Here is a 72,089-nt window from a genome sequence, read left to right on the forward strand (position 1 = left end):
GCATGGAGTGCTGGGGTAAGTACTATTAAAGTCATACCTCCTAATGCACAAAGATAAAGCTGCGCCACATAGCCCACATTCACTCATGGGGCAAGTGCTGTTAAGGCCGTAACCCCCAACACACACAGGAGCACTCTAAATGCTCCCAATCGCACACGTGCGCGGCTCTCGTGCGTTCGCTGTCGTCACGCAGAGCTCAAAGTCCCCCCCCCCACGACGTTTCGTCTATTGGAGGGATAAGCAAACACAGCAGTCGCAGGGGCTTGAGAAGCCGTCCACACCGAGACCACGCACTCAGCACGCTACAGCTCACAACAACAAGCTCACCCAGCCACTCACACACTCATTCGCTCACCCAATCGGTCACCCACTCGTCCACTCGCCCACTTATTCGGTCACCCAGCCACTCACCCACTCATTCGCTCACCCAGCCACTCACCCACTCATTCGCTCACCCAATCGGTTACCCACTTGTCCACTCGCCCACTCATTCGCTCACCCAATCGGTCACCCACTCGTCCACTCGCCCACTTATTCGCTCACCCAGCCACTCACCCACTCATTCGCTCACCCAATCGGTCACCCACTCGTCCTCTCGCCCACTCATTCGCTCACCCAATCGGTCACCCACTCGTCCACTCGCCCACTCATTCGGTCACCCAGCCACTCACCCACTCATTCGCTCACCCACCCGCTCGCATACTCATTCGCTCACCCAATCGCTCACCCACTCGTCCTCTCGCCCACTCATTCGCTCACCCAATCGGTCACCCACTCGTCCACTCGCCCACTCATTCGGTCACCCAGCCACTCACCCACTCATTCCCTCACCCATCCGCTCGCATACTCATTCGCTCACCCAATCGGTCACCCACTCGTCCTCTCGCCCCCTCATTCGCTCACCCAATCGGTCACCCACTCGTCCACTCGCCCACTCATTCGCTCACCCAATCGGTCACCCACTCGTCCACTCGCCCACTTATTCGGTCACCCACCCGCTCGCACACTCATTCGCTCACCCACTCGCCCACTCATTCGCTCACCCAATCGGTCACCCACTTGTCCACTCGCCCACTCATTCACTCACCGAATCGGTCACCCACTCGTCCACTCGCCTACTCAGTCGGTCACCCACCCACTCACCCACTCATTCGCTCACCCACTCACCCCACCGGCTCGACCCAATCACCCAATCAGCCACCCGCTCTCTCACCCGCACCCACTCGTCCACTCGCCCACTCGCTCGTTCACTCATTCAGGGTGGCATCAGCTTCGGAGCGTCACGTGTGTATGTTTTTTTCTTTCCACGTTTGTCTGATTTATGGGCCCAGGAGGAGCCGCCTGGCCGCTCGTTAATCATTGACGAGGACACCGAGACGAGGGCTTGTTTTTTTTTTCTGTTCGTGGAGCGAACCTCTTTACAGACAAACAGCACGCGAGCGTTGTGACGTCAATGATAAGGTGGGGGGGCTACAGCTGTTTGGGCTGGGGGGGGCCGCCTCGGGCGTGGGGGAAGAAGGAGCCCTACCCCCCTCCTGGGATCGAGCGTTGCCACCTTGCACGCGTGGGCTTTGCCTCTGGTTGCCTCGCCGCAGCGCCGCGCGCAGTGTAAAACAGCGCTCGTGATTTGGCCGAAAACATCTTCACCTGTTACGCCACCTTCATGCGCGTCGTTGATCGAGCGACTTTGCATGATGCGGTTTGCACGAATGGCGCCACTGTGTACAGAGTCAATGTTACGACTGTTTTACTATCGTGAATATGATTATCATTAAGATGGTAGGAGGGAGGTAGGCGAATACGATCAGGAAGGACTAGAGAGAGGTGTGAGAGATGGAGGTGGTAGGAGGGAGGTCGTTGGGGGGGGGGGTTCTAGGGAGGACGGAGGGAGGAGGGATGGAAAAGGGATGGAGGGAGGGAGGAGGGAGTGGAGGGGAGGAGGGAGAGGAGGGTGGAGGGAGGAGGAAGAGGAGGATGGAGGGAGGGGAGGAGTGAGATAGGGTGGAGTGAGGGAGTGTGGTCGAACGAAGGGCAGAGTGGGGGAGGAAGGGGAGGATGGAGAGAGAGAGAGTGGGGAACGGGGGGAGGGATGGGAGGGAGGAGTGATGGAGAGAGGAGGATGGAGGGAGGAGTGGGGGATGCGATGGGAGCTTCAGAATGACTTTGCCAGGCGTTGTGCCGCGTGTGTCTCAGGCGGCGCACTGCGAGTTCGTCAGCGGTTTCCGTTTCGTGTCCACGTCTGCAACAACAAATCTTGTTGAAAATTGAGTGAATTCTACAACAACACCACCATCACCACCATCATCACCACCGCCGCCGCTCGTGCATCAACCACAATCCACCTCTCCGAGTCGAGGCACCACTCGCAATAGCGACGTCACGGCGAATTCGTGAACACTATCAGGAGGCACTTCGTGGGCCACCTGTAGCGTCATCTGTCTCCTATGAAGAAGACACAACTGCCCGCAAAGTAGTCTTCTATAGGATCCATATTCTTTGGTTTTTTCGGTAAAGTCACTTGATACAGCTATCGTGCTGTGACGGTTCCACCTGAAGACGGAAGCTTGTGTTGCCTCCGAAACGTCGTGATTTTTATTTTATTTTATTTAACTTTTATCAATTATTTTTTTTTACCTACGTGACTTTACCGGAAAAAACCTAAGAATATGAATCCTTGCAGTCACGAAAGCTTCAAATCTAGAATTCTATAGGATCCCTTTCCTCGCGGGGCATTGCTATTGACGAATGCGTGCATTCATCACTTCGTTTGTGCCTGTGCTGTTGCACCACTACCAACTCAGCACCACCACCAGCACCACCACTACCAGCAGCAGCAGCGAATTTTCCTGAGCTTCGCGGAGTACTCGCTCACTCTCATCCGTACGCCACGTGGGTGAGGATCCAACGACTTTCACTCACTCACTCGCCCCCCCCCCCCCCCCCATTCTCCCAACCAACTCCCTGAACTGTGCCTAAGACCGGGCGACATGAAGATGCCTTTGAAGAGGCGACGAGGTGAGGACCTGGTGACGCGTCAAGATGATGACGAGGATGAAGCGGCGATAGAAGACGACGACGACGATGATGATGATGATGAGGAGGAGGAAGATGACGAGGAGGCATCGCGCATGGCTTCTGGAAAAGCCCCCGGCTACCAGAATTGCATTAAGTCCGGTAAGTTTGTCTTTCGCGTCTGCGCTGTCTTTTGAACTTCTTTCGCACCGTACGTAGCCAGCCGCGCTAGTCGGATGTGCGGGAGGGAGCAGGGAGTGAGGATATTTAACCCGAACCGACCATCGACTCGTTGTGACGAATACGATAAGCGGGGTTTTGATCCTGTTGAGTAGTTATATTGGAGACTGTTAGTCGCCTGTGGTGCAGACTTTGGTTGCTAGTTCACCAGATGGCAGGATGGCAGTGGATCCTTGAATCTGTCTGTGCGGGGATTTGAACGTTACCAACCTCGCATGAATGAATGAACGCGCGGTGGATCGGGATATCGGGGTTCGCTGGGTTTTTCGCCACAATTATCATCCATAATTGATGCGCTGTATTAACGCCCTCCTGATAACGAGTCTTGAGACTCAGCGAGGCTTTTCCTGGGCAAGCGGTGCCTGCCCTGACCCTGTCGGAGGAACGGATCAACGCGAGTGAGTGACTGCGAGCGTTAACGGGTGCTACTCGCTAACAGCACTTGCCCCAAAAAAGTCTGTAAAGGCTACACGGGGATCTTTGTCTCTATGTGAGTGAGTAAATGAGTGTGCGTGAGTTCGATTCCCTCTGACGACCAACACCAGGGACGATGATCACAACCGGTCCTGGGCCTTCCCTAGGTCGACTCGGCCTCAAATGAGTACCTGGTGCGGTGTGTAAACGTCGCCACTAGGGAGACAAAGGCGGCCGGGCGTGGTGTTCGTCACCTACCCCATTTTGTGCCGTGCCGGCCTTCATAGGTGCTGCTCGCTAACAGCACTTGCCCCAACAGTCTGTTAAGGCTACACGGGGGAGCTTTTGTCTGTAGGTGAGTGCGTGAGTCTGTTTTTTCGTGATAGTGTGTGCGTGTGTGCTCGAGTTAATGAGTGAACGTGTATGCGTGTGTGTGCATGAGTTAAGTAAATGTGGTTTGTGTGTGTGTGAGAGAGAGTTAATGAGTATATTCGCGTGTGTGGGGAGCGGTGGCGCAGTGGTCAGCGCGCTGCAATACGAACCCGGCGACTTTAGTTCGATTCCCGACTACGGCTCTCATCAGTGGCGCGTGATATCAAGATCGGGTGTTGGCCTCACCTAGGTCGACGTAGCCAGAAATTTTAACGTGGCTGGTTTAACAAATAACGAGCAGTGGGGGAGACAAATGCGGTCGGTCGTGGTGCACACCACACCGATGCCTCGTGCGACTTTCAGACCTTTCGGAGAATATTTGCATCCGTGTTAGGTGTAGTTTTTGCACGAATTCATCACATTAAATAATGTACATGATCTAGAAACATTCACAAAATATGCACGGTGTGGACATGTTTCGCTTTTCTGTCAATCCACTGCCCTGTCGGTTCGGATGTGGGGGTTGTTTGACCATACTTCACCGCGCTGGTCAGTGCGTGTTTGGTGATGATGGCTCACCGCCGACGTTTGCCGTGACCGAGGATCAATGCTCGCATCGCTGGAGGCGCATTGATAGCGGCAGCGTGCTAACCACTGCGCCACCGCTCCTCCCGTTGGCATGGTCGTGGCGGTGAGGGCGACGGTTGTGGTGAGCGAGCGATGTGAATCGTGGGTCACGCTTTAAGCACTGCCACATCAAGACCCGTCTGTTCAACACGTAGTGGTAGTAGTGGCAGTCTTTTGCGACCAATATTATTCATAATAAAGGTGGGTTTTTTAAGGTTAGATCACGGAAATATATGAATGTGTCGTTAAACCCGCCACCACCCGACGCAGACAATTGTTAAGGTTTGTCGCGGAAACAAAGCGCACCAATTAGTGTACACCGGTGTGTTGGAGAGTAAACCCACAACTCTTTGGTTCTTTCGGTAAAGTCACGTCGAAAGAAATTTAATTCTACTCGATGACGACTGCTTGTGTTGCGATCGAAACGTCGTCTTCTATTTAATTTATTTTCTTTCCACGTGACTTTACCGAAAGAACCAACGAGCAATTACTGCAGTCACGAAAGCTTCAAGTCAAGTTTAAACCCACACCATTAACAAATCGAGCCCGACGTTTCTCTGCCTTTTATTGCAATCAACCCATTAACTATCGCGCGTACTTCTGAAAAGAACGCCTATTGTACTGCTGGTCGCTATCTCATCGTGGCTCTGCATTGGATAGCAATCAATCACTCAACCGCACCCAACGGAGCGACACATCCCAGCCTCCCCAAACCCACGGATGGGTGACCGGGTTCAACATGGCCATGCTTTGATGGATTCGGTCTGTAGTCCCTTAGGTGGTGAAGGTGGTAGTGGCTGACGTCCCATCAAAGCACTAAGCAGGCTCAGTGATGCTTAGCTTCCAAGATCTGACCGAGGTCAGTTTCACCAAATGGGTCTCTTGCAGGTTTCATAATGGCCGTGCTCTGGGTCTGGGTGTCTCTCTGAGCATTTGAACCTCATGGTCCCATAAGCCCCCGGCTCTTGCATAAACATTATATTATAATGTAAACATAAACTTTGCTCTTTTTTCACCAATGGGTTTGAAGGATGGTGGAAAGTGTTGTCTTGTTAAACTATGCATTTAAACTGGAAACTACTTACCTGCAGTACGTCTATTTAAATACACTATCGAAAAAATAATTTACAGCCCTCTGTCAATCGTCGCGTTCCTCAGTGTGGATTTGTGAACACACTTTGTAAACAGTACGTAAAAGAGTACGCGTTTTCAATGCGCTGTTCATATTGTAACAGGCGTTCATACCAATGCTACTCTACAGAGTCGTGGGTCGCCGCTCCTCTTATCCGCATCGATACGAGCGGTATGTGGGGACTATGTGTTAACCGCAAAAAAACTATCTGCACAGATGCATACGGACAAGAGAAGTATTATCAAACAGGAGGAATTAACGGTGCAACGCATCTCATCTGTTAAATATCTGCAGGTAATAGGATTGTCATCGATTGTTCCTGGCAGCAGACATTAGTAGGTCACAAATAATAATGAAGATATGAGAGCAATTTCAATGTATTATGCATACCGTTATGACAAATAAAGGACTTAAGTAGTGTAGGCAGTTTGAGCAGCTTTGGATATTACGACTCATGATCCGGTCCATACCCGAGCGTGGAGTGCATTCGCTTGTTCAGCTCTTCTGCGCATTCGTCCTCGCTGCTGCTGCGTTTGGACACCACGTGACAACAGAACGATCCGTGCCAGGCGGGTAGCGGCGTTTGTGTGCGCGGTGGGACGGAGTCGCCAAAAATAAACTAATTAATTACGATTTTGACTTCCGTGCAATCGGGACCCCGGGGTCCCGCCACAAGGTTCATTTGGCTGTTCATCGTGAGACAGGATACCAATAACGCATTAGTTCAAGCCCTGGTTCTGGGTGTCTCTCTTTCTCAGTGGGTTCATAATGGCCATGTCAGGGTCACTGAGCCAACACCGCTGAGAACCAGGGTTTGAGCCCTGGGTATGGGTGTCTCAGTATTTGGCCATTCATCGTGAGAGATGTTGCTAATAATGCATTGCTTCAAGCCCTGCTTCTGGGTGTCTCGCTCTCTCCCTGTCAGGGGGTTCCTAATGTCAGGGCTACAGAGCCAGCACCGCTAAGAACCTGTGTTTGAGCCCTGTGTCTGGGTGTCTCTTTCTCGGTTAGTTCACAATGGCCGTAATACTGCTCACATTCTGAATGTCCCACAAAGCGCTGTCACAGGGCAGCCCGTTCCTGAACGCAACTCTCACGCGTGCTTCTAAAGAGGGCGCCTATTGTGTTTTGGTCGCTATCGCAGTGTGTGGCTCGCATTGCATAGCGATTAATCACAGCACCGCACCCACCGAAGCGACACAAACACTCAACCTCCCTAACCCAGATGAGGTGGTCGGGTGACTCAGAGCATGGCTTAATTGCAGCCGGAGCTGTCCAGGGCTGAACTCCGGAAAAAAATCCCGGCCCTTCTCCGCCCCGCCCTGCCAGTCATCTCAGTCAGTCAACCCGAATCAGAATCTTTTATTGAGACTGGGGGAATCCGATGAGCTATGAAGCTCTAACTCACACATGTCCGGTAGTTTTCACAGATGTATGTGTGTTGAACCTCTTTCGCACCGTACGTAGCCAACCGTGCTGGATGTCCATGGCAAGTGGGTCCGTCCCGTGACCTCCTGCCATTGTCGACACATCACGTGTCCTCTAAGTGCACCTAGCCTGGCACAAGCGCCGCGGTGTTGTCACCGCCACTTGAGTGGCGAATGGCGGCCGTTGTTGTTGTTGATGTTATTCTTGGAAATTTGTCGCCGGTGTTTTTGGTAAAAGAAACTTCTATTGGCAACACTCAATTGGGATTATTACACGGCTGCACATTGCGCAACACACGGGGACAGCTGCCACTGGGGGTGCCCTTTCAAATGTGTTGAGACGAGGTGTTGATGTGACTAGGAGGGCACTCTGTCAAACACTCACCGTAAGTCCTAATTGGCATTACATTATATGGGATAGGGGTTGCATTGCTTTGTTGAGATATATAAAATTAAACGAAATGTCTCGTATTCTTGGCTCTTTCGGTAAAGTCACGTAGAAGGGAAATAATCAAACAATATGAATATAAAACAATAAAAATTCTCACGACGTTTCGACTGCAACACAAGCAATCGTCATCAGGTGTGAAATCCACAGCAAGAAAATTTTAAAAAAGTAGCGGTTTTTTCCTAGCGTCAGCAGTATCTACGTGACTTTACCGAAAGAACCAAGAATATGAATCCCTGCAGCCACGAAAGATTTAAATCGAAATGTCTCGTGTTTGATATTATCTGAGTGTTGGGCATTCATGTAAATCGCGGTTTATGTGAAGCACTCTTATTATGTTTTATTTTTATTATTTTATTACTTCCCTTCTACGTGACTTTACCGAAAGAACCAAGAAAAAGACACTCTGACACTCATTTATTGGTGTGCAGTGCCCTCTGTAAGTGAATATCGCTTAAGCAGCAGATGCAGAGAGACTTAAATAGAGAGAAAAAATACCCGAATCGCATTACGAATAGAATGTGTATGTGGATGATGTCATAGGCTCAGGCGTGTATAGAGAAAACTCTCCCGATTACTGGAGAGGGTCGATGTGGGTGGTTGATCACCTTCTGTTCGGTATTGCCACATTGTCCATCAAACACCGATTAGTCTACCCACCTCGTGTGTGTGGGTGCCTCCTTGCAGTGGTGAGATGTTAACTCCCTCGCCTGCTATACAGGAGGGTCGTGGGTTCGATCCCGACCCTGACGCCTGCTGTTTATTTGGAGTTTGCGTGTCTCTCTCTCTCTCCCCACGTGTCGGCGTGGACTTATCTCCGGGTCCTCCGGTTTTTCCTTGCACATTTGTAATCAACATCATGCGTTTCGACTATTTGGCTGCGATACATTTCCACGTGATGACAAAGCCACTTCGTTGAGCTATCATTTGTGGCCAGGTCACTTTTGAAAAAAAGCTACATAGCTCAGTGGGCTTTGCTGGTGAAAAACAAAAAACAGGGTTTTTTAAATAGTTAGTACAACTCATTGTGTCTCTCCTAATGTCCGTGTGTCTCTCTTTGTCTCGCCTCATGTTTCCCTCTGTCTCTCCCCCCGTGTATTTTCCCGCACGTGTGTCCGTGTCTCTCCGCGTCTTCCCTCGTGTGCCATTGTGTCTCCGTGCATCTCAACGAGTGTCTCCCTCTCCACGTGTCCACGTGTGCGTGTCGCTGTCCGCGTCTCCATGCCTCTCTCCGCGTCTCTCCTTGTCCGAGCGAGTACCTCCCCTCGTGTGTCATCGCGTCTCCGTATTCATCTCCGCGTGTCTCCCTTCGTGTCTCCACCGTCTCTCTCCCCACACTCCCTCTGCCTGCTCCTCCTCCTTCTCACCCAGACCTCCCTGCACCAGTGGCGGCTCCTGCAAAATCTCTCAGGGGGGGCAAATGTCTGGATGATTGATAAGGATAAGGTCCACCCATGCAATGGATAAATTAACAGCTTAAGCATGTAAAGTCAACTTCACTTATTCTTTGGTTCTTTCGGTTAAGTCACGTCTAAAAATAAAATAATAAATTTTTAGACGTGACTTAACCGAAAGAACCAAAGAATAATTCCTGCAATCACGAAAGCTCCAAATTAAGATGCAACTTCACTTCTTTAATATTAATGAAAAATAAAGTGACTCTTACAATACATCTTGTTTGTTTCTATACTCACTATTATTACAATCCACTCAGTTTCTTTTATTAAAGATTCCACTAGGTGGCGACAAATAATATTGTTGACTGAAACGTGCTTACGTATGATGACGTAAGCACGTTAGTGCGAGCCCTCCCGGAAGCCATAGAGAATGCATTGGAGCGCCCGCCGTTCGAAAAAAAACATCTTTGAATGTAAGTCTATGGGAACACTCTGGGCGATTCTCAGCCAGAGTGAAATCGCCCAAAAAGAGGCGGTACTCCACAGAACGTGACATGACGCTGATTGGACTATATCCAGAGGCACAGTGACGGCTAGCGTAACTCTGTGGTTGAATGACATTGGTGGTGCGTCGCCCAATCGCCCTAATGAAGAAACCGCCCCTGCCCTGCACCCTTCCCTGGAGCGCAGAAGCGCACCCGACACGACCAGCGGCCCACGCGCGCTGGGACGCGGGCAGGGACAACGCCGGGGAGACAAAGACGGACGGGGAGATGGAGCAGTCCACGGGAGGCGTCGGCCCGGACCCCAGGAGCTCTCTGGCGCAAGCGGGACGGGACAAGAAGAGGCAGAGCCTCCTCACGCTGCACTGGTGCCTGACGCACAAAGGGGCCGTCCATAAATGACGTCACCCACCTGGAGGGAAGGGTGGGGGTCAGACATTTGTGACGATGTGTGACGAGCGGGGGGGGGGGGGTTGAGAAATGTGACGTCACATCAAAATGCGCAACTTTAAGTAAATATAGACAACACGTTCTACCTAATTAAATAGACTTTTAAATAAATGTTTTCTCTTCTTGGTTCTTTCGGTAAAATCACGTAGAATAGAAATAATAAAATAATACAAATAAAACATAATAAAATAATTCTCACGACGTTTCGGCCACAATGCAAGCAGCCGTCCTCAGGTGAAGACCAGGTCTGTCGGGGAGACGCTGTTATGTTTATTTTTATTATTTTATTATTTCTCTACTACGTGACTTTACCGAAAGAACCAAGAAGATGAATCCCTGCAGTCACGAAAGCTTTAAATCGAAAAATGTTTTCTGCTACAACATCAGAGTGCAGCGCCACATTAAATAGTTGAAAGCGATTTGAAGCATGTTTTATTTTTGGAAGGGGCAGAGCTTTGTGACGTCATATTTGAGGGGTGGTAAAAAAATCGTCCAAAATCGCGTGACGTCATTTATGGGCGGCCCCAAAGGCAAAGGTCTCCCGCGTAGCCTCCGCCGGGGGGGAGAGCAAGTGCGGTCCAGCGGCTGTCTCTAGAGGGGGGAACTCAACCTGCAGTGAGAGCCCCGAAGTCACGGGGAGGCTGCCGCTTGTGGCGTCGTGCTCAGGGCGTTGAACGTGCCACGTAGAGGGGGGGGGGGGGGGGCAGGGGGTTGAGATTACATCTCACGGCAGTTGAAACAATGTGGGCAAGGTTCTTAAACCCCCTCTCCACACCCCCCCCCCCCCCCGCCGTACCCACCATACCTCTAGCCATGGAGCAGTGTGAGTGTGGGGAGCGGTAGCGCAACAGGTAGCGCCGCACTGCGAACCCGGCGGCCCCGGTTCGATTCCCGCTCACGGCCAACGCCGGTGACGATAATCTGAACCGATCCTGAGCCTCCCCCTAGGTCGACTCAGCCTATAATTAGTACTTGGTACGGCATCGCCACTAAGGGAGACAAAGGCGGCCGGGCGTGGTGCTAGCCACCCACCCCCTCGCGCGCCGTGCCGGCCTTCGTAGGTGCTACTCGCTGGCGGCACTTGCCCCAACAGTCCGTTAAAGTTATACGGGGGATCTTTGTCTTTGTGGTGTGTGTGTGTGCCAAGGCTGGATGAGAACTACATGGTGTGTGAGGGCGTGTGCCTGCCGCGCTGTATCCTCTACACTCACTACCTCGACTTCTGCCGCAAGGAACACCTGGAGCCCGCCTGCGCCGCCACCTTTGGCAAGGTGAGAGACACCCCACCCCCTCCCCCCTCCCCCCTCCCCCCCCCAAAAAGACAAAGATCCCCCGTATAGCCTGAACAAACTGTTGGGGCAAGTGCTGTTAGCTTGCACCTCTCAAGGCCGGCACAGCGCACGAGGGGGTGGGTGGCCAGCACCACGCCCGACCGCCTTTGTCTCCCCAGTGGCGATGTTTACCACACCGCACCAGGTACTCATTTGAGGCTGAGTCGACCTAGGGGAGGCTCAGGCTCGGTTGGCAGCGCGGCGTAGTGCTACTCCACCGCTCCCCACATGCTCACGCGCAAAACGCCTTCACTGTGCCTTTGATGACGATGATGGTTATGATGATGATGAAGATTATGATGATGATGATTATGACGACGATGATGATGATGCTGATTAATTTGTTTTGCCCCAGACCATCCGGCAGAAGTTCCCGCACCTCACCACCCGGCGACTGGGCACGCGCGGTCACTCCAAGTAAGATCTCCTGCGGTGCATTCAAACGTGCTCATCGTCATCATCATCTTCTTCTTCTTTCCTGTGGTGGGAGGGAGAGGGGCGGGGGGGGGATGTCCCCATGACCATGCCGAGGTTGGCGAGTGAGCCGCTGGACGGCTTCAGGAGGAGCCTCGTGGTGAACGTGAGAAGCGCTGCCAGCGAATGGTCACAGTGGGCAGTGAGTGGCCTTACCACGTGGGCCATCGTCTGAGGTATATACCCACGTGGAGGAGATCCATAGACTCGCCTAGAGACTCATAAACTCACGTAGACACACACAGACTCACGTAGATTCACATAGACACCCACATACTCACGTAGACACACACAGACTCACGTAGACTCACATAGACTCGCATAGACTCACATAGACAACCATAGACTCACGTAGACACCCATAGACTCACATAGACTCACATAGACACCCATAGACTCACATAGACACCCATAGACTAACACAGACACCCATAGACTCACATAGACTCACATAGACTCACATAGACTCACGTAGACACCCACAGACTCACATAGACACCCATAGACTCATGTAGACACCCATAGACTCACATAGACTCACATAGACACCCATAGACCCACATAGACTCACATAGACTCAAACAGACACCCATAGACTCACATAGACTCACATAGACTCACACAGACTCACGTAGATTCACGTAGACACCCATAGACTCACATAGACACCCATACACTCACATAGACTCACATAGACTCACACAGACACCTATAGACTCACGTAGACACCCATAGATTCACATAGACACCCATCAATTTACATAGACACCCACAGACTCATACACTCACGTAGACACCCAAAGACTTACATAGACACCCATAAACTCACAGAAATTCATAGACTTGCAGAGACACCCATAAACACTCACAGAAACCACAGACTCACATAGAGACTCAAAGACTGACACAGAGGCCGATAGACCCACGTAGACAAACATCGACAACCCATAGACTCACACAGAGGCCCATAGACTCACATAGAAACCCATAGGTGAAAATAATTAAGTGGGCCGTGGTATTACTATGTGGGACATAGTGTGATCTGTAGACTGACATTGATATTCATAGTCTCTCACAGAGATACATAGATTATTTAGAGACCCTTAGACTCACATAGGGACCCATAGCTTGACATTTATTTAACACACGTCGGGTTAGTTGATCCGCAGGGTCCATATGTTCACATTGAAGTCGGTGCAGGCATTTATCCAGCAAGGCGCCCTGTGGCTGCACATTGCTGAAGTGTCGCGTGCCCGCCCCGATCGTACGGTTACCTGTCTGCGCGACCACCACAGGTACCACTACTACGGGATCGGTATCAAGGAGAGCAGCGAGTACTACCATGCCGTCTACTCGGGGAAGGGCCTCACCCGGTGAGCATCTTGAATCCACAGCGTGGGTTCGTTGTTTCAGTGAATTTCTCCATCCAGCCCGGATATCTTGGTCGACGGATCTCCGATTGCCTGGTGACCATTCCTCAGAACAAGAACTCAGCCTGGTGCCAAGGCCTTGACTTGCACAGCACCCAAGCTAAACTAAAACGAAACATTTTTTTTATTTGACCAGGTAAGGCCCCACTGGGGCTAGGACACCCCGCACCCGTTGGGAGGGGTCCCGGGGGATCCCAGGACAGCCCACAGCTCATTTACGCCCCGACAGATGTAATGTTGTCCTGTACATCTATGGTTCACCCGTCTGTGCTCACCCTCACTTCAGCGTGGTGGAGATTACTCGCCCCTTTCACATATTTGTCTCTCGAACCTAAAATATGGAAGTTCTATTTTTGGCACATCCCATCAGCCACACGTCCTCCTTGATTTGTTATTTTAAGCAGCAAACTCTGGACATGATTCGACATTCAGTGTCTCATCAGCTGGTGAACTGCCGGATATTTCTTGACAAGGACCCTCCTTCTGTCAGATAAGGGGCGCCACGGTGGCTAGGAGATGTTAACTACCTCGCCTGGTATACAGGAGGTCGTGGGTTCGATCCCGACCCTGACGCCTGCTGTATATTTGGATTTTGCGTGTCTCTCTCTCTCTCATCATCATCACGGTGGCTAGATGTTAACTACCTCGCCTGGTATACAGGAGGTCGTAGGTTCGATCCCGACCCTGACATCTGCTGCTGTATATTTGGAGTTTGCGTGTCTCTCTCTCATCATCATCATCACGGTGGCTAGGAGATGTTAACTACTTCGCCTGGTATACAGAAGGTCGTGGGTTCGATCCCGACACTGCCGCCTGCTGCTGTATATTTGGAGTTTGCATGTCTCTGTCTCATCATCATCACGGTGGCTAGGAGATGTTAACTACTTCGTCTGGTGTACAGGAGGTGGTGGGTTCGGTCCCGACCCTGACGCCTGCTGTATATTTGGAGTTTGCGTGTCTCTCTCTCATCATCATCACAGTGGCTAGGAGATGTTAACTATTTCGCCTGCTATACAGAAGGTCGTGGGTTCGATCCCGACACTGACCCCTGCTGTATATTTGGAGGTTGCGTGTCTCTCGCTCATCATCATCACGGTGGCTAGGAGATGTTAACTACCTCGCTTGGTATACAGGAGGTCCTGGATTCGATCCCGACCCTGCCGCCTGCTGCTGTATAGTTGGATTTTGCGTGTCTCTCTTTCTCCGTGGTCGCGTGGATTTTTCTCCGGGTCCTCCGGGTTCTCCCCTCCACGTTTCGAATCAACGTCACGCGTTTTCGAGTATTTGGCTGCGAAAGAATGTCCACGTGATTAGCCCACACTTCGTTGAGCTATCATTTGTGGCCAGGTCGCTTCTGAAAGAGAGATGTGTTATAGCTCAGTGGGATAAAGCGTGGTCAAGTGTGGTGAAGAAGTGTGGTGGATTTATGGTGAAGCGTGGTGAATTTTGGTGAAGTGTGGTGAATTTTGGTGAAGTGTGGTGAATTGTGGTGAAGCTTGACTAACGGGACAGGCCTCCACGACCCACAAAGGGGCGTGTTGTTGTGGGGGTAGGGGGCAGGAGGCATCCCTCCAGCAGTGAATTGACCAGTTTTGTTGCCAGATAGAAGGGTAAAAAAAACAATTATCATATTTTTTACTGGCAAATGAGGTTCCCATAGAGCTGCCAATCACCATCACTTTCTCCATCTTCAATGAGCCACGGCGGGTTAATGATGCGGAGGTAGCTGTTAGGCTAATCGAGTTGTAAATGAGCTGGGCGGACTCAATCGAGGCAAGCAAGCAGCCTGCTGCTGCCGCTTGCTAATGGCTCCGTGGTTTCTTGTAGTAGCGCCGAGCGGTGGCGGATGTGGGGGGTGGCCGATGTTGGGGCTGGTGGGGGGTGACCGAGCGCCAGGCCAGATGGTGAAGATAACGGGGGGGGGGGGGGCAGGCGGGGGTTGCTGCTGCTTGTTAGGGGCACTCAGTGCAGTGCAGTGTGTGCAGTGTGTGTGTGTGCAGTGTGTGTGTGTGCAGTGTGTGTGTGTGCAGTGTGTGTGTGTGTGCAGTGTGTGTGTGTAGTGTGTGTGTGTGCAGTGTGTGTGTGTAGTGTGTGTGTGTGCGCAGTGTGTGTGTGTGTGCAGTGTGTGTGTGTGCGCAGTGTGTGTGTGTGCGCAGTGTGTGTGTGTGTGCAGTGTGTGTGTGGTGCGCAGTGTGTGTGTGCACAGTGTGTGTGTGTGCAGTGTGTGTGTGCGCAGTGTGTGTGCAGTGTGTGTGTGTGTGCAGTGTGTGTGCAGTGTGTGTGTGTGTGCACTTTGCGTGCAATGTGTATGCGTGTGTGTGAAGTTTGCGTGTGTGTGCAGTTTGCGTAGCTGCAGTGTGTGTGTATCTGTATAAAAAAATAAAGTTGAATTTTTTTTTAATGATAGAAAATAATATTATCATCATTGTGACACAAGTATACCAAGTTTGCAGTCGATACCGCATTGGGAAGTGGGTTAAAATCGAGTTACAAGATTTGAGGATACAACAACAACAGACAGAGTGAGTTCAATGAAAGCGTCTAAAAACATCTTTGGATTAATTCGCGTGAATATAAATGCGTCGTTCAACCCGCCACCACCCGACACAGCCAATCAGTGCGGTCTTGTGACGTTAACAGAACGTGGCCAATTCGTTACTAACTGCAGCACCTCCAGTGTGCTGGAGAGCAAACCCACAGCGTTGACAATCCGAGTCCTGTTGTAATAACAGCCATAGAGGATTCACGTGGGGATTGGCTTGCCTGTCCCGCTTTGTAGCCAATAAGGGATGAGCCAGGGAGCATGGCCTCGGCGTGATCACGGCATGTTAGCAGGGGTGATTGGCCTGGCCAATCGGGGCCTCAGCTAATGGGGAGCCGGATCAGAGGCGTGGTCCCGGGATTGACAGGGAACCTTCTGGAACGTTCAACGCTGTCTATGGAGGATTGGCTGGGGGGTACCACGTGACGAAGGGATTAAGAGAGAGAGAGAGGGAGAGAGAAGTCGGGAGCAGACTTGGAAACGAGCAGAGCGGGAGTCACGCGCGTACGAGGGCTCCGGGTGCCACGTGCGCGGTGGGGACTTGGCGAGAAGTCTGCCCTCTCTCCGTTGTCTGCCAGCAACGGAGAGTGTGTGTGTAAAGTGTAACTGTGAAAGTTGACAATACAAATGACTGATTCCGGAAGCCGTCTCAAGAAGGTTTATTACACTGTGAAGAAAGTTGTGCGTGTGTCGGTCTCGAATATGATGTCGTTACCAATGGCGGAGCCAGGATTTTCAGTTGGGGGGGGGGGGCAACTCTTCCAGCAATGAAACATGATAGAGGAGTTGTTAGTAAGTAAGGAGTTGCCCCTTGCTTTGTATTCGACGCGTGTGCGGCGATGGCGCAGCCATCGATCGAGGGTAGAATTCGAACCGCGTTGTGTGATCGGCATCGCGCTCGCTGAAGGTGAATGCCTTCAGGGAAGTCGTGGACTGTATAGGCGCAACTGCGCACAATTATGTGAGTCACTTACAACTGCTTTGCCGCTACTTATTGCCAATTATGGACTCAGACTATTGTCCTATCATCTCCTAGAGTCCCTGGCGCGTAATAATATACACAGCGGCAGTGGGGGTAGCAAAATGCAGATTTATTACTAATAAACCCCAATGATCTGATCGAGATTAGGGATTTCGATCAGATCATTGGGGGGGGGGGGCACGTGCCACCCCCCTCCCTCCCGATGTGACATGTTCGGATCAATTTAAGATCACTTCGCCTCCCTGTGCCTTCTCAGCATTGGCTGCTCTGTCCCCTTTTTGTGTTTGCAGGTTTTCTGGGAGCAAGATTAAGAGCGAGGTAAGTTTAGCACGTGGCAAGAGGCTTCACGCGACCAATAACAGCCATACATACGGGTGTTTTTTGTTTGTTGGGTTATATCGCGTAAGTATATATAAATGCGTCGTTAAACCCGCCGCCACCCGACACAGCCTGTCAGTAAGGTTTGTCACGTTAACAGAACTTGCCAATTCGTTACGAGTACAGCAACACCGCTGATGGATGCCCATTGTAATTTATATTCATTCATTAATCTCCACACAACTTAGCACGTGAAGGGGTCTCAAGTGACGTCCTCACATCTACCCCCTCTATTTAAGGAACGAAACAGGAGGATTTCTCCACAAATCTGGCTGTCTGCCTGATGAAGCTGGTTGTAATTACTGGCGAAACGTCGTGCTCAGAGTGTAAGTGTTGTAGCTTGGCTGTCCAACACACAACCGGTGTTGCTACGTGTCTGTGTGTGTCTGTGTGTATGAGGAGCGGTGGTGTTTTGTTTAAAGCGTTGCGATACAAACCCGGCGACCTGAGTTCGATTCCCGCTCACGGCCAACACCAGTGACGATTATCTGAACAAGTCTTTGGCCTCCCCTAGGTCGACTCGGCCTCAAATGAGCACCTGTTGCGGTGTGTAAGCATCGCGGCTGGGGAGACAAAGGCGGCCGGGTGTGGTTCTGGGCACCCACTCCAATTGTGTGCCGTGCCGGCCTTCACGGGGTGCTACTCGCTAACAGCGCTTGCCCCAACAGTCCGCTGAAGGCTACACGGGGGACCTTTGTGTGTGCACAGGGAGGCTTCACGCGTAAATACTCGCTGAGCTCCAAAACCGGCACTCTCCTTCCAGAGTTCCCCAGCGCCCGCCACCTCATCCTACCTGCGTCCGTGTCCAGAGACAAGGTGAGAGACAGGGACACACATAGACACACAGAGACAGAGACACACAGAGACAGAGACACACAGAGACACACAGAGACACACAGAGACAGAGACACACAGAGACAGAGACACACAGAGACAGAGACACACAGAGACACACAGAGACAGAGACACACAGAGACACACAGAGACAGACAGAGATAAGCTGAGAGACAGGGACACACAGAGACACACAGAGACAGAGACACACAGAGACAGAGACACACAGAGACAGAGACAGACAGAGACACACAGAGACAGACAGAGACACACAGAGACAGACAGAAACAAGGTGAGAGACAGGGACACACAGAGACACACAGAGACAGAGACACATAGAGACAGAGCCACACAGAGACACACAGAGACAGAGACACACAGAGACAGACAGAGACAAGGTGAGAGACAGGGACACACAGAGACACACAGAGCCAGCGACACACAGAGACAGACAGAGACAACGGGCGGGGGGGGGGGGGCACATTCCGTGTTGTGCGAACATCGTTCCCGAGTACACGAACGGCGTCGTAGCGACAACGCGCTGAGCGGGGGACTCGCCCCCCCTACCCAGTTGAATCCACGGCGCTGTGACGCACGCGGTGACCTCTCGCCCCTCCTGTGCGTGCGTGCGTGGGCCAGGCCGACACGCTGATCACGATGTACAAGACCCACTGCCAGTGCATCCTGGACAATGCCATCAACGGCAACTTTGAGGAGGTGAGCTTAGAGCGTGCATCGTCATCGTCGTCATCATCGTTATTATCATTATTTCACGCACCTCCGATTAGCATGGTTGGCTACGTACGGTGCGAAAGAGGTTCAGCGTACATCATTATCAGCAGCAAGAGCAGCAGCATTGTTGTCAAACATCATCATCATCACAATCTGCAGCACATTCATCATCATCAGCAGCCGCACCATCATAATCTTTAGCAGCTGCAGCAGCAGGATCAACATCGTCCGTGGCATATTCATCAGATCGCCATAGTCGTTCATTATTGTCACATTCATCATCATCATCATGAACCGCACATCCGGTTAGCGCGGTTGGCTACGTATGGCGCAAAAGAAGTGCAACATACTGTACATACATACACGAACGTCGTCAATAACGTCATAATTAAAAACATAGTAAAAATATAAATATAGCAGAAACTATATTTTGCCACTGGTAAAGGAGATCTCATAATTAAAAACACCTTTTCCAAAACCCGATCGTTCAACACATCGGCTGACATCATCACGATCATCACCACCAACACCAACACCACCAACATCACCACCAACACTACCAACAACATCACCATCGCCATCGCCACCGCCAGGGTCACATCGTGGTCGCCGTCGCTACCACCACCACCAACATCATCATCATCACCACCAGCAACATCATCATCATCATCGCCATCGCCACCACCACCAACATCATCATAACCATCGCCATCACCACCGCCAGGGTCACATCGTGGTCGCCGTCGCCACCACCACCAACATCATCATCGCCATCGCCACCGCCACGGTCACATCGTGGTCGTCACCACCACCACCAACATCATCATCATCATCGCCATCGCCACCAACATCATCATCATCGCCATCGCCACCACCACCAACATCATCATCATCATCGCCATCGCCACCACCACCAACATCATCATCATCATCGCCATCGCCACCACCACCAACATCATCATCATCATCATCGCCATCGCCACCACCACCAACATCATCATCATCATCGCCACCACCAACATCATCATCATCATCGCCATCGCCACCACCAACATCATCATCATCGCCACCACCAACATCATCATCATCATCATCGCCATCGCCACCACCACCAACATCATCATCATCGCCATCGCCACCACCACCAACATCATCATCATCATCGCCATCGCCACCACCACCAACATCATCATCATCATCGCCATCGCCACCACCACCAACATCATCATCATCATCGCCATCGCCACCACCACCAACATCATCATCATCATCGCCACCACCAACATCATCATCATCATCGCCATCGCCACCACCAACATCATCATCATCGCCACCACCAACATCATCATCATCATCATCGCCATCGCCACCACCAACATCATCATCATCGCCATCGCCACCACCACCAACATCATCATCATCATCGCCACCACCACCAACATCATCATCATCATCGCCACCACCACCAACATCATCATCATCATCATCGCCACCACCAACATCATCATCATCGCCACCGCCACCGCCACCAACATCATCATCGCCACCACCACCACCACCAACATCATCATCATCGCCACCGCCACCAACATCATCATCATCGCCACCACCACCACCACCAACATCATCATCATCGCCATCGCCACCACCAACATCATCATCATCATCGCCACCGCCACGGTCACATCGTGGTTGCTGTCGCTATCGTTTGGCCTCCTCGTCCGCAGATCCAGAACTTCTTGCTGCACTTCTGGCAGGGCATGCCCAGCCACCTACTGCCCCTCTTGGAGGAGGCCGCCATGGTGGACGTCGTCTGCGTCTGCGACTCCATCTTGTACAAGGTCCGCCCGGCCGAGACAAGTTTGTTCCGTTGCATCGGTCGAGGGCCGACATTCATCCAGCAGTGGGTAGATCACGACCGATGTGACGATAACCGCGATGAGCCAGGATGTGGCCGGGTGGTTACATTTTTGTTTTAACTCTTTTATTTTATTTAACCAGGTAAGGCTCACTCGAGCTATTATCTCTTTATAACTCGTGACCTGGCCACAAATGATAGCTCAACGAAGTGGCTTATCAAGTGGACATTTATAGCGGGCAAATACTCTAAACGCGTGGGGAAAAACTGGAGGATCTGGAGATAATTCCACGGAGCCACGGGGAGCACATGGAAACTCCAATTATATACATTTTGATTTAAAGCTTTCGTGACTGCAGGGATTCATATTCTTGGTTCTTTTGGTAAAGTCACGTAGAAGGGAAACAAGAAAATAATATAAATATAAAACAATACAAATTCTCACGACGTTTCGACTGCAACACACCTGATGATGATTGCTTGTGTTGCAGTCGAAACGTCGTGAGAATTTTTATTGTTTTATATTTATATTCTTTTATTATTTCCCTTCCAATTATATAGTTTAGCAATGTTGTGGATTTACTCTCCAACACACCAGTGGGCTGATGTAGTCACTAATTGGCACATTTTGTTTACGTGACAAACCTTATTAATTGGCTGTATCGGGTGGTGGTGGGTTAACGACACATTTACGCGCTCTAACCCAAAAAATTACTTTCATATGAATCCAAATATACAGCAGGCGTCAGGATCGGGATCGAACCCACGACCTCCCGCATAGCAGGCGAGGTAGTTAACATCTCCTAGCCACCGCGGCACAATTAAATAACCCAGGAAGCTGTGCTCACACGTTCCATGGCGTCGCAGGCTTTTGTCCGAGCGTGTGCCGCTGGACGGGAGGTGGGGGGGGGGTGCTTGGCGACGCGGTCGGCACCGTCAGCCTCGTCGCGCTGGGCGTGGCTTGCACGGGGGGGGGGGGTTTCCCACCTTCGGGAGGCAGCAGCAGCAACAGGTTATAGGGGCGGCCGTTATAGGGGCGGCCGTCAATCCTTTTTGAACGGGGCCACAAAACGCCGACCGCTTGCAGGAGGGGTTTCCCATGTTCGGGAGGCAGCAGCAACAGGTTATAGGGGTGGCCGTTATAGGAGCGGCCGTTATAGGGGCGGAGGTTATTGGGGGAGGCCGTTATCGGGGGCGGCCGTTATAAGGGTCGACCGTCAAATTTTTTTTTAACGGGGCCCAAAAACGTCGACCGGCCGAACACACGATTCAATGGTATGAAATCGTCGGGGTTGCGGACTTCCCAGTGGAGCGACGGACTGCACCGAGGGATCGTCCACCGGCACCGACGCTGTTGTGCCCCCCACCCCCCCCCCCGTGCCGTCGTCTGCAGGTCCTCACCGATGTCCTCATCCCGGGAACGATGCAGGAAATGCCGGACAGGTTCGTGGAGTTTTCCCACCTCAACATCCACCACCACCCCCACCGCAACCACCACCCCCTTCCCCCGGGCCCCGTCAACCGCACGTTGTCCGACGTTTCGCTCCACACCCTCCGGAGGAGGAGCTGCCGGCACGTGGGGGATAGTTTGCGGCGGGTCTTTGGCACTCTCTACCCTCTTTCTTTCTCTTCCTCTCTCTTCTCCCTCTCTCGCACGCTCCCTAGATCATATCCTGGGTTCACTCGCTCGCATCTCCCGTTACTTGGGAGAGCAGTGCACCCCGGTTATTTTCTGTTCCTTCACTGGCTGTTGTTTCCTGCTGCTGCTGCTGCTGCTGCTGTTAAAACTATATAATAACGGTAGTAATTGTGGGGTCAGATCTTGCCACATTTGTTGCTTTGCTTTAACATAAATGCGCTCAATATTTGACGTCTTGCGTGTCTCTGCGTCTCTTTTCTCTCCCGGGCTGCTGCCCGTGCTGCTGAGCGGCAGAGTAGCGGCGAGCGCTGCGCTGCACTACGAACCCGGTGACCCGAGTTCGATTCCCGCTCACGGCCAACATCGGTGACGATTATCTGAACCGGTCCTGGGTGTGGTGTGTAGTAAACATCGCCACTGGGGAGACAAAGGCGGTCAGGCGTGGTTCTCGCCACACACACTCGGTCGGCCTTCATATGTGCTCGCTAACAGCACTTGCCCCAACAGTCCGTTAAGGTTATATGGGGAAGGGGGGGGTCTTTGTCTTTGTGCATGCGTGTGCATGCGTGTGTGTGCATGCATGTCGCAGAGCCGTTGTACGCGTGGTTTTGTGACAATCGCATCGAAAGTTGAGCGGCCACCAGCCCCTCGCAACCGTCCAGAGCCCCCGTTGGCCGCCGCGGCGGCTGCGAGCGTGCCACGAGGATTACCAGCCGATTAGCATCGTGCAGGGAGGGGCTGGGTGGGGAGGGAGGGGCTGGGTGGGGAGGGGAGGGGAGGGTGGGGAGGGGCTGATCACCCCGTGGTGCCCTTATAAAACTCAACGTTTAACCTACTCACGCCGGCTTGTGCCCGCCCTCACAGTCGGCCATATTTGCGGAATACACCACGCCGCCGTTGACCCTGGCCATTGACCGAGCAACCCAACGTTCCTACCAGCTCCCTCCACAGGAATGTGTTATTGCCGGCGATCTCAGTCGGTCGTCGCACAGCACCTGGGTCTGTTCCCTGACCTCATGCACTTCGCTTGGCACATCAGTTACGCTCGTCTACGTACGGTGCAAAATGAGTTTGATGTGCATACGTGCACACGTGCGTGGCGCGCCTGGTGTGCACCCCCCTGGCCTCGTCCTGTCAGCGGCGAGCCTTCCGCACGTCACGTGACGGCGTCAAGGTGCACCCAGCCTGGCGCAAGCGCCGCCGCCGTCGTCGTCAGCGCCGCTTAGTTTGGCGAACGGCGGCCGCCGTTTGACGTTGCTGTTGTTGTTGATGCCGAGGCAGTTGTTGATGATGCCGTTGTTGTTGTTTTCGTCGTCATCGCAGCCTGCTGGTGGACGTGCGGGGGCTGGCGCGCCACTGGGACCGCTGGGCCAGCTCGTCGCTGGAGACGCTGCCAGCGCTGCTTTCCGAGCGCAAGCTGCCCATCGCAAGGCGCTTCTCGGCGTCGCTCAAGCGGCAGACGTCGTTCCTGCACCTGGCGCAGGTGAGGGTGGGAGGGCTGGTAGCGGGATGTGGAGCTGAACCCCCAGGGAGGATAGAGGGGTGTGGAGCTGAACCCCCTAGGGAAGGGAGAAGGATGTGGAGCTGAACCCCCAGGGAGGGGAGAGGGATGTGGAGCTGAACCCCCAGGGAGGATAGAGGGGTGTGGAGCTGAACCCCTAGGGAGGGTAGAGGGGTGTGGAGCTGAACCCCTAGGGAGGGTAGAGGGGTGTGGAGCTGAACCCCCAAGGAGGGTAGAGGGATGTGGAGCTGAACCCCCAGGGAGGATAGAGGGGTGTGGAGCTGAACCCCCAGGGAGGGTAGAGGGATGTGGAGCTGAACCCCCAGGGGGGGTAGAGGGGTGTGGAGCTGAACCCCCAGGGGGGGTAGAGGGGTGTGGAGCTGAACCCCTAGGGAGGGTAGAGGGATGTGGTGCTGATGCGAGGTGTGTGATCGCGGGACGTGGCGTGCCGAAACGCTTCTCCGATACGGTCCAAGCCGCCGTCGTTCCAATCATTTTGCCGCCTCCCCCTCCCATGCCTCTCTGCCCTTCCTTCCCCCCCCGCCGCCACGGGTCAGATCGCGCGGCCGACGCTGTTGGACCAGGCGACGGTGAGCGCTATGGTGCGCGACGTGGAGCGCGTGGACCTCAACTCGCTCGGCTCGCAGGCGCTGCTCATGCCGCCCGGCGGCGCCGCCGATGACCCCGAGTTCGACTCCGACCCCGAGTGTGGGTTGCGGCGTTGCTTCCGCCACACGCGCGACACCCCCCGTGACGATCGTTGACATCGTCGTCATCGTCACGATCCGCAGGCGGACGGCCTGTATGTGTCCGCTGCGCTGTTTCGTAATGACGACGATTTCACGCGTCGTCTTGAAGATGTGTGGAATGCGATGCGGTGACCACCGACTTTGTTCGATGGCCCAGCCGTCCTTTCCCAATGGATGCCGGATAACAGAATTTCTGCTGAAATATGATGATGATGACGGCTATACGGATTTTTTTTACTGGTAGGAACCTCCTGGTTACACTAGCCCACAGGGGATTATTGTGTCCGTCGTGCAGGGAGGGGCTGGGTGGGGAGGAGAGGGTGGAGAGGGGCTGGGTGGGGAGGGTGGGGCTGGGTGGCGGGTGGGGCTGGGTGGGGAGGGGCTGGTCACCCCGTGGTGCCCTTATAAAACTCAACGTGTAACCTACTCACGCCAGCTTGTGCCCGCCCTCACAGTCGGCCATATTTGCGGAATACACCACGCCGCCGTTGACCCTGGCCATTGACCAAGCAACCCAACGTTCCTACCAGCTCCCTCCGCAGGAGGAATGTGTTATGTGTGTGCGTTACGTGTCTCCCTTTGTGTACCCACGTGTCTACAGATGACTCGGTGGTTGTGTTCCAAGAGTTGAGGGATCTGCTGAAGAGCGGTGCCACGGTGGAGGCGTTCATCGAGTGGCTGGACCAGGTCCTGGAGAACCGGGTGATCAAGGTCCCCTGACGCACACAAAGACAAAGATCCCCCGTATAGCCTCAACATACTTTTGGGGCAAGTTCTGCAAGCGAGTAGCGCCTGTGAAGTCCCGCGCAGGTACGCGAGGGTGGTGGGTGGCCAGCACCGCACCCGACCGCCTTTGTCTCCCCATTGGCGATGTTTATTACACACCGGACCAGGTACTCATTTGAGGCCGAGTTGACCTTGGGGATGCCCAGGACCGGTTAACTGGTGTTGGTGGCCGTGAGCGGGACTCAAACTGGGGTCGCCGGGCTCGTAGCGGAGCGTGACAACCACCACACCACCGCTCCCCGCTGATACACACGCACGCACACACAGTACACACACACACAGTACACACACACAGTAAATGCACACACAGTACACGCACACACACACAATACACGCACACACACACAGTACACGCACATACAGTACACGCACACACACACAGTACACGCACACACACACAGTACATGCACACACACACAGTACACGCACACACACACACCGTACACACACACACACTACACGCACACAAACAGTACACGCACACACACACAGTACACGCACACACAGTACACGCACACACACAGTACACGCACACAATACACGCACACACAGTAAACGCACACACATTCAGTACACGCACACACACACCGTACACACACTACACGCACACACACAGTACACGCACACACACAGTACACGCACGCACACCCACGTGTTTATTTGAGTCCACTCGAAAAAAAAACACAGAGGTCACGTCGAAAACCCATACGGAGCAGGGGGAGAACACACGAACTCCGCACACGGTGTCACGGTCTGCACCGGGACCGCAAACCCAGGCCCCCCTCCTCCCCCCTTCTCGCCGCGCGACACAATCATCACCACCGCCACCCTGGTGCCCCCTCGAGCCTTTCCGCAGCGGGCAAGGCTGGCGACGCGGGTGAGCAGCGGGGGGGGGGGGGGTCACAGCTTTGCCATCGCCCTCGCCTCTGTGTCGTTCGAGCAGCCGAGCAAGCAGAACGGGCGCACGCTGAAGAAGAGGGCTCAGGACTTCCTGCTGCGCTGGAGCTTCTTCGGGGCGCGCGTCATGCACGGCCTCACGCTCAACAACGCCTCCAGCTTCGGTGAGCGCGGGCCCATCGTCGCCGACCCCGGCAGCGAGGCCGGAGGGAGAAGATAGCCGAGCAGGGAGGGAGGTCGGTCGGTCTGTCGCGGTGCCAACGTTGGCGCAGCGTGGTTCAGATCGTTGGACCATAATAGAGGTTTTTTTGGGGGGTTAGATCGCGTAGATATAATAATGTGTGGTTAAACCCGCCACCACTCGACACAGCCAATTTAATGAGGTTGTGTCACGTGAACAGAACGTGGCCAATTCGTCACTAGTACAGCACTAACCGGTTGTGCGTTGGAGAGCCTAGCCACAACATTTACCATCTGAGTACGACGTTTCGCCAGTTATTACGACCGGCTATCACCAGACGACAGCCAGATGGTCGGACCCTACATTTGGCACGCCATTGGCACGCGTTCGCGGCCGCTGGCCTAATGTTGGCCCAAAGTCGCTACGTGGTTTGAGATTGATGGACCTACAGTGGCTCGACGTCGCCCCAACATTCGCCCCAACACGTTACGCGTTCCGCGAGCATCGCGTTCAACCCGCGCCGAGCAGCGTGCCCGAGTGCTTGCGGGGCGAACCTTCATCCGGCAGCGGATCGATAAAAAGGGGAGGGCGAACGTCGCATCCGTCCGACGCGTCGGCGCAGTTCGCTCGTGTCGTGGGCCGCCCAGAGTGTAGGTCGGTGCAACTGCGGCCGCGGCCAACTGGGCTGGAGGGTCCATGGCGCGCCACGTTACCCCACCGGTGTACCCGTGTGCGTACGTGCGGCGGCGGGCAGCGATCGAACGCGACCGCCCGCACCGAACCCGTCCTGGGGCTTCCCCGAGGCAATGCGTCTGCGCGGTGAAGTGGCGGCGATTGTCTGCACCAGACTTGGGCCTCCCCTAGGTCGACTCAGCCGACGAGACATCACGAAGCAGCAGTGCTTGAAGAGCCACCGCATGCGGCTGTGGAGCCGCGGGGTTTGCTGACCTCTGCTGTAGGTAGCCTCAAATGTGTACCTGGTGCGGGATACACCGCAGTCAACCCGTGCGGTTTATACCCCGTGTTCTTGTACAGGGAAATTGAGTTTTCAGGTCCATACGATGTACAGCCGTTTCAATAGGGGCAGCAACATTTTTTTGTCTATTTGTTTGTGTTTCTCCCTCGTGATGGGGACTTCGTAGGATGAATTTATCAAGAAGGAGCAGTCCTTCAAGAGCTGCATGCAGCCGCAGGTTGCTGACCTCTGCCCGAGGTCGACTCAGCCTCAAATGTGTACCTGGTGCTGTAAATAAAACGTCAGCTGTGGGGAGACAAAGGCAGCAGGGTGACGGTGCTGGCCAGCACCCGCACCACGAGCCGCGACCGCTGGCACCAGTTGGTATCGATGTTCTGCACTGGCCTTGCGCCTCCCCTAGGTCGACTCGGCCTCAAACGAGTATGTGGTGCGCAGCTCGTGCGGCCACCCACGCTCCGCGCGTGGCACGCCGGCCTTCGTAGGCGCCGCTAGCTCAGGGCACTGCTAAAGGCTACGCGGGGGGCGGATGGGGTGGGATCGTTACCTCTGTGTGTGTGTTGGCAGGCTCGTTTCACCTGATCCGCATGCTGCTGGACGAGTACATCCTGCTGGCCCTGGAGACTCAGTTCAACAACCACAAGGAGCAGGAGCAGCAGAGCCTGCTCGACAAATACACGCGCAACGGAGGTGTCTGTCTCGCGCTCACACGGACACACGCTGTCTGCCTTCGATGCACATGGACACACGAGTCTGTGATGCAGGCATAACGAATCTGACCCCTGACCTTCCTTGCCACCCCCCTTCTCCCCCCGTGCACCTCCCAGACGCGAGCCGCACTACCCTCAGCGCCACCCCCAGCTCGTGCTTTCTGGCGAGCCGGGCCAAGGCTTGCTTGGCCCTGACCCCAGGGCCCGAGAGGGTCAAACGCGAGACCACCGCTCCGGCTCTGCTGCAACCTTTGCAGCAGCAGCAACAGCAGCATCAGCAGCACGCGTACCACGACCAGCAGAGGCACCACCACCACCACAACCACCACCACCACGAAAGCCAACAGCATCATCATCATCAGCAGCAACAGCAGCATCATCATCATCAGCAGCTGTCACCCATGAGATGCGGCCTCTACTCCTCCATGCTGGGAAGCCACGAAGCGACTCTTGCAGGTGAGGTCCCTTGGAATCATTGTCGTCGTCATCATCGTCGTCATCGTCGTCGTCATCGTCGTCATCGTCGTCATCGTCGTCGTCGTCGTCGTCATCGTCGTCGTCGTCGTCATCGTCGTCGTCATCATCATCGTCATCATTGTCGTCGTCATCATCATAGTTGTCATCGTCGTCTTCGTCGTCGTCGTCATCATCGTCGTCATCATTGTCGTCGTCCTCATCGTCGTCGTCATTGTCGTCGTCATCATCGTCGTCGTCAATGTCGTCATCATCATCATCATCATCGTCGTCGTCATTGTCGTTGTCGTCATCATCGTCGTCATCATCGTCGTCGTCATCGTCGTCGTCATCATCGTCGTCGTCGTCGTGAGCCATGGTCTATCCACTGCTGGATGAAGGGCTCCCCATGCCATCGTGGTGCATTATAAACGTGCATCGTGGATGCAACCTCGGCATCACTCAGCTGTCACGCATTAACGCTCGTCCCGTCCTTACGCCCGTCGCGTACTAACACCTGTCGTGCACTCACGCTAGTCTTGAACTAACCCCCGTCGCGTACCAACGCCGTTGTGTACTAACGCCCATCGTGTACTAACGCTAGTCGCGTACTAACCCCCGTCGCGCACTAATGCTAGTCGCATCCTTACGCTGGTCGCGTACTAACCCCCGTCGCGTACCAACGCCGTTGTGTACTAACGCCCGTTGTGTACTAACGCTATTCATAATCAACGTTTTTGGGTTTAGATCGCGTTATTTATAAATGTGTTGTAACCCTCCACCACCCGACACGGCCAATCAGCAAAAAAGTGTCACGTTCACAAAAGACAAATAGTTCACTGCTTTAGCCCACCGGTGTGTTGAAGCCACAACATTTACAATTTGAGTACGACGTTTCGCTGGTAATTGCATCCAGCATCATCGGGCAATTCGCCAGAATGGTGAGGCTAGTCGCGTACTAACACCCGTCGCGCACTCACGCCCCCATGGTTTCGTCGCCCAGACTACCCGGCAGGTCACCCGGAGCTGTTGCTGAGCCGCGGCAGCGTCATCATGAACCAGCCGCCGCCACCGCCCGGCCGGCCCGTGGCCCCCTCTGAGCGCGGCGGGGGCCGCTGCGGCCCGGGGCCCCCCCAGGTCGCGCCAGCCGCCCCCCCGCCGGCTCACGGCTACGCCGAGGCGGCCTATGACAACTCCCTCGACTACTATCCCGGCAGCAGCTACGGACGATCCCACCACCACCACCACGAGCAGCAGCAGCTACAGCTGCACCACCACCAGCAGCAACACCACCACCAGCACCACCACCAGCACCAAGACAGCAGCAATGGCAACAACAGCCACCACAATCGTACGGGCAACAGCGTCTGCAGCAACAACATCATCGTCGTCGACAGCAGCAGCAGCAGGAGTCATAACAACACCAACAACAACAGTAGCGGTGGCGGCGGTGGCCGCGAGGCCTCGCAAGGCAACGTCTACGCCACGTCGCCGTTCCGCCAGCGTGGAGGCTACGCGCCGCCGCCGCCATTCCACGCGGGGGCCGCGTACGGCCACGCGGCGTTCGCGACGGGGCCGCGTGGAGGCTGCGGAGTTGACGGCGGCTACGGCTACGGGCTGCCGACGGGCGGCGCGGGGGGCGATGGCGGCGTGGACGCGGGGTTCTCGTGCGCCGCCACGGGCCCAGGTGACCACGCGGAGGGCGCGGTGGTGGGGGCTGGGGGGAGGGGTTAGGCATTGAGGTTCAGGGGGTCACGGGGTTAGAGGCAGAGGCGTAGCTAGGGGGGGGGGGGGGCAGGGGGGTACATGTGTCCCCGGGCGCCAAGGTAAAGGGGCGCCAAAATGAGGCTTACGACGTTACATTATAACTTATTGCGGCGGGCGCGGCAGCCTGAAACTACCGCACAAATCTACACCTCAACCTAAAAGTTTATATATCCCGCCACACACTGTCATGTAATTACATTTTGGTTTGTGATTAAACGGGAGGGGGGGGGTCGCCAATTTTATAGTTTGTCCCCGGGCGCAAAATATCCTAGCTATGTCACTGGTTAGAGGAACACGGGGGTTGTGCGTTAGGGTGGTGAGGGGGTTTGGGGTTCGAGGTGTTGGTGCTTGAGGTGAGTGGTTAAGGGGTGTGCCGTTTGGGTTTACGATTTTAGGTCGACTCGGCCTCAAATGAGTACCCGGGTGCGACGTGTGAACTTTGTCACTGGGGAGACAAAGGCGGCCGGGCGTGGTGTTGGCCACCCAACCCCCTCGTGCGCCGTTCCGGCCTTCATTAGGTGCTGCTCGCTAACAACACTTGCCCCAACAGTATATTAAGGCTATATGGGGGAACTTTGTCTTTGCGTGATTTGAGCGTGGAACGGATCAACGCGAGTGAGTGACTGCCAGTGTTAACGGGTGCTGCTCGCTAACAGCACTTGCCCCAACAGTCTGCTAAGGCTAGACGGGGGTCGGATCTTCGTCTTGCGTGTGCGAATAAAGTAATGGTCGACCCGATGATGCCCCCTCCCCTTCCCGCGCAGGCTTCTACGGCGCTGGCGCTCTAGCCGGCCGTGCCGTGCCGGTCATCAGCTGCCACGGCGCGTCGCGGGCCCCGGAGCGGCCCGACCCTCTGGGGCTGCTCTGCGGCGGAGAACCCCCCGGTTACTACGGCGACGGCAAGCATCACGGTTACTACGGCGACCACAAGGCTGACGACGGTTGCTACGGGGCGAGGAAGGCGGAGGAGGAGTATGGCTGCTGCTCGTCCGCGGGTGAGGAAGGGGTACCAAATGCGGTGGCGACGATCACGATCCGTGTTGCGTGCGCAGGCTGTTGGGGCCTTGACACACACACACAATGGGGCCGTCCATAAATGACGTCACGCACCTAGGGGGGGGGCGGGGTCAGACATTTGTGACGATGTGTGACGAGGGGTGGGGGGTTTGAGAAATGTGACGTCACATCAATATGCGCAACTTTTAAATAAATATAGACAACACGTTCTACTTAATTAAATAAACTTTTTAATAAATGTTTTCTCCTACAACATCAGAGTGCAGCGGCACATTAAATACGCACTATAATGACAATAGTTTAAAGCGATTTGAAGCATATTTTTTTTTTTGGGGGGGGGGGCAGAGCTTTGTGACGTCATATTTGAGGGGGGGGGGGTCTGACTTTTTGTGACGCCATGTGACGAGGTGGTGAGGTGGCCAGAACCCACTCCCGACCGCCTTTGTTTCCCCTGTGCTGATGTTTGCACGGCGCACCGGGGGCTCGTTTGGGGCGAGCATCTGAACCAGTGCTGTGCCTCCCCTGGGTAGATTCGAGTCGGCACACACAACACACAAGACAAAGATCCCCCGTGTAGCGTTAATAGACTGTTGGGGTAAGTGCTGTTAACGAGCAGCGCCTGTGAAGGCCGGCACGGCACACGAGGGGGTGGGTGGCCAGCACAATGCCCGGCCGCCTTTGTCTCCCCAGTGGCGATGTTTACACAACGCACCAGGTACTCATTTGAGGCTGAGTTGACCTAGGGGAGGCCCAGGACCGGTTCAGATAATCGTCACTGGTGTTGGCCGTGAGCGGGAATCGAACCCTGGTCGCCAGGTTCATAGCGCAGCGTAGCCCTAACCGCTGCACCACCGCTCCCCCCACGCACATTAACAGACACACAAACATATACCTGGCTACTTTCATCTTTAGGCCCATCTCTTTAAAGTGGCCTTCCCTCTACAGCTTGACCCGTTGCCCCAGGTTCTGTTTTCGTTTCCTGCTTTTCATTCCTTGCGTATTGGGATCTTAGGATGGAATGCGCATTATACATTAGAATTATTGTTATATTATTTTCTAATACGTGTATCTCGGTCACATGACTGCATGTGTCTATCTAACAGGTGCATGTCCATCTAGCGCGTGTGCGTCTATCCAACACGTGCGTGTGCGTTTATCCAACACGTGTGCGTCTACCTAATACGTGAGTGTGCGTGTGCGTCTATGTGTGTACGTTGAACTTCTTTCGCGCTGTACGTAGCCAACTGTGCCAATGGGAAGGATAACATATGTATGTGCATGTCTATCTGACACATACACATATTTGTGTATGTGTCTGTCAAACACTTATGTGTGTATCTATTTTACACTTGGGTGTGTTTGTCTATCATGAATGTGTGTCTCACACGTGTGTGTGTGTGTGTGCATACCACGTGTGCCTGTCGAACATGTGTGTGTGTCTATCTGACACTCGTGTGTATGTGCGCGTGTGTCTCTGGGGAGCGGTGGTGCAGCGGTTAGCGCGCAGCACTACGAACCTGCCCACCCTGGTTCGATTCCCGCTCACGGCTATCACCAGGGACGATTATTTGAACTCGTCCCGGGCCTCCCCTAGGTCGACTCAGCCTCAAATAAGTACCTGGCACGAAGTCTAAACATCACAACTAAGCCTTCATAGGTGCTCGCTAACGGCACTTGCCCCAACAGCCTGCTGAGGCTATACAGGGAATCTTTGTCTTTGTCTATCTAATTCGTGCGTGCGTGTGCGCTGTTCGACAGGCGACGCAGATGCGTCGCTGTCCCAGTGCATGTACGACAGCAGGGCGGCTCTCTACAGCTCCCAGCATGCCCTGCACTACGCCCAGCACGCGTCGTCGCATCCGCAGCAGCAGCAGCCGCAGCAGCCGCCCCTCCCGCCCATCGCCACCGTCTTCATGGACCAGATCACGGGCGAGAGCTGAACCGACCAACGTCTGCCCGGCATGTTCCGAGCGGCTACGGCGATCGTGATGATCTGCAACAGCGGCGGCAACGATCAGCGATCTCTCTTTCGCGCGGCCGACGGTGTCGATGCAGAACACCGGCTACGATTTCACATTCAAAGTTCAAAGTTCATTTATTAGGTATAGCCCTGTGAGCCATTCGGCTCTTGAATCGGGTGCAACCGCAACAAACAAAAAACTAAAACATGAACAAGAAAACATCTTAAAGTGACTGAGTGCAAACAGAAAATCCAAGAAAAAACAGCAAAATATTGCAGAAAAATCACCGTACACCAACCCTGTGCAAATATCCCAGTGGGATGCAAGTCAAACAACAACAACCACAAGACAACTTAGATTAAGGCCATCAGTCTAACTCTGTACTACAACAAACAAATATGGCCAAACCAAAAAACTTTTCGAAAATCACCAAAATAAAGCCAAGACAGACAACAGCGTCAGGAGCAGCGCAGTAGTGGCGTGTCGCCGTGATGTCTCCTTCTTCGTAATTCGTGGATCGGGGGCATTGCGTCGTTACGCGTTGCTACTGCCCGTTCTGGATGACCAACAGTCACGGCACACTGCTACTGGAGAGTTTTTATTTTCATGTTTCCCATTTGTGCATCCGGTATCAGCATCTACTGCTGCCATGGTTTGTGCGGTTGAGGTTGGACCACGAGCGATGTTCAGCGCCGCGTTCCGATCGTCAAAACCAGCAAGATCAGCCTGGGGTTGCCACCCTTCCGTCTGATGGACGTGGCAAACGAAATCTAAGATGCAGCGTGGGGAGAAGAGGAATAATATCTCACGGTCGCGGAAGATGGGGAGGGTGGGGGGGGTGGAGAACCACGTGGGCACGCATCGTCTTGAGTGGTGAATAATCCTTGTTGTTGTTGTTGTGTTTATTATCACGCAACTAACAAACAGCTGCTGCCTCAAATTTCGATTTAAAGCTTTCGTGACTGCAGGGATTCATCTTCTTGGTTCTTTCGGTAAAGTCACGTAGAAGGGAAATAATAAAATAATAAAAATAAAACATAACAAAATAATTCTCACGACGTTTCGGCTGCAACGCAAGCAGCCGTCCTCAGGTGAAGAATGAAGCACCACCAAGCTCCAAGCTTTATATTTTTTATATTTTATCATGTTTAATTGTTATTATTTTATTATTTCCCTTCTACGTGACTTTACCGAAAGAACCAAGAAACTGCTGCCTCGTGAACGAGGACGATCCCCGGGGAGAACCGGGACGGTTGGCAACTCCACCGCACCACGGGGGGATCAGCTGTATTTTTTTATTTTGGTTCAAATGTTTTTTTTATTTACTTACCCAGCCCCTTAATTTCTCACCCAGTGTGATGTATCCGGGTCGCTGGTAGACTTGAGTAGGTGGCACGTGACTGTTGTAGCTGAGGCACAGATATATATTTTTTGCCGGTCGCTGGTAGACCAAGCTGAAATTCAGCCCCGCTTCAACAAATACGCAGGCTACAGTACAAAGACAAAGGTCCCCCCCGCTCTGTATAGCCTTAGCAGGCTGATGGGGCAAGTGCCGTCATCTATTAAGGCCGGCACGTCACACGAGAGGATGGGTGGCCAGCACCACGCCGGATAATCATTTAGGGCTGAGTCGACCTAGAGGAGGCCCAGCCATGAGCGGAAATTGAACTCGTGGTCAACGGTTTATAGCACAAAACATGCCATCAAGTCTGCATTAACCACCCATACTTGCGGCATATTTTGCCACAAGTACGCATGGCTAATGCCTTGCATGCCACGATGGCGAGATGTTATCTGCCTCGCCTGGTATGCAGGAGGTCGTGGGTTCGATCCAGACCCTGACGCCTGCTGTATATTTGGAGTTTGCATGTCGCTCTTCCCCGTGGTGGCGTGGATTTTTCTCCGGGTCCTCCGGTGTTCCCCTCAATATTTAGAAACACGCGCTTAGAATATTTGGCTGCTGTACACTTCTACGTGATAAGCCACTTTGTTGAGCTATCATTTGTGGCCAGGACAAAAAATTGGTTATACAGCTTATTGAGCCTTAGCTGGTGAAAGGAAAATGTATTTAGATTGTATCTATGTTGTATTTGAACATCTTTACAGCTCCTGTTATATTGCCACAAACGGTAAAGCCCTACTCATCATTTCAATACCGGCAAAAAAAAATGTCCCATGGATGGTTCGGAGGTCGTGTGTCGCACGTTAACTTCAGTAGCAGAGGTCCCTTGCTTCGTTACGGTCACAGCGGTTCTAAAGTTCTACAGAGAACTGCTTTTTAAATCCTTTATATTAAGTTCGCTTGCTTGCTTGTGACCGTGCAAATCTTTCGGTCGTTTTTTAACCCACTTCCCGTGATCCAATCGAGCTGACATTTTCCACACAGACTCGTTGTGCGTGACAATTAATGTTCGTGAAAATGTTTTTCCAAAATTGTACACTTTTAAGGACAAAAATATTATATTTAATTACCAATTGCTTAATGGTGGCAGGCAATCATCTGATCCATAGGTGGCAGCCATCTCAAACCAGAGGACAAGAGGACTCTAGCCGCCACGCATATAAAGGATTTATAGTGAAAAACTTTGTTTTTACGGGTTATACATGTTTGTCTTTAGTTTGTTGTGCTCCCATCCCCGCAACGCCGCTTAACACGGTTCGCTACGCACGGTGCGAACGAAGGTCTACACACACGCGCGTATATACAGATCACCTCTGTACTGCGACGCACAACCCATCCAGGAAAATGCTGTGACTGTCAGACGCATCCTTTGTTCATTGTTACGTACAGGGTTATTTGTTTTTCATTGTGTGTCTGTGTGTTTGTGTTTCTCTATAGCGGATGATGGTTTTTGTTTGTTATATATATGAAGTTTGCGCTTAGTCCCTGCATCTGTTTACATCGTTTACTGGAAGAGTAGGATATATATTTTTTATTTTATTCCCTGTAAGAGGAACGGATATTGTATCCAGCTGTGCCATAAGAGGCTACCACCATCGTCATCACCATCATCATCGTCGTCGTCATCATCAGCCATGGTCAATCCACTGCCGGATGAAAGGAAGACACCACCGCCGCAAATTACGATCGCGCACATCAATGAACAATCCACCCAGTGCCCGCACATTTACCGATCGCATCGCTCCGTCTCCATGGCGGACTTACTTTCGGGCGCGTTCCGTCTCATTTGCTGCCACTCCGTTATTATCCTGCTAGCCACGACGCGTCCTACACAACCCAGAGACTCGCGTAGACCTGCATTGAGACCCACAGACTCACATAGATCCGCACAGAGACCCAGAGACTCACATAGACCCGCACAGAGACCCACAGACTGACATAGACCCGCACAGAGACCCACAGACTGACATAGACCCGCACAGAGACCCACAGACTGACATAGACCCGCACAGAGACCCAGAGACTCACATAGACCCGCACAGAGACCCACAGACTGACATAGACCCGCACATAGACCCAGAGACTCACATAGACCCGCATTGAGACCCATAGACTGACATAGACCCACACTGAGACCCAGAGACTCACATAGACCCGCACTGAGACCCAGAGACTCACATAGACCCGCACTGAGACCCAGAGACTCACATAGACCCGCACTGTGACACATAGACTCACATAGACCCGCACTGAGACCCAGAGACTGACATAGACCCGCACTGAGACCCATAGACTCACATAGACCCGCACTGTGACCCAGAGACTCAGATAGACCCGCACTGTGACACAGAGACTCACATAGACCCGCACTGAGACCCAGAGACTGACATAGACCCACACTGAGACCTAGAGACTCACATAGACCCGCATTGAGACCCAGAGACTCACATAGACCCGCACCGAGACCCATAGACTCGCATAGACCCACACTGAGACCCAGAGACTCACATAGACCCGCATTGAGACCCAGAGACTCACATAGACCCGCACCGAGACCCAGAGACTCACATAGACCCACACTGAGACCCAGAGACTCACATAAACCCGCATAGAGACCCATAGACTCACATAGACCCGCATTGAGACCCAGATACTCACATAGACCCGCACTAAGACCCAGAGACTCACATAGACCCGCACTGAGACCCACAGACTCACATAGACCCGCATTGAGACCCAGAGACTCACATAGACCCTCACTGAGACCCAGAGACTTGCATAAACCCGCATAGAGACCCAGAGACTCACATAGACCCACACTAAGACCCAGAGACTCACATAGACCCGCACTGAGACCCAGAGACTCACATAGACCCACATAGAGACCCAGAGACTTGCATAAACCCGCATAGAGACCCAGAGACTCACATAGACCCACACTAAGACCCAGAGACTCACATAGACGTACATTGAGACCCAAAGTGTGTTTAGAGTATTCCAGCTACTTTAAATGTCCACGTGATAAGCCACTTGGTTGAGCTATCATTTGTGGCCAGATCGCTTTTGAAAAAAAACATTTATAACTCAGTGCGCCTTAACCTGGTAAAATAAAAAAATGAACGAATTAGTTTTAATTAAAAAGAGTGGGGATGAAAACGTAACCGTGGAGGAGAGTAAGCGTGATTGGGCACGGCGTGTCGCGAGGAGGAGGGTGCTCGAGACGATCGGTGGAGCCGCCGCCAAGCGGCTCGTCCGCTTGCGGAGACGGAGCGGCGAAATGAGCCCGAAATGCGCAGGAGCCACACGGATCGTCGTATCGCGCCACCGTGGGACATGACGGCTGCGTTGGGGAGGGGAGAGGCGTTCATCCAGCAGTGGAATAACCTATGGCTTATGATGATAACGACGATGATGTACTGGGTGGCGAGTGTTGGGAGTAGCCAACACCTTGTGAATTGGACGCACGTAATACCGGTGCCCGTCCAGCAGTGGATAGATCGTGGCTGATTGATGATGATGACGATGATGGAGGTGGTGGTGGCAGGAAGGACATGAGGACACGAGTCGACGATCTTTTTCGACTTAAAGCTTTCGTGACTGCAGGGATTCATCTTCTTGGTTCTTTCGGTAAAGTCACGTAGAATGGAAAAAAATAAAATAATTAAAATAAAACATCATAAAATAATTCTCACGACGTTTCGGCCACAACGCAAGCAGCCGTCCTCAGGTGAAGAACAGCTCTGTCGAGACGACAGAGTCTAAATGTTTATTTTTATTATTTTATTACTTCCTTCTACGTGACTTTACCGAAAGAACCAAGAAGATGAGTCGACGGTCGTTCATCTCCGGGTGTCGCCTGCTGTTGGCCGCCCTGCGAGAGCGTGGAGCGGATTTATTTCGATCTCGATTTGAAGCTTTCGTGACTGCAGGAATCCATCCTCTGATTATTACGGTAAAGTCACGAAAGAACCAACGAGTACGGATTCATCATGGGACCTCCTTTGCCAGTACCAAAATATACTAATAGGGTTTTTCCCCTTTTTTCTGGCAACAAAACTGACACCTTTTGCAAGGAATCATGTTTACATTAACCACAATACTTGCAGTCAAATGCAAACAAAAAACAATACTCTGGTAATTTATGCATTGTCTTTGGAACTGATTGGTCCACACCAGAGACAGCTTTCTTTGGAGCCTCGTCTCATATGGTGTTCGACCAAAAGTACGGATTCATTTCGTTATTCACGGCGTCGCATTCGGTCGGTTCTCGTCGCGCCGTCGAACGACGGGGCCGAGAGACACGTGGCCGCCCGGGCCTTCGCGGCCCTCCCGGCCTGCCCTCTTCAGCGGTGAAACCTCCCAGCGGCGCGTTGTCCGACGTTTCGCTCCACGTTCCGCGGCAGGAGCTTCTTCGGGAACTCGACGAGCCGCTCGCTTGTTTTTACCGTGCTCCCCGAACGATTTCGCGCCGCTGGATGCTGCTGCTGCTGCTGCCGCCGCCGGTGATGGCCGGTTCCTGATGGAGGTCGCGCGGCACGTGGAGCGAAACGTCGGACACCGTGGCAAACGACGCACGGCGCGGCGACACGACCCGAATGCTCGTCGGCGGGCAGGAGGCTGCGGCGGTGTTGTTTTGTTTTTGTGTTGCACTGCGAGAAGGGATGGTCTCGCTCTTTATTTAATGACGAGGTTGTATGTTGTTGTGCGTGTGTGTGGGGAGCGGTGGTGCAGCGGTTAGCGCGCTGCGCTACGAACCCGGCGACCCGAGTTCGATTCCCGCTCACGGCCAACACCGGTGACGATTATCTGAACAGATCACGGGCCTCTCCTAGGTCGACTCAGCCTCAAATGAGTACCTGGTGCGTTGTGTAAAAACATCGCGACTGGGGAGACAAAGGCGACCGGGCGTGGTGCTGGCCACCCACCCCCTCGTGTGCCGTGCCGGCCTTCATAGGGGCTCGCTAACAGCCTTTGCCCCAAAAACCTGTTGAGGCTTTTAAGGCAGGATCTTTGAATTGGTTCTTGTTTAACAGTGGGGAGCGGTGGCGCAGTGGTTAGGGCACTGCGGCTACGAAGCCGACGACCAAGAACGCGTGAGCCCAGCGTTGGGCCTCCTCCCCTACTTCGGTCGGTCGACTCAGCCTTAAATGAGTACTGCAACCGGTGCGGTGTGCGAACATCAGCATCGGGGAGACAAAGGTGGCTGGGCGTGGTTTTGGCCACCTGCCACTTCTTGTGCTGTGCCGGCCTTCATAGGTGCTCGCTAACAGCACTTGCCCCAATAGTCTGTTAAAGGCTATACTGGGAATCTTTGTTTTTAGTTGTCCCAGTGTCGGAATTGATTACCCTTGGAGTTTGTTTTCTGAAATTTGTTTTGGGACGAGCGTGATTGAGAGAATTAATTGCGTCGTGAATTTTTAATTAAAATATTTTTTTTCGTACAAGAACTTTGTCGTTCTGCCATGCTGTCTATTTGTCCACAATATTGAATGCTCATTTGCAACAGCTCGCTTACGCTACCGCTGGTAGCAACGGCGGCGGGAGAGGGGGTACCTCCAATCTCTCGAGCCCCTTCTAGTGGAGGGTATTTTTAAATCCTTTATTAAGTTCACTTGCTTGCTTGCGCGCTTACGACCGTGCAAATCTTTCGGTCGTGTTTTAACCCACTTCCCGTGATCCAATCGAGCTGACATTTTGCACACAGACGCGTTGTGCGTGACAATTAATTTTCGTGAAAAATGTTTTCCTCAATTTTCCACTTTTTAGGGAAAAAAATATTATATTTAATTTAAAATACCAATGTGATAAAAATAAAACTCTTTCTCAAGAAAAACAGAAATGAATAATAAAATAAAACCGATGCCACGCATATAAAGGATTTATAGTGAAAAACTTTGTTTTTACGGGTTAATTTTTTGGCCTACTCTTCCACCCTGGCGCAGACGTTTTGTAAAGTGTGGAGTGCCCACACTTTACCCCTCCCCGCGCGACGTTCCGATCATAGACGAACTGTGCACGTGCAGCCACTTTCACTGCTGCTGGGTGGAGGGCGGGCAGAGGCTGTTGGGGGTGGTTTGGGGAGGGGTGAATTTGATCGAAATCGGAATATTGATTTATTCTGGAGGATGAATCCGATGAACTATCAAGCTCTTTTTCACAGATGTCCAGTAGGGGCGGGTAAGAACGTCACAACAACAAACACGACAAATACTCTTAGGTTTTTCGGTAAAGTCACATAGGTAAAAAATAAAAAATAATAAAAATAATAATAGAAATAAAATAATAAATCACGACGTTTCGGAGGCAACACAAGTCTCCGTCATCAGGTGGGACCGTCCCACAGCTAGATTTACTGTATCAAGTGAGGAAAAATTCCAAGAGTCAAGCTCTTAAATACAAGTTTAAGGGGGGAGGGAAGGGGGAGGGGCTTATCTGAATGTGGAAGCCAATGAGTGGAACGTGTTGGGGGGAGTCGGCGGGGCTAAAAGAGAACAGGTGCATCTTGTTGATGTTTTACCCGATGTTGGTTGACAATCCACATACAAAAAAGGAGAGGAGAGATTCTTCTTGGTTCTTTCGGTAAAGTCACGTAGAATGGAAATAATACAATAATAAAAATAAAGCATAAAAAATAAAACAGACCTGTTCTTCGCCTGAGGACGGCTGCTTGCGTTGTGGCCGAAACGTCGTGAGAATTATTTTATGATGTTCTATTTTTATTATTTTATTATTTCCCTTCTACGTTGTTTTTGGGTGAGTTCGTGTGAATATATTCACACGAATATTTTTCCGCGGTCGGACCCACAAACCTTCATTGTGGATAATATTGGGTCACGAAAGCCATCTTAAACTTAGGACATTTTTTTTTATTACTCGACACTTTGTAGAGTTTGCTTCTGTGTGTTAATAAAGGCGGCTTCCGCTATTGTCACTATCGCTGCCACTTGCAGGATAGAAGATAATTAAGCCAGACAACTGTTGGTCGGTAGCTATCTTCTTAATCCGTTCATCAAAGGAGCACAACGATTGTAAAACGGGTAAACAAATCAACGGACCTGCACACACCCCAATACACGCCCGTGCAATGTCATATATTTGTAAAAACTTGACTGGACATGTATGCACATGTATACACCTGGATACACTTAGACACACCTACATCCATCTACACAAACATACACCTGTGTACACCTTACACACCTACACACACCGGCGAATACCTATATACACCTATACACACACCTGTATCCACCTACACCTGTGCACGCCTGTATGCACCTGCAGACAGGTGGATTTCACGTCGACATAAAACTTCGCGCACACCTGTGTAGATACCTGGGGGGATCGGGAGGCGGGGGAGAAACTCAGGTGCGTGGGCGCTCATGTGTTCACAGGTGCGAGCCACTGGCAGCAATGTTCACATGGAGGGGTGTGGGGCTGGAGGGGGGGGATGGGGGCAGTTGAGGGGGGGGCACTTAAATTCCTTCGAGCGTGGAGGATGAAGGACTGCGCGTGGTGCGTGCCAAGGTGGGGATTGTAAAGTGGCACAATCAGTGTTGACGCGTTGTCGCGCAGGTAATTGTTGGGTGATGACTCTGAAAGAATGGGAGAGGTTGGTGGGGGGGGGTTAATTTTCCGATACGGACTGTAGACTGAGCGCGCATTCGGCGTGACGGTGGAGGTATGAGAATATTTTGAGTTGCCACTCATCCCCAACTCACGTTCTCTCCGCTGTCATCTCACTCTACTCCCCTCCACGCACTCCCCTACCTCTCCCCTCTCATCTCACTCTACTCCCCTCCACGCACTCTCCTACCTCTCCCCTCTCATCTCACTCTACTCCCCTCCACGCACTCTCCTACCTCTCCCCTCTCATTTCACTCTACTCCCCTCCACGCACTCTCCTACCTCTCCCCACGCATCTCACTCTACTCCCCTCCACGCACTCTCCTACCTCTCCCCACGCATCTCACTGTACTCCCCTCCACGCACTCTCCTACCTCTCCCCTCTCATCTCACTCTACTCCCCTCCACGCACTCTCCTACCTCTCCCCTCTCATCTCACTCTACTCCCCTCCACACACTCTCCCCTCTCATCTCACTCCACTCCCCTCCACGCATTCTCCTACCTCTCCCCTCTCATATCACTCTACTCCCCTCCACGCACTCTCCTACCTCTCCCCTCTCAGCTCACTCTACTCCCCTCCACGCACTCTCCTACCTCTCCCCTCTCATCTCACTCTACTCCCCTCCACGCACTCTCCTACCTCTCCCCTCTCATCTCACTCTACTCCCCTCCACGCACTCTCCTACCTCTCCCCTCTCATCTCACTCTACTCCCCTCCACGCACTCTCCAACCTCTCCCCTCTCATCTCACTCTACTCCCCTCCACACACTCTCCCCTCTCATCTCACTCCACTCCCCTCCACGCATTCTCCTACCTCTCCCCTCTCATATCACTCTACTCCCCTCCACGCACTCTCCTACCTCTCCCCTCTCAGCTCACTCTACTCCCCTCCACGCACTCTCCTACCTCTCCCCTCTCATCTCACTCTACTCCCCTCCACGCACTCTCCAACCTCTCCCCTCTCATCTCACTCTACTCCCCTCCACACACTCTCCCCTCTCATCTCACTCCACTCCCCTCCACGCATTCTCCTACCTCTCCCCTCTCATATCACTCTACTCCCCTCCACGCACTCTCCTACCTCTCCCCTCTCAGCTCACTCTACTCCCCTCCACGCACTCTCCTACCTCTCCCCTCTCATCTCACTCTACTCCCCTCCACGCACTCTCCTACCTCTCCCCTCTCATCTCACTCTACTCCCCTCCACACACTCTCCTACCTCTCCCTCTCATCTCACTCTACTCCCCTCCACACACTCTCCTACCTCTCCCTCTCATCTCACTCTACTCCCCTCCACGCGCTCTCCTACCTCTCCCCTCTCATCTCACTCCACTCCCCTCCACGCACTCTCCTACCTCTCCCCGCTCATCTCACTCCACTCACCCTCCACGCGCTCTCCTACCTCTCCCCTCTCATCTCACTCTACTCCCCTCCACGCACTCTCCTACCTCTCCCCTCTCATCTCACTCTACTCCCCTCCACGCACTCTCCAACCTCTCCCCTCTCATCTCACTCTACTCCCCTCCACACCCTCTCCCCTCTCATCTCACTCCACTCCCCTCCACGCATTCTCCTACCTCTCCCCTCTCATATCACTCTACTCCCCTCCACGCACTCTCCTACCTCTCCCCTCTCAGCTCACTCTACTCCCCTCCACGCACTCTCCTACCTCTCCCCTCTCATCTCACTCTACTCCCCTCCACGCACTCTCCTACCTCTCCCCTCTCATCTCACTCTACTCCCCTCCACACACTCTCCTACCTCTCCCTCTCATCTCACTCTACTCCCCTCCACACACTCTCCTACCTCTCCCTCTCATCTCACTCTACTCCCCTCCACGCGCTCTCCTACCTCTCCCCTCTCATCTCACTCCACTCCCCTCCACGCACTCTCCTACCTCTCCCCGCTCATCTCACTCCACTCACCCTCCACGCGCTCTCCTACCTCTCCCCTCTCATCTCACTCTACTCCCCTCCACGCACTCTCCTACCTCTCCCCTCTCACCTCACTCTACTCCCCTCCACACACTTTCCTACCTCTCCCTCTCATCTCACTCTACTCCCCTCCACACACTCTCCTACCTCTCCCTCTCATCTCACTCTACTCCCCTCCACGCGCTCTCCTACCTCTCCCCTCTCATCTCACTCTACTCCCCTCCACGCACTCTCCTACCTCTCCCCGCTCATCTCACTCCACTCACCCTCCACGCGCTCTTCTACCTCTCCCCTCTCATCTCACTCTACTCCCCTCCACACACTCTCCTACCTCTCCCTCTCATCTCACTCTACTCCCCTCCACGCACTCTCCTACCTCTCCCCTCTCATCTCACTCTACTCCCCTCCACGCACTCTCCTACCTCTCCCCTCTCATCTCACTCTACTCCCCTCCACACACTCTCCCCTCTCATCTCACTCCACTCCCCTCCACGCATTCTCCTACCTCTCTCCTCTCATATCACTCTACTCCCCTCCACGCACTCTCCTACCTCTCCCCTCTCAGCTCACTCTACTCCCCTCCACGCACTCTCCTACCTCTCCCCTCTCATCTCACTCTACTCCCCTCCACGCACTCTCCTACCTCTCCCCTCTCATCTCACTCTACTCCCCTCCACACACTCTCCTACCTCTCCCTCTCATCTCACTCTACTCCCTCCACACACTCTCCTACCTCTCCCTCTCATCTCACTCTACTCCCCTCCACGCACTCTCCTACCTCTCCCCGCTCATCTCACTCCACTCACCCTCCACGCGCTCTCCTACCTCTCCCCTCTCATCTCACTCTACTCCCCTCCACGCACTCTCCTACCTCTCCCCTCTCATCTCACTCTACTCCCCTCCACGCACTCTCCTACCTCTCCCCTCTCATCTCACTCTACTCCCCTCCACGCACATCTCCTACCTCTCGCCCTCTCACCTCACTCTACTCCCCTCCACACACTCTCCTACCTCTCCCTCTCATCTCACTCTACTCCCCTCCACACACTCTCCTACCTCTCCCCGCTCATCTCACTCCACTCCCCTCCACGCGCTCTCCTACCTCTCCCCTCTCATCTCCTCTACTACTTCCCCTCCACACACTCTCCTACCTCTCCCCTCTCATCTCACTCTACGCCCCTCCACGCACTCTCCTACCTCTCCCCTCTCATCTCCTCTACTCCCCTCCACGCACTCTCCTACCTCTCCCCTCTCACCTCACTCTACTCCCCTCCACACACTCTCCTACCTCTCCCCTCTCATCTCACTCTACTTCCCCTCCACGCACTCTCCTACCTCTCCTCCCCGCTCATCTCACTCCACTCACCCTCCACGCGCTCTCCTACCTCTCCCCTCTCATCTCACTCTACTTCCCCTCCACGCGCTCTCCTACCTCTCCCCGCTCATCTCACTCCACTCACCCTCCACGCGCTCTCCTACCTCTCCCCTCTCATCTCACTCTACTCCCCTCCACGCGCTCTCCTACCTCTCCCCTCTCATCTCACTCTACTCCCCTCCACGCGCTCTCCTACCTCTCCCCGCTCATCTCACTCCACTCACCCTCCACGCGCTCTCCTACCTCTCCCCTCTCATCTCACTCTACTCCCCTCCACGCACTCTCCTACCTCTCCCCGCTCATCTCACTCTACTCCCCTCCACGCGCTCTCCTACCTCTCCCCTCTCATCTCACTCTACTCCCCTCCACGCGCTCTCCTACCTCTCCCCTCTCATCTCACTCTACTCCCCTCCACGCACTCTCCTACCTCTCCCCGCTCATCTCACTCCACTCACCCTCCACGCGCTCTCCTACCTCTCCCCTCTCATCTCACTCCACTCACCCTCCACGCACTCTCCTACCTCTCCCCTCTCATCTCACTGTTCTTCTCTCCACGTTCTCTCCGCTCCAGTAATCGAGGCTTTCTGCCAAAAACAAACTCCTCGCCAATTCTCCGCCGCTGCTCCCACAGTGTGAAACTCTCTTTCCCAGCCCCTGCGGCCCGTGCTACCGACTTCCTGCCCCTGTTCAAGTCCAGGATCTCGGCATCTTCACGCATTACGACGTCTCCTCGCTCCCCCGGTGGCTGACTTCCAAAGCGCCTTGAGATTCGGCCGATGCACCGATGTTCTCGCCCATGAGCAGTTACCATCATCACACGAACTCCGCTCATCCTAGAAGCAGCAGCAGCAGCTTTTGCCTCGCGATCGAACAAAGGCGGTGGTCCACCGCCTCTGTGGCCGTCTGGAACCCTCTTGCTTCTGATACTAGGAAGCCACTGGAGCTTATGCACTTTTAAATCATCATTCAGATTGACAAACTCATTTCTTTAGAACTGCTTCTCGTCTTTCGTTTGTTGTCCTTCCCCCGGCACCTCCGATTAGCGCGGTTGGCCACGGACTGTGCGAAATAAGTTCAACATACGTACGGACATCATGGGACCTCCCTTGCCAGTATCACAATATGAGAACCACATTGTGGCTAATGCAGACATGATTCCTTGCAAAAGGTTTCTGTTTGGTGTTTTAACATCTTGACACAACTGTTTTATTGCCAGACAGGGTAAAAACCTCTTATTTTATACGTATGGAAATTGCGAGATTTCCGCAAACGCATTCCTTATCTCGCCGCGACAGCCCCCCGATAACAGAGTTGATAAGATTCGAAACATTACAATGCTGTGTGAAGTTGATCGCAATTCTCACGCTCACGCGACATAGGAGAAACAATACAAACGAGACAATACAAACGAGGCAATACAAACAGACAATGCAAACGAGACAATACAAACGAAACAATACAAACGAGACAATACAAATAAGACAATACAAACGAGACAATACAAATGAGACAATAGAAACGAGACAATACAAACGAGACAATACAAACGAAACAATACAAACGAAACAATACAAACGAGACAATGCAAAAGAGACAAAACAAACCAGACAATACAAACGAGACAATACAAATGAGACAATAGAAACGAGACAATACAAACGAGACAATAGAAACGAGACAATACAAACGAAACAATACAAACCAGACAATACAAACGAGACAATACAAACGAGACAATACAAACGAGACAATACAAACGAGACCATACAAACGAGACCATACAAACGAGAGACAATAGAAACGAGACAATACAAAAGAGACAATACAAACGAGACAATACAAACGAGACAATACAAACGAGACAATACAAACGAGATAGTACATAAAATACAAACAGTTGAGTTGATTGAATGATGTAAATGAGACGAGAAAAAATCAATTAATCAAATCGCCCCGCAGAAAACACGAGAGACAAAGACCCCCCGTATAGCCTTGAGTATGTATTTGGGACAAGTGCTGGTAGCGAGCGCCTATGAAAGTCGGCACGGCACACGAGGGGGTAGCGATGTTTACACACCGCACCAGGTACTAATTTGAGGCTGAGTCGACCTACGGGAGGCCTCAGGACTGGTTCCAAAATATTCGTCAACAGTCTTGGCCGTGAACGGGAATCAAGCTCGGGTCGCCAGGTTCGTATTGCAGCGCGTACACACTTATATACACACACACACATGCACACACACACGCACACACACGTGCATACACACACACACGCGCATGCACACACGCATGCACACATTCACATGTACACACACACAAACAAACATACACGCACACACACGCATGCACACACGCACATGCCCCCACACACAACAACAACAACAACCGCCATTCGCCACTAAATGGCGGTGACGTCACCACGACGCTTGTGCCAGGCCATGTGCACCTTGAGGCCACGTGAAGTGTCGAACGCCCGCTGGCAGGAGGTCACGGGGCAGACCCAGGTGCCACGGGTCGACTGACTGAGATGACACGAACACATGCACACACACGCATGCACACACACACACGCTCACACACATGCACACATAAAAGACAACGATCCCCCGTGTAGCCTTAACAGACTGTAGGGGCAAGTGCTGTTAGCGGGCACCTATAAAGTCGGCACGGCACACGAGGGGGTAGGTGGCCAACACCACGCCCGGCCGCCTTTGTCTCCCCAGTGGCGATGTTTTTACACACCGCACCAGGTACTCATTTGAGGCCGAGTCGAACTAGGGGAGGCCCAGGACCGGTTCAGATAATCGTCACCGGTGTTGACGACCCGGGTCGCTGGGTTCGTAGCGCAGCGCGCTAACCACTACACTACCGCTCCCCACACACACAGACACACACACAGAGTCCAGAGTTCGCTCGGATTGAGAAACGCGTTCTCGTTATCTTCCTTAAACATTTAAAATATAAAAAATCCCGATTTCGCCCTGCAAGCTGCAGGTGCTGTCATTTCCCAAGCCTCAATTGCCTCGACTCTTTATCTCTTTATGACGGGGGGGGGGGGGGGGTCTTGGCATGGGGGTATGAGAAGGGAGAGGGGGGTTAGGGGGTAAGGGAAGGGGTCACGCACGGGTCGCCGGCTCTCTGTCATTCCACGTTAGCAGGAAGACGGGGGGAGCGGTCGGTTCGTGGGGGGAGCGGTAGCGTGGTTGTGAGCGCTACGCTGCTCCACGAACCTGACCACCCGAGTTCGATTCCCGCTCACGGCCAACAACACCGGTGACGATTATTCTGAACCGTTTCTGGGCCTCCCCGAGGTCGACTCAGCCTCAAATGAGTACCTGACGCGGTTCGTCAAACATCGCCACTGGGGAGACAAAGGCGGCCGGGCGTGGTGTTGGCCACCCACCCCCTAGTGTGCCGTTCTGGCCTTCATAGGTGCTGCTCGCTAACAGCACTTGCCCCAACAGTATGTTAAGGCTATACAGGGGACCTTTGTCTTTGTGTGATTTGAGAGTGGGCACAGACGTTGTGGTCAACACGAGGCGTTGTAGAACACCCTGCAGGTTCACTCTCGGTCGGTGCGGTAGTAGATGTAGTAGTATATCCGTTCCAAAAAATAAAGTGGTGCAAGAAAGTGAGACCGCACAGTACACACACGGTACACACACAATAAACACAGTACACACACAATACACACAGTACACAAACAGTACACATAGTACACACACAATAAACAGCACACATAGTACACACACAAGTACACAAACAGTACACACAGTACACACACAATACACACACACAGTACACACACAATACACGCACACAGTACACACACGGTACATACGTACACACACAGCACACACACAGTACACACACACATGGACGACAGCTCCCAGTGCACCAGCATTGGCTTCAAGCGAGCCAGGCTCTACTGCTGATGAGACGCTACATGCCGAAACCGGTCCAGAGTGGCCGCTGAAATAATGGACTCGGTGATTGGGCAAGATTGGAGGCGCATTGTGCATTGATTGAATGTACGTGAAGTTCATAATAGCTCCAAATTAAGTTTCAAAATACGGGTTTTCCCCTTTTTTCTGGCAACAAAACTGAAACCTTTTTACAAGGAATCATGTCTGCATTCACCACAACACTTGTGGTCAAAATGCAAACAAAAAACACACTCTGATAATATATGCATTGTCCTTGAAACTGATTGGTCCACACCAGAGACGGCTTTCTTTTGAGCCTCGTCTCAATTGATGCTAGACCAGAGGACGCCAAAAGGCGTACACAGCCCAAAGACAATGCACTATCAGAGTAATGAGTGCTCGGGGTGAGCATCTACATCATTAGACATCCTGTTTCAGTTTTGTTGCCAGAAAAAAGGGGAAAAACCCTATTATTATATTTTGGTACTGGAAAAGAAGGTCTAATGATGTACGTAACGTTGCAATGGCATTCAGGCTGAATATATTGTGTGCACTCATTATACATCTATAATATATACTTTATAAATATATAATGATAACGCTCACACACACACGAATGATGGTGTATGTATGAGTATGTGCGGTCGTGTCGCGGTTCGCGCGCTGCGCTATGAACTCGGCGATCAGGGTTAGATTCCCGTTCACGGCCAACACCGGTGGCGATTATCTGGACCGGTCCTGTGCCTCCCCTAGGTCGACTCAGCCTCAAATGAGTAGCTGGTGCGGTGTGTAATCATCGCCACTGGGGAGACAAAGGCGGTCGGGCGTGGTGCTGGCCACCCATCCCTTCGTGTACCGTTCCGGCCTTCATATGTGCTCGCTAACAGCACTTGCCCCGACAGTCTGTTGAGGCTATACTGGGGATCTTTGTCTTGTTCCTGTCTATGGACGTGTATAATTCATGAGATAAGTTTCGGAAATATTGTATGTTTTGTATTATCATTGTATGCGGGTGTGTGTAAATATAGAGTTATTATGGGGAGTGGTGGCGCAGTGGTTAGCGCACTGCTCGACAAACCCAGACATCCGGAGTCGTCTCCTGGTCACGGCTAACATCAGTGGCAATTGCTGAGCCTCCCCTAGGTCGACTCAGTGTGTAATCGTACATCAGTAATCGAGAGACAAAGGCGGTCGATTGTGTATTACATGCATGGTGTGTCGTGCGGGCCTTAATAGGTGCTCGCAAACAGCACCTGCCCCAGCAGCCTGCTTCGGCTACGGCGGGGTTGTGTTGATCGTCGTGATAGTTTGTGTGCGGTCTCCATAGCCACGAGCAATTAAACCTTTTCGCCAACACCATGACCAGCGATTGTTTAATCTGCGATTGTAATGTGCTGCTGCATGCTGCTGCCGCGCGGTGCCTTTGGCGCAATGGACTTGCCATCAGTGCCGGATTATCCTCAGTAGCACAAGTAGCTACAAGTGCAGCAGCTACACGTGCAGCAGCTACTTGTGCTACTGAGGATAATCCGGCACTGGTGGCAAGTCCATTGCTGTCTTTCCGACAGACCTGTTCTTCACCTGAGGACGGCTGCTTGCGTTGTGGCCGAACCGTCGTGAGAATTGTATTTTATTATCTTTTATTTTTAATATTTTATTATTTCCCTTCTACGTGACTTTACCGAAAGAACCAAGAAGATGAATCCCTGCAGTCACGAAAGCTTTAAATCGAAAAAAATTCGTGTTTTCATATTTACGTGTTTTTTTTATTCATTTAGGGCCCCTTTATAACATCATGCTACAGGCCCCGAACTAACTTAGTTCTTCACTGCTCGCCACCTGGAGGTAGCGATCGCGGTTCGACCTCCCAGCGCTGCAGTTGAAGCCACCGGGAACCTCAAAATACAAAGACACAGATCACCCCTCTCTATAGCCTTCACAGACTGTTGGGGCAAGTGCTGCTCGCGAGTGGCACCTATGAAGGCCGGCACGGCACACGAGGGGGGTGGGTGGCCAGCACCACGCCCGACCGCCTTTGTCTCCCCAGCGGCGATGTTTACACGCCGCACCGGGTACTCATTTGAGGCCGAGTCGACCTAGGGGGAGGCCCAGGACCGGTTCAGATCGTGAGCGGGAATCGAACTCGGGTCGCCGGGTTCGCAAGCGCAGCACGCTAACCGCTGCACCCACCGGCACACGCAGTGACACGCGCGGTGACACGCGGAGTGAGCTACTTCGCTGACAGCACTTGCCCCAACAGTCTGCTTAAGGCTACACGGGGGAGCTTTGCTTTGTGGCGGCTGTGGTGGCTGTGGGTCGGGTGCACGCCTAACGGAGGCCCAAGACTCCTCGCCGACGCAAAGGGGTCCCTGCTGACGTTGCGATGTTTGAGCGATTCTGAGATTTGTAGAAGTGACGTTGATTCAAGTTTCAAGTTTTCAAGTTCATGTATTAGGTATAGCCCTGTGATCCATTCGGCTCTTGAATCGGGTGCAACCGCAACAAACAGAAAACAAAAACATTAACAAGAAAACATCTTAAAGTGATCTTCTTGGTTCTTTCGGTAAAGTCACGTAGAATGGAAATAATAAAATAATAAAATAAAACATAATAAGATAATTCTCACGACGTTTCGGCCACAACGCAAGCAGCCGTCCTCTCCCCGACAGACCTGGTTTTCACCTGAGGACGGCTGCTTGCGTTGTGGCCGAAACGTCGTGATAATTATTTTATTATGTTTTATTTTATTATTTCCATTCTACGTGACTTTACCGAAAGAACCAAGAAGATGAATCCCTGCAGTCACGAAAGCTTTAAATCGAAAAAAAGAAATCTGAAAGTGACTATGTGCAAACAGAAAATCCAAGAAAATACAGGAAAATATTGCAGAAAAAGCACCGTACACCAACACTGTGCAAATATCCCAGTGGGATGCAAGTCAAACAACAACCACAAGACATAACAGTAGGTTTTTACCCTTTTAACTGGTACAAAACTGACACCTTTATTCAAGGCATCATGTTTGCAATGACCACAACACAAGTAGTCAAAAAAGCAAAGAAAAAGAAGCAACTCTGATAAGGATGATAATATGCACTGTCCTTGAAGTTGATTGGCCCACACCCGAGACGGCTTTTGTACCAGTTAAAAGGGTAAAAACCTACTGTTATATTTTGCCACTGGTAAAAGAGATCTCATAGTGTAACCACAAGACAACTTAGATTAAGGCCATCAGTCTAACTCTGTACTACAAACAAAAAATCCTTGTGGGATGCAAGTCAATAATGAAGTTGGGTTGGAGTGGAGGGTCGCGGGGGGCGGGGGGGTTGAGTTGAAGGGGAGGGGGGGGGATGGTCGGAGGGATGGGGGAAGGGGGGGGCAGAGGTGGGGGCGGGGGGGTCGAGGGGGCGAAGGGGGGGAGGGGTCGAGGGGACGGAGGGGAGGGGTCGAGGGGGCGCGCTCTTTCTGTCGCGATAATCGGAGCCGTTCTGCGTTTCCCACGATCTGACGTTTATCGCTGACCTGCACACGCAATTAAAGATAAATCACGCCACCATCGTAGCCGGCCCAACTCCGGCCCCCACCCACCCAGCAGGGACGTGCGGTCAGGGGAGGCAGAGCCTTACCTGTCATACTCCAATGAAAATAGCTGTTACGAAAAGTAGAAAAAAAGATTCTAGATTTGAAGCTTTCGTGACTGCAAGGATTCATACTCTTAGATTTTTTTCGGTAAAGTCACGTAGAAAAAAGAGAATCAAATAAAATACATGTTAAGATTTTTCCACTGATCTGTGTTAGAAATGTAATTTCTGTACGATTCCAATCATTTTTATAGTCAAAATCGCCAAATTTGCGGAGCTCCGCTGCAAATACAGGAAGAGACAAGAGGTGAGGCAGCGGCGAGCTCTGCCTCCCCTCTGATTGCGCAACTCCTCAGTAACTGGATGGAGTGCGGGCAATCAGCGCGTGCCTGTTACTATCTCAGTATGTCACCAATGTAATGTTTGTAGACCCCTTCATTTCATGTTCTCGCCTTCCATACTCCAGGTAACTTATTTCACGTATGTGTATCAAGATATTTAGGCTCGCTGGTCTCGTCATGAAACTGCAATGAAAAAGCACCAGGGGAGGCAGCTATCACATCTGCCTCACCGAGGGGGAGGTGTCTAACACGCCCCCTCAATGAGACCACGCCCCCCTCAGTGTGTGACTCTGGCTCTGACACTAGCCAGTGCCTAAATTTAATTTGGAGCTTTCGTGACTGCAGGAATTATTCTTTGGTTCTTTCGGTAAAGTCACGTATAAAGATAAAATAATAAATTAAATTAAATACTAGCATACGACGTTTCGTTTGCAACACAAGCAATCATCATCAGGTATAAATAAAGTAGAAACGCAAATCAAGTATACTTAGAAATGTAATTTAATACAACAGAGAGTCGGATAACATAACAGTCAACATTCGACCTGGTTGATTACGTTCTTCCTAAGAATGCTAAATTTAAGAGAGAGATAAAACACAGAACCAGAGACATATAGACAGACATATAAGCAGACAGATATCACAAAGATACATAGAGAGAGAACACACATAGGCACACAGAGAAATTTAGCATTCTTAGGGAGAACGTAATCAACCAGGTAGGGTGTTGACTGTTATGTTATCCGACTCTCTGTTGTAATACATTACATTTCTAAGCATACTAGATTGGCGTTTCTATTTAATTTATACCTGATGATGATTGCTTGTGTTGCAATCGAAACGTCGTATGCTAGTATTTAATTTAATTTATAATTTTATCTTTATACGTGACTTTACCGAAAGTGCCTCCCCCAGCCATTGACCTCACCACACGTCACTGCCACCCACCCACTTCGCTCCCATCGCGGCCACCGATGCACCGGTTACGCAGCCCTTTAGGGTCGATCCACTGCTGGATGAAGGCACCCTTCCCCACGTCGTTAATGGTCGTGGTGCCGGGGGGGTGGGGAGGGTAAATAAGTCTTCGCTCTTAACATCACCGACGAACGGCGTGCGGCTTTGAGTCGCGGTTCTTTGGTCGATCCACTGCTGGATGAGAGCGGGGAGTTTGTTTTGTTTGACCGCACTTCATCCACTCTGGCCAGGGCGGTTGGGCGAAGCTGGGGTGGTATTTACGTGCGGACAGGTACAATACAACAACAATACAACAACAATGCACAGGTACGATACAACAACAATATAACAATACAACAACAATACAACAGGTACGATACAACAACAATATAACAACAATGCAACAACAATGCAACATGTACAATACAACAGGTACAATACAACAACAATACAACAACAATACAACAACAATGCAACAAGTACGGTACAACAACAATACAATGCAACAACAATGCAACAGGTACGATACAACAACAATACAACAACAATACAACAACAATACAAAAGGTACGATACAACAACAATACAATGCAACAACAATGCAACAGGTACGATACAACAACAATACAACAACAATACAACAGGTACGATACAACAACAATACAACAATGCAACAACAATACAACAGGTACGATACAGGAACAATGAAACAACAATACAACGACAATACAACAACAATACAACAACAATACAACAGGTACAATACCACAACAATACAACAGGTACAATACCACAACAATACAACAATACAACAACAATACAACAGGTACGATACAACAACAATACAACAATACCACAACAATACAACAGGTACGATACAACAACAATACAACAACAATACAACAACAATACAACAGGTACGATACAGGAACAATGAAACAACAATACAACGACAATACAACAACAATACAACAACAATACAACAGGTACAATACCACAACAATACAACAGGTACAATACCACAACAATACAACAATACAACAACAATACAACAGGTACGATACAACAACAATACAACAATACCACAACAATACAACAGGTACGATACAACAACAATACAACAACAATACAACAGGTACGATACAACAACAATGGATTTCGACTCGATGCTCTATCCCATGCAGGAGCCCGTAACGGCTTTGTCGTGATGTTGCTACCCATTGGCTGGATTCGGCTCATGCACATCGGCACAACACGATATCATCCACGTCTCAGAAGCTAAGCAGGCTTTGAGCCTGGCGAACGCTTAGATGGGTAACCACCATGCACGGTGGCTATGAGATGTTAACCACCTCGCCCGGTGTACAGGAGGTCGTGGGTTCGATCCCGACCCTTGACGCCTGCTGTATATTTAGAGTTTGCGTGTCTCTCTCTCATCATCATCACGGTGGCTATGAAATGTTAACTACCTCGCCCGGTGTACAGGAGGTTGTGGGTTGTTTATTTGAAGTTTTCGTGTCTCTCATCATAATCACGGTGACTATGAGATGTTAACTACCTCGCCCGGTGTACAGGAGGTCGTGGGTTCGATCCCGACCCTGACGCCTGCTGCTGTATATTTGGAGTTTGCGTGTCTCTCTCTCTCTCCCTTGTGGTCGAGTGGATTTTTCTCCGGGTCCTCCGGGTTTTCCCTCCACATGTAGAAACATCACGCGTTTAGGCTGCTATACATTTCCACACGATGATGATGATGAGCCACTTCGTTGAGCTATCATTTGTGATAACCAGGTCGCTTCTGAAAAAGGAAGCTTCACATCTCAGTAAGGCCTTACCTGGTGAAATGACAAAATAGATACTCTTAGTTCTTTCGGTAAAGTCACGTAGGTAAAAAATGAAATGAAAATTAATTAAAATAAAATAAGTATTTAATATTTTATTGTTATTATTTTTTTACCGAAATAACTAAGAGTATGAATCCTTGCAGTCACGAAAGTTTCAATTCTAGGACAAAATAGATATATAGTGCGGCGAAATCCATTTATAGTGCCGCATTCTTTATACTGCTGCCACATCTGTGCTCCCCGCCTTCACCAGCCCCGCACTGACCAGCGAGGTGAAGTATGGTCAAAGAAGCCCACGCGGAAGCGCACTCCGCAGGGAGGCTTGGAGCTGTGGATTGACAACAGCAGCCGTGCACGTACCATGCACTGCACACGCACGCTCACAACAACGAGCAGTGGCGGGCGGATAAATCACTGCGCCGGGTGGTACGGGGGGGGGGGCATCTGCCGGGCATCGCATTCACAACACGTATGGCTTGCATGTGACCTCGAAGTGCACCTAGCCTGGAACCAGCACATTTGGGCGTGGTAACTGCCACTTAGCGGCGAATAGCTGCTGATTGAGTGGGGGAGTTGTAAGCGGTGAGCGACGCTACGCCACGGACCCGTCCTACCCGAGTTCGAGCCCCGCTCACGGCCAACATCGGCGAGCGAACGATCCCAAGCGGTCGTGAGCCTCGCCTAGGTCCACTCAGCCGTGTGCGAGTACCTGGCGCGGCTCGTAAACATTCACCGCTGGGGACGACCAAAGCGGCCTGATGACCCCCATCAGCTCGTCGCGTTGCGTAAATGGCCTCGATAAGGACGCTCGCTGTTCGCTTAACGGCACCAGTCTCTTGCAGGCTTCACGGTGGGATCTCTGCCTGCGTCTTCGCAGCACGCCGGCCAGGTCATGTGCACTTGAGCACACCGCGCGTTATAGCATCGGCTCTGCAAACAGCCCTAATGGACAATGTAGGGAGCGGGTCGGTGGGCGCAGCTGTTGCTGATTTGCTCTGCGCGTGCCTGCGTTGGTGCGCGCGCGCGCGCGTACGCCGAGTGGGGGTGGCGCGGCTCCGGAGACGAAAGCGGCTCTTTAAGGACAGCAGTGCGGTTCTTATTGTTGTTGTGGTTTGCCGATCCCCCGTGTAACGGTGTGATGTGTCTGTGTGTATCTGTGTTCGTGTGTCTGCGCGTGTCTGTGTGCGAGTGTTGTGGCGGGGGGTCATGTAGCGGTTAGCGCGCTGCGCTACGAACCCGGCGACCCGAGTTCGATTCCCGCTCACGGCCACGAACACCAGTGACGATTATCTGAACCGGTCCTGGGCCTCCCCTAGGTCGACTCGGCCTCAAATGAGTACCTGGTGCGGTGTGTAAACATTGCCATTGGGGAAACAAAGGCGGCCGGGCGTGGTGTTGGCCACCCACCCCCTCGTGTGCCGTGCCGGCCTTCACAGGTGCTCGCTAACAGCACTTGCCCCTACAGTCTGTTAAGGCTATACGGGGGATCTTTGTCTTTATCTTTGTGTGGTGGGGAGCGGTGGTGTAGCGGTTAGCGCGCTGTGCTACGAACCCGGCCATCCGAGTTCGATTCCCACTCACGGCCAACACCAGTGACGTATTCGATAACAGCATTTTCCCCAAACAATCGGTTCAGGCTATACGGGGGATCTTTGCATTTGTAGTCTAAAATATGATTCAACCAAACTCCAGCTGTCTGCTATGAAGAAGGTCCATTGCCTGAAACGTTGCGTCCAACGTGCTGGAGTTGTGTTGTTGTGAGCGCGCCCCGCTGCCTATTGAAGCATCCACGCGTTGTGTCGTCACGCCTGGCCCACGTGATCCCTTTCATTTGATTTTTCGATTTAAAGCTTTCGTGACTGCAGGGATTCATCTTCTTGGTTCTTTCGGTAAAGTCACGTAGAAGGGAAGTAATAAAATAATAAAAATAAAAAACATAATAAAATAATTCTCACGACGGCTGCTTGCGTTGTGGCCGAAACGTCGTGAGAATTATTTTATTATGTTTTATTTTTATTATTTTATTACTTCCCTTCTACGTGACTTTACCGAAAGAACCAAGAAGATGAACCCTTTAATTTGATCATCTTACGTCGGGTGGTGGAGGCCCTTACACCGCACAGAAATCAGACACATTTTGTTTTTATTCCGGAGGAATCCGATGAGCTCTAAAGCTCTCCGATCTCCAGTAGACCACGGAAGATTTTTTGCCAAGATCCTTAACGATGCCGAATTGGAAAAAAATAAAACAGCAGCGCCATGCGACATCAATGGGGCATCTGTAAACAGATCGCCATGTACACGCGCTTACCCACACTGCCACACAATTGCATTTAGAAACAATAAAAACAAGCTTGTATAAATATATTGCTTTACATACATACACGTCTTCTTGTTTCTTTCGGTAAAGTCACGTAGAAGGGAAGTAATAATATTTTATTACTTCCCTTCTACGTGACTTTACCGAAAGAAACAAGAAGATGAATCCCTGCAGTCACGAAAGCTTTAAATCGAAATACATACACGTTTATATACTTTTATTTTACTTAACAGCAAAGGGTAAACATTTACGCCATCGCTTTAGCTGCCTTGACGCCGTCCATCAACTCGAATTGCTCCCTCCCCCCCCTATCAAGACGTGCCCTATCACGCCGTGCTATTGCCGTTAAGATTCTCAAACACTCACTGATAATACACGGGACGGGGGGGGGGGTCATAGGTCAGAGCTACGGTACCCCCACCGACCCCCCCGCTCAGGTTCCATTCTCGCGGTGCTCAGCCATCGTCCTGTGGAATTGGCCACTCGCTTGAGGGAGGCTCCTTCATCCAGCGGTGGATCGAACCTTCGCTGACGGGAGCCGCGTCCCATCGAATACAAGTTGGGATTCGTCCATCGCCAGGGGTAGGCGACTCTTCAAAGAAGAAGAATAGTCTTTGTTTGTTTTCTTGGTTCTTTCGGTAAAGTGACGTAAAATGGAAATAATAAAATAATAAAACAATCACAATAAAGTAATTATTATGTTTTATTTTTATTATTTTATTATTTCCTAAATGGAAATAATAATAATAAAACATAGTAAAATATTTTTTATATTTTATTTTCATTATTTTATTATTTCCCTTCTACGTGACTTTACCGAAAGAACCAAGAAGATGAATCCGTGCAGTCACGAAAGCTTTAAATCGAAATGTAATCGTCTTTGTTGTTGTTGTTCTTGTTGTTCGTGTATTTGTATTTGATCAACAATAACATCGTTTCTAGATCCGCATCACGCGCACAAAGACAAAGATCCCCCGTATAGCCTTAACAGACTGTAGGGGCAAGTGCTGTTAGCGAGCACGCGCACAGCCACTTGTACACAAACACAGCAGCAGGTATCATGGGACCTGTTTTTTTGGAAACATCAATGAATTAATAATTATACGAATAGCTTTTTCCAGTGTTAAGACGTTCAAACACCAATTATATACATTTTACCAGGAACCACTTGCGGTGAACATTCGAACAAAAAGCATCCTCTAATAATTAATTATAATTCTATATAAGAATTGTCTTTGAAACTGAATGCATATGTTATCATCAGAGCATTTTGTGTTTGTATTTTCACCACAAGTACGAGCGGTTAATACGGTCTTGCCTCCTTGTAAAAGCTTTCTACTTGATGTTTGAACATCTTAACACCGTGTTTATTGCCAGAAAGGGTAAAACCTCTTCTCATTACAGGAGCAGGCGTACTGCAGATGACAACACGCATTCTGACTTAAATCAACAATGCAGGTAATGGAATAAACTCCGTCTATGAAGTGTTTGCCCCCAAACTAATTATTCTTTAACTCCACACTTTGACTGTTGTACATTTTGTTGTCACCGAGACATTCCACAGTGACCCATTCGCTGCCATATTTAATACGCTATATTTTACGCCGAATTGCGTACAAAAACATTAAAGCCGCAAGGGTGGAAAACCGGGTTGCCGACCCCCTGGGCGATCGCGAGCACGTCACTGGTGGCTGAGCACGCATCGTGATCTGTCTCTCTCTCTGTCTCGGTGTGTATCGCACGAGGGACGAGCGCCTCTCCATCTCCTCGATTCAGAAAGTCAAAAAATAATCATCAGAGATGTCCCGAGCGCCCCTTGGGGTCGCAGAGGAGCTGAGAAGGCGCGCGCTGAGATCGTGCGTTTGAAATCCGAGATTCAGCCATACCATGAATAAAACTATCGATTATAAATGAAAATACTCAATACTCTGATATTGCACTGTGTTTGAGTTGTACGCCTTCTGGTGTCATCTGGTCCAACACCAATGGGGACTAGGCTCTAAAGAAAGCCGTCTCGGGTGTGGACCAATCAACTTCAAGGACAGTGCATATTATTATCATTATCAGAGTTGCTTCTTTTTGTTTGCTTTTTTGACTACTTGTGTTGTGGTTATTGCAAACATGATGCCTTGAATAAAGGTGTCAGTTTTGTACCAGTTTAAAAGGGTAAAAACCTACTACTATAAATGAAAACTTTTAAAATGCTCCCAACGATGGAAGCGTTGAGAAGGGTGGTCTGAGTTGTGCGACAGAGGGCATGCGCTGCCCACCACAGAATGAGTCGATTTAGCGGACATGGTCTAACTCTCGAACTATTTTCAGTTTGACCAGGTAAGGCCCACTGAGCCATATCGCTCTTTTTTCAGCAGCGACCTGGCTATCACAAATTATAGTCCAACGAAGTGGCTTATCACGTGGGAATTTATAGCCGTCAAATAAACGTAAACGCGCGACGTTGTTTCTAAACGCGGAGAGGAAAAACCGGAGGACCCGGAGAGAAATCCACGCGACCACGGGGGAGAGAAAAGGAGAGAGAGAGAGAAGAAACACACAAACTCCAAATAATCAACAGGCGTCAGAGTTCGGCATCGAACCCACGAGTTCTCGGGGTAGGTTAACATCTCGCCACTTTGGCTTCTGATTTGAGGCCCGGGTTCGGGTCGGCTGGGTCACGAGCGGAGGGCCTTGGCAATAAAATAAAAATGCGCCGCTCTGGGTTATCGGCCGTGCGATTGCTCGGCTTCTGGGCGCACGTGATTTTATTGCCAGAGCTTTGGCAAGTCCCCACTAGCACGCCGCGAACTTTACGGCCCCCTACCCCCTCCAATCCCCCGCACACTTCCCCCAGTAAACTCGAATGTGCACCTGGCACAGGCTGAGTTGTCTAGGAAGCGATTTGTTGTTGATGACGGTGATAATGGTGATGATGGTGATGGTGATGTCGCGACACGTTCGCGTTGGTTTGCGTGTTGACGCATTCTCCGACATGTTGCGCGTTGCTCTACGGGCAATAACCCGATCCCTGACTCGAACTCTAATATTATTTCTGACCCAGGAAAGCCTCACTGAGTCTCGGGGGGGGGGGGGGTGAGTGCTGCTCTATAGATTAAGAGTGAGCAATTTTTGCGGTATTGATTTTTTTAAAAATTGGCAATTCTGGACCAAGACTCCGGCACGCGACGGCCTAACCTTGCGAACGACGCCACGAGATCTTTAACGTCCACTTAGAAGCAGACCGGGGGGGGGGGGGGTAGTATATTTATTATCATCATTAACCAGGGAAGGCCGCTGGATTCGAACCGCAAACCCCCTGCAACGTTTAGCAACTCGCAACGCGCGCGGCTTTCGCTCACTCACCGAGACGCAGAGAAGGAGATTAAATGATTCGGGAGCGTGGGAAGGCCGTCAGAACGGCTCCCAAGAATTGCCCGAGGTCTGTAGTCCTATACTCTATTGTCACACAAGGCCAACTCGTTTCATGAGCGTTTAACGTATGACGCATACAACGGCATGCGATTCCGAAACACGGTCATTAACATGAAAAAAAGTATATAATTGTAAATACAATTGTAATATTTGAAGGAGGTTTTGAAGGACGAGGTGACCACGGTAGTAGCGCTAGAAGAGTGATAAGGAGGCGTGTGAACACCTCTCTGCGTCGATGTATGTGCGGTCGTGCCCGCCGTGGACGAGAGCAAGTACACGGGTTAGAAACGTCATCGCAGTGATCATCGTTGCAACAGTGCAGGGTGATGATTACACACTGTGATTTGACGGATAAGAGGAATTCAACTAGCAAACGGATGCAAACCCGTATTTGCTTTGGTGTGAAACATAAACTGTAATTCATCCCTGTGATTCATTTTATCCACAATTTTGCGGATAATGAATATCTTCGGGGATTTTTTTTTATTCACATCTTTGTAATATAATGCTTATTATTTATGTACATACTGGAAGGCCACACTTAATTGTACCACTTTTCTCAAGAGGGTCATGCTTTGCGTGTTTTTACCTTTCTATCCACGACTCACGATAAACTGCAGAATCGACATTCGTATAATACAATGTTATGGAAAATTGAATGTTCAATTGTAATATATGAAATGTAATTTCATTCGTTTAAATGTTGCTTGTTAAAAATGTTCTGTAGTGGGGTGGCGAGATGTTAACTCTCTCGCCTGGTATGCAGGTGGTCGTGGGTTCAATCCCGACCCTGACGCCTGCTGCTGTATATTTGCATTTTCTCCCCGTGGTCGCGTGGATTTTCTCCAGGTCCTCCGGTTTTTCTCTTCCACGTTTAGAAACAACATGTATTTAAAGTATGTGGCCGCTATATATTTCTACGTGATAAGCCACTTCGTTGAGCTGTCGTTTGTGGCCAAGTCGTTTCTGAAAAATTAACCCGTAAAAACAAAGTTTTTCACAATAAATCCTTTATATGCGTAGCATCGGTTTTATTTTATTATTCATTTCTGTTTTTCTTGAGTAAGAGTTTCATTTTTATCACATTGGTATTTTAAATTAAATATAAGGAAAGTCGTATATAAGGATTATAAGGCTTTCAGTTTTTTGTATGATTGTTTATATTGTACATTTTTGTTCTTTTCTTGAATAATTTTCTGTGTTTAGGAAAAATAAATGATTGTGTTAGTGAAATTTTTTTTTTCCTAAAAAGTGGAAAATTTTGGAAAAAAAATTTTCACGAAAATAAATTGTCACGCACAACGAGTCTGTGTGCAAAATGTCAGCTCGATTGGATCACGAGAAGTTGGTTAAAAAACGACCGAAAGATTTGCACGGTCGTAAGCGCGCAAGAAAGCAAGCAAGTGAACTTAATATAAAGGATTTTTTTTTAAAAAGAGCCACAATATAGCTCAGTGGGCCTTACCCGGTAACATGAAAATTGGATGGGAATGTGCTGCTCCCCAGTGGAGATTGATGTCACTTCACGGAGTTTTCTGAAGCAGTTCTGTGATTTCTCATTCGCAAGACCGTTCCTTAAACACGAGGTGACGTGGGTGCACGCTGTTCTGCGAGGGTTCTGAACGGGCCTTTTATTCATCTGCACGAGATGACACCGCAGCAGCTTGGAGAGGCCTTCATCCAGCAGTGGATTGCCCATCGCCGATGACGATGACTGCATCAGACCGAATTCAATTGGTGCTAACGTGGAATAACAAATAAGTATAACCCGTAAAAACAAAGTTTGTCACTCTAAATCCTTTATATGCGTGGCGGCTAGAGTCCTCTCGTCCTCTCGTCCTCTGGCTTGAGATGGCTGCCACCTATGGGTCAGATGATTGTCTGCAGTATTAAACAATTGGTAATTAAATATTTAATTTGTTTTCCCTAAACAGTGTAAAATTTTGGAAAAAAATGTTGACGAACATTAATTGTCTCGCACAACGAGTCTGTGTGCAATATGTCAGCTCGATTGGATCACGGGAAGTGGGTTAAAAAACGACCGAAAAGTTTGCACGGTCGTAAGCAAGCAAGCAAGCAAGCGAACTTAATATAAAGGATTTAAAAACAACAGCCAGTGGCGTTTAACATTCTACCAAATTTGTTTTACTCGACCACAGGATAAAATCTATGGGGGAAAAAAACGTTGCGCTGGGTGGGACACTTTGCTGGCAGGGGGTAGGATAGAGAAATACACGTGGAGGTTTGGAAGAGGACACAGCATGTGAGTGCGTGCACGATGGGTTGGTCCGAAGCATTTGGAGTGGACTCCACAAGCCCGGCCACTCCAAGGGGAAGAGAAGACCTAAGACCAGAGAGTGGGAGGCTGTGAGGGTTGATATATGGGCCTCCGTGCGTCTCTATGTGAGTCTATGGGTCTCTGTGTGAGTCTTTGGGGCTGTGTGTGTGTCTATAGGCCTCTGTGTGAGTCTATGGGTCTCTATGTTAATCTATAGGCCTCTGTGTTAGTCTATGAGTCTCTATGTGAGTATGTGTGTCTCTGTGTGAGTCTATATGTGGGTCTGTGTGTGAGTCTATGGGTCTCTGTGTGAGTCTATGGGTCTCCATGTGAGTCTATGCGTCTCTGTGTGAGTCTTTGGGGCTGTGTGTGTGTCTATAGGCATCTGTGTGAGTCTATGGGTCTCTATGTGAATCGATGGGTCTCTATGTGAGTCTATGGGCCTCTGTGTGAGTATGTGGGTCTGTGTGTGAGTCTATGGGTCTCTGTGTGAGTCTATGCGTCTCCATGTGAGTCTATGGGTCTCTGTGTGAGTCTCTATGTAAGTATGTGGGTCTCTGTGTGAGTCTATGGGTCTCTGTGTGCGTCTATGGGTCTCTATGTGAGTCTATGGGCCTCTGTGCTCGGTACCTCTTCACCCCCCCTCCCCGCGTCACTCCGGGGCTGCGTGCGCTCCCTGGCCAGGCGTGGCGCGAGAATTGAGCGCGAGGGCGGGAGCATTGAGATGCGTGGTCTGGGTTGAGATGCGTGGTCTGGGTTCAGATGCGTGGCCTGGGTTGAGATGCGTGGCCTGGGTTGAGATGCGTGGCCTGGGTTGAGATGCGTGGCCTGGGTTGAGATGCGTGGTCTGGGTTGAGATGCGTGGCCTGGGTTGAGATGCGTGGCCTTGGTTGAGATGCGTGGTCTGGGTTGAGATGCGTGGCCTGGGTTGAGATGCGTGGCCTGGGTTGAGATGCGTGGTCTGAGTTGAGATGCATGGCCTGAGTTGAGATGCGTGGCCTGGGTTGAAATGCGTGGCCTGGGTTGAGATGCGTGGCCTGGGTTGAGATGCGTGGCCTGGGTTGAGATGCGTGGCCTGGGTTGAGATGCGTGGCCTGGGTTGAGATGCGTGGCCTGGGTTGAAATGCGTGGCCTGGGTTGAGATGCGTGGCCTGGGTTGAGATGCGTGGCCTGGGTTGAGATGCGTGGCCTGGGTTGAGATGCGTGGCCTGGGTTGAGATGCGTGGTCTGAGTTGAGATGCGTGGCCTGAGTTGAGATGCGTGGCCTGGGTTGAAATGCGTGGCCTGGGTTGAGATGCGTGGCCTGGGTTGAGATGCGTGGCCTGGGTTGAAATGCGTGGCCTGGGTTGAGATGCGTGGCCTGGGTTGAGATGCGTGGCCTGGGTTGAAATGCGTGGCCTGGGTTGAGATGCGTGGCCTGGGTTGAGATGCGTGGTCTGAGTTGAGATGCGTGGCCTGAGTTGAGATGCGTGGCCTGGGTTGAAATGCGTGGCCTGGGTTGAGATGCGTGGCCTGGGTTGAGATGCGTGGCCTGGGTTGAGATGCGTGGCCTGGGTTGAGATGCGTGGTCTGAGTTGAGATGCGTGGCCTGAGTTGAGATGCGTGGCCTGGGTTGAAATGCGTGGCCTGGGTTGAGATCCGTGGCCTGGGTTGAGATGCGTGGCCTGGGTTGAAATGCGTAGCCTGGGTTGAGATGCGTGGCCTGGGTTGAGATGCGTGGCCTGGGTTGAAATGCGTGGCCTGGGTTGAGATGCGTGGCCTGGGTTGAGATGCGTGGCCTGGGTTGAAATGCGTGGCCTGGGTTGAGATGCGTGGCCTGGGTTGAGATGCGTGGCCTGGGTTGAGATGCGTGGTCTGGGTTGAGATGCGTGGCCTGGGTTGAGATGCGTGGCCTGGGTTGAGATGCGTGGCCTGGGTTGAAATGCGTGGCCTGGGTTGAGATGCGTGGCCTGGGTTGAGATGCGTGGCCTGGGTTGAGATGCGTGGCCTGGGTTGAGATGCGTGGCCTGGGTTGAGATGCGTGGTCTGGGTTGAAATGCGTGGCCTGGGTTGAGATGCGTGGTCTGGGTTGAGATGCGTGGCCTGGGTTGAGATGCGTGGTCTGGGTTGAGATGCGTGGCCTGGGTTGAGATGCGTGGTCTGGGTTGAGATGCGTGGTCTGGGTTGAGATGCGTGGCCTGGGTTGAGATGCGTGGTCTGGGTTGAGATGCGTGGCCTGGGTTGAGATGCGTGTTCTGGGTTGAGATGCGTGGTCTGGGTTGAGATGCGTGGCCTGGGTTGAGATGCGTGGTCTGGGTTGAGATGCGTGGCCTGGGTTGAGATGCGTGGTCTGGGTTGAGATGCGTGGGCCTGGGTTGAGATGCGTGTTCTGGGTTGAGATGCGTGGCCTGGGTTGAGATGCGTGGTCTGGGTTGAGATGCGTGGCCTGGGGTTGAGATGCGTGTCTGGGTGAGATGCGTGGCCTGAGTTGAGATGCGTGGCCTGAGTTGAGATGCGTGGCCTGGGTTGAGATGCGTGGCCTGGGTTGAGATGCGTGTTCTGGGTTGAGATGCGTGGTCTGGGTTGAGATGCGTGGCCTGGGTTGAGATGCGTGGTCTGGGTTGAGATGCGTGGCCTGGGTTGAGATGCGTGGTCTGGGTTGAGATGCGTGGCCTGGGTTGAGATGCGTGTTCTGGGTTGAGATGCGTGGTCTGGGTTGAGATGCGTGGTCTGGGTTGAGATGCGTGGCCTGGGTTGAGATGCGTGGTCTGGGTTGAGATGCGTGGCCTGAGTTGAGATGCGTGGCCTGAGTTGAGATGCGTGGCCTGGGTTGAGATGCGTGGTCTGAGTTGAGATGCGTGGCCTGAGTTGACCAACAGGGGGCATGCGCTGCCCACCACGGAACAAGTCGATTCAGCGGGCGGGGGACGGGGTCACACAGCGGCAGAGAGCGAACATAATTTTTTTGTTTTTACTTTACGAGCAAAGTGGAGTGAAAGATGGCAAGCAGCCTTCGCGCGGCCCCACTCTGTTGCAGTGAGAAATCGGGACGATGGCCATTCGACGCGGCGATCGAACATATGCTCATCGATCTCCCTGGGTATCCAGCGCAACAGCGATGACGACCACGACGATGACGACCAAAGAGGCCCCCAACGATGCGAGTTGAAACCCCAGCGGACGAGCCAACGGCTGTACCCGTCCCACGGCTCACCACGGGGAGGGGAGCTGAGTCACCGAGACAATGGATGGGGAAGAGAGAAGGGAACGGGAGAGGGAGAAGAGGGAGAGTGAGGAATGAGAAGACAAGGATGGAGGGGCGGAGAGAGACTAGGGAGACAAAGGCGGCCGGGCGTGGTGCCTTGCCGCCCACCCCCTTGTGCCGAGCGGGCCTAGATAGGTGCTTGTTGACAGCACTTGCCCCTACAGCCTGGTTAAAGGCTCTACGGAGGGGTGAGGGGGGGGGGATCTTTGCCTTTTGTCCGTAAGCATGAGTCTGTGTTGTCGTTCCCCCCGCTCCCCCCCCGCCTCGTTCCACTCGCGATATCCGAGCTGCGGGTCTCCGCTCCGCTGGCGTGGTGCGATTGGGGCTTCCCCTCGTCCGTTCCTCGCCCACTTCCTCTGCAACATCGTGTCCGCTCACAGCGCGCGGCGAACACGCGGTTCGAATGCAGCAGGCGCGCGCCTGTGTGTGTCCACGTGTGTGTGTGTCCACGTGTGTGTCTACGTGTGTGTGTGTCCACGTGTGTGTGTGTGTCCACGTGTGTGTGTGTGAGTGTGTATGGGGAGCGGTAGTGTAGCGGTTAGCGCGCTGCGCTATGAACCTGGCGACCTGGGTTCGATTCCCGCTCACGGCTAACACCTGTGACGATTATCTGAACCAGTCCTGGGCCTCCCCTAGGTCAACTCAGCCTTAAATGAGTACCTGGTGCGGTGTGTAAACATCGTCACTGGGGAGACAAAGGCGGTCGGGCGTGGTGCTGGCCACCCACCCCCTTATTCGTGTACCGTTCCGGCCTTCATAGGTGCTCGCTAACAGCACTTGCCCCTACAGTCTGTTAAGGCTATACAGGGGATCCTTGTGTGTGTATGGGGAGCGGTGGTGTATCGTTAGCGCGCCTGCGCTACGAAGCCGGCGACACGGGTTCGATTCCCGCTCACGGACAACACCGGTGACGATTATCTGAGCTGGTCCTGGCCTCCCCTAGTCGACTCAAGCCTCAAATGAGTTAATGATGTTGAGAAATGTAACTATTTGCAATGAGAAAACGGGCGAATTTTCTTTTCGTTCACATAAAGCCATAAAAAAAAACATAAATAAAAAAAACATGTATTTATACTAAAGTAATTCAAAATTACTACAATTGTTTATATTATTAAGGCCGTTTTAGCGCAACAGGACGTAGCACGACGCCCACGCCCGGCCGCCTTTGTCTTCCCGGCACTGACGTACACCATCACACGCATTCCCTGGCCTAAGAACGCTTTGCCAATAAACCACCGTCTCCTGTGGTGATGGCGATGATGATGATGATGAAGAAGTCTCACGATCACCCTCTCGCTCTCTCGCCACCTCTCCGCACCTGCCCTGACCCCATGACCTCCCGACCTCGCCCCGGGGTGCTGCCCGCATGGCCCGGCTCGGCGTTCAGTCGGCGTGCGGCCACACGGGCGAGCAATGCGCTTTGCCCTTTGACCTGTCGACACGTTTCATCTCAGGGTCCGCTCACAGCTTCCCATCGCCCTCACACGGGGATGGCGGTGGGAGTCTCGGCCCTGAGTGAGAGGCACGCACGGCATGCCAGCCAGCGAGCCAGCCAGCCAGCCAACCTGTCATCAAGCAATAGACTTGATAGAGTCATCTTCTTGGTTCTTTTGGTAAAGTCACGTAGAAGGGAAATAATAAAATAATAAAAATAAAACATAATAAAATAATTCTCACGACGTTTCGGTCACAACGCAAGCAGCCATCCTCACGACGGCTGCTTGCGAATTATTTTATTATGTTTTATTTTTTATTATTTTATTACTTCCCTTCTACGTGACTTTACCGAAAGAACCAAGAAGATGAATCCCTGCAGTCACGAAAGCTTTAAATCGAAAATTGATAGAGTCAATTTAGCTGTGACGGTCCCACCTGATGACGAAGACTTGTGTTGCCTCCGAAACGTCGTGATTTATTATTTAATTTCTATTATTTTTTATTTTTACCTACGTGACTTTACCGAAAAAACCTAAGAGTATGAATCGTTGCAGTCACGAAAGCTTCAAATCTAGAATGCGTTGAGTTATTTAAACGCCAGGGGTCAGTGTACCTCAACCGATTTAACGACTGCCTCCACCCTCCCCCCGTCTCACCCCTCCCCTCCACCCAGCCCCTCCCTTCGCATTCTCACAAAGACTCGCTACATTTAGCGCGGATTAGGGTGATGTCACCCGAAGGTCCTCTCGCTCCTTTTTTTCTTTTTTACGATCAGTGTAAACAAGAAGATGCTCGGTGTATTCGGCACTTTGCTTCGTTCATCTTTTCGTAATTTTTTTTTACTTAGCTTTATGTAAAACCCCCACCTCTCGCTCACTCTCTCGGTCTCCCTCTCGCTCGCTCCCTCGCTCACTCCCTCGCTCACTCCATCGCTCACTCGCTCACTCTCTCGCTCATTCGCTCGCTCATTCGGTCACTCTCTCGGTCACTCTCTCGCTCACTCTCTCGGTCACTCTCTTGCTCCCTCGCTCACTCGCTCACGCTCTCGCTCACTCTCTCGCTCACTCCATTGCTCACTCGCTCACTCTCTCGCTAACTCTCTCGCTCTCTCTCGCTCTGCACGCAGCCCTTCTCGCAGTCGGACGGCCTCCGACGGGTAGCTCAGAACTGCATGCAGAGCTCCCCGTCATCTGCCACCGAGCACACGGCCTCCTCCATCGCCCACCACTCCTCTCGCTCCTCTTGCTCCGATTTCACCATCGCGGGCCTCACTGCTGCCTTTCCCGCGGTGTCGCAGTGTGGGCCCCCTCCCCCTCCCTGCCACGTGCAAGGTTGCACCGCCCGCCCGCTCCACAGCCACGCCACGGACTCCGAGCAAAACTCCATGGAGCGAGGGGGGGCACTTGGTCTGGAGCTACGAGCCGCGGTTATTAGGGGCGCCGTCGTGGCGAGGTGTCGACTACCTCGCCGGGTATACAGGAGGTCGTGGGTTCGATCCCGATCCAGACCCTGACGCCTGCTGTGTATTTGGGGGTTTGCGTGTCTGTCTCCCTCTCTCCCCGTGGTCGCGTGGATTTGTCTCCCTGGCCGTCCGGTTTTTCTCCTCCACGTTTAGACTCAACACGCGCTTAGAGTATTTGGCTGCTAAACATTTACACGTGGTGAGCCACTCGGCTGAGCCGTCACTTGTGGCCAAGTCGCCCTGAAAGAAGAAGCTACACAGCTCAGTGGACCTTACCTGGTAGAATACAAATAGTAAGCAATTGTTGTTTTGCCTTGGTCTGCTGGCTCTACGAACCTCAGATGAAGCGAGTTGTAGTTACTGGCCAAACGTCGTACTCAGACTGTAAATGTTGTGGCTTGGCTCTCCAACACACAGGTGTGCTGTACTAGTGACGAATTGGCCACGTTCTGTTAACGAGACAACCCTTACTAGCCGGCTGTGTCGGGTGGTGGCGGGTTTAACGACGCAACATTTATATATTTACGCGATTAAACCCCCACCCCCAAAAAAAAAATCTCTACTATGGATGATATTGGTCGCGAAAGCCTCGTACGCGTTAAACTGGCTCACACTGAACGCTCTGGCCCAATGAACCCCCTGAACGACAGCCCTAGTCTGGCTCAATGAGCCTCTTGAATTAACACTACGCCCTATGGGTTGGAGCCTTCGTTCCTCGCTTTGACTCTCCCACCTCGGCCACCACCGTCATCGTCGTCGTCACCAGACCCACGTGGCGGCGATGGCGGCGGTGGCAATGCGCGTGGCCTGAATCCAGCACTGTGGTGGCAGCAGCTTGGGTTGGTGGTGGATCACCACACAGATGGGTTGTTAAACTTCCCCGTGGCAGTCGACGAGGTGCCACATATACCCCGGCTCCGCTAGGCGAAGGCAGTAGAGAGAGTGGACTAATCGCCACCTTGTTTCCGTCTGTACGGGGATAGGGTGTTGCATCCTCGCGCAAGGCGTGGCGTTTTTTTTTGTTGCGAGTGATGCGGTTTCCTCCTCCCACGTGGGAGAATAATACAAATAACACTGGTCAACACACTTTTTCTGGCATAAGATATTCCAACGGGGTTAATGTAATTTTGGGGTGCTGATTCCAAATCTGGCATCAGTTTTTGTCTATCACATCAGGTTTTTGAGATATCAAATATTGAATTTTCAATAAAAATTGCAGAAGAAAAATATTAAATAAATGTGGATATCTACATAAAATGATATTATAAACACACTATCCTAAAAAATACAGCACCACGTTTTAACACTAAAGCAGTCACTGACTCGCAATAACTTGCAATCATAAGTGACAGAGTTAATTTCGGGTAAAATCAATGAAAATTGGGGTATGCCGATAGCATAAAAATGAGATGTGATAGAGCAAATCTGAGATCAGATTTGGAATCGGCACCCTAAAATTAGTCTAAAACAGCTGCAAAAGTCCAGGCCAGAATTTATTTTTTTTTGACCAGTGTAATGAACACGGCTCATCGTTAAATAAACGAAAAACCCCAAAGTAGCATCAGCACCCTCCTGCTGTCCTTCCCGGACACTTCCAATTAGCGCAGTTGGCTACTTCCGGTGCGAAAGAAATTCAACACACACACACATACTCAGTGTGGCTGTCCAGGGATAGATAAGGACATGTCCGAATTTCCAACAATCCAGTACGTAGTGTATACAT

General features: G+C 51.7%; 1 protein-coding gene across 1 annotated transcript; it reads left to right on the forward strand.

The window, feature by feature from the left end:
- Nucleotides 1–3,005: 3,005 nt before the first annotated feature.
- Nucleotides 3,006–40,009, forward strand: LOC133351337 (DNA-binding protein RFX6-like). The gene is made up of 19 exons (XM_061566455.1): nt 3,006–3,174; nt 9,760–9,940; nt 11,170–11,293; nt 11,709–11,770; nt 13,123–13,200; nt 17,072–17,099; nt 17,868–17,975; nt 18,633–18,710; nt 20,453–20,566; nt 21,977–22,026; nt 23,546–23,705; nt 24,281–24,431; nt 25,074–25,183; nt 26,202–26,319; nt 27,877–27,999; nt 28,137–28,475; nt 29,476–30,159; nt 31,004–31,234; nt 33,015–40,009. Exons 1-19 carry the CDS (start codon nt 3,129–3,131, stop codon nt 33,194–33,196), a joined length of 2,967 nt encoding a protein of 988 aa, XP_061422439.1. The 5' UTR covers nt 3,006–3,128; the 3' UTR covers nt 33,197–40,009.
- The last annotated feature ends 32,080 nt before the right edge of the window (nt 40,010–72,089 follow it).

Source organism: Lethenteron reissneri, chromosome 5 (genome assembly GCF_015708825.2).
Source record: "Lethenteron reissneri isolate LAM-NWPU_2019-01 chromosome 5, ASM1570882v1, whole genome shotgun sequence".
In the NCBI taxonomy this organism is placed as follows: Eukaryota; Metazoa; Chordata; class Hyperoartia; order Petromyzontiformes; family Petromyzontidae; genus Lethenteron; species Lethenteron reissneri.

Excerpts from the sequence above, each read along its gene's own strand:
- LOC133351337 (XM_061566455.1), top strand. The coding sequence starts at position 3,129 with ATGGCTTCTGGAAAAGCCCCCGGCTACCAGAATTGCATTAAGTCCG. Across the intron at positions 9,941-11,169 it reads AGCCTCCTCACGCTGCACTG|GCTGGATGAGAACTACATGG; the intron begins GTGCCTGACGCA and ends GTGTGTGCCAAG. Across the intron at positions 11,294-11,708 it reads GCGCCGCCACCTTTGGCAAG|ACCATCCGGCAGAAGTTCCC; the intron begins GTGAGAGACACC and ends GTTTTGCCCCAG.